Genomic DNA, 72,089 nt, shown 5'->3' on the forward strand with positions numbered 1-72,089 from the left:
GAAGTCTGAGTAGCCCAACTCACTATCCTCTTTTGGGGTTTTCTTGCCTGTGTTCCTTTTCCCCAAAAGACTGATTACTTTTTCTGTTGAACCGGCACGTTATATCTTTTGTACATAGTTTAACTCTGAAGCATGATGGCTGAAATGATATCCCGATAAAACTGGAAAAGGTTGCATGAAAAGGTGTAGTAACTGATAATTGTGTGGATCTAAACATGAAATAGAGTTACACCATTGCACTGCCCTAAACCTTCAAGTCGAACTAGGTGTCTGATAATCTGGTATAGTGATGAGATGTCAAGTGAGTGTGAGGAAAGTTGAATAATCCACTACTGATACTGAGCTAGAACTTGCCTGGTTAGTCCTGCTAAAAGTAAGCTGTAACATACAATTAGGAAAGGATCATAGGCCCTTATTCAATATAGCCCATTTCTAGCCTAAATAAAAGAAACCAAATGAAAGTTATCCTTCGTTGATCCAAATAATTTGAGCTTAAAATTAGACCTTTCTTTTTCACCCCAACTGATCTTTTCTGGGAACAATATGTTGGCCCTGGTCCCTCCTTTGACATGTGCACCTCAGCTTATGCCAAAAGCATAAGTTGAGGGTGGCTAATGTATAAACAACCTTTGTTATGGCCCTGACCCGATTTTGGGTATTGTGTACCTTGACTCATGGCAAAGCCATGAGTTGAGGGTGGTTGTTTTGAGGAATGCTCTGGAAAGTGGGGTTGAAAGAACAAAGAGAGAGAAAGAACAAAATTAAAGTGACTCAAGAACTCGTTGAAAAAAAAAGAGAAATATTCAAGAATTACAAACAAGAAAAGAAAAGAGTCACTTACACAAATGAAGAAAGAAGGGAAACAGCAAGGTGAAAGAATAGGAGAAACTGGGCAAGATAAAGTGATATAGAGCGGAAGGTTTAGCCGATATGTCAAGGAGGGCAAAAAGTCACTAAAGTATACCTAAACATACCCTACCTGACTCTGAGCCTACGTTACAAGCTAAAAAAGTCCTATCGTGATCCTAAGGGTTGTATAGCGAACTTAAGGCAGTGAAAATAAGGGCAAGCTTATGGCAATAGGTATGAATGAGTGTGACTTTGTTCTGAGAGCGAGTGTTGAAATGTAATCCTTATACTCAAACTGAAATCATTGTGTGAAAAATGAGGATTTTGTTCTAAAGTGAGGACACTAGTTGCAATACCGGAATTATTAGCACCTCGGTGAGAAATTGAAGAGGATAGGTGTTAGTGCATGGTGAGTCTGTGTCATGTTCGAATCCCACAAAAGTCAAGCCTAATAGTGAGAGCATGCATAGATTTGATGGGATTAGTCGGGATTGATAGCCAAATGATTGCAAAGGATAAAACATGAATACTATTGTACAAAGATTATGTAGTGAGTCATAGTGCGTCGCTTGAGGACAAACAACGAATTTAAGTTGAGGGTGTTGATATACCGTGGTTTCACGGTATAATTAATACCTTTTCCTTAAGTTTATTGTGTCCAAAAGCCTTTTTGTGCTAATTTTGATATAAGTTTTTCTTTGTTTTGCAGGAAATCTGTCTAAAGCTGAATGCGGAGATTTTGAGCGAAAAATGAAGAAGAGACCACCTACGGAGCTTATGACGGTCCGTTGTGCTTGTGACGGTCCGTAGGTGGCAGCGTAGAGAAGCTGCTGAAGGAAGATGGGGAAGTCTGACAAAGTGTGGAATTACGAAGCTTGTGACGGTCCGTCATGGATATGACGGCCCGTCCTGCAGGTTCGTCGCGAAGATCAGAGAAGTGATCCCAGTACCCAGATTTCAAGAGTTGAAGTATTTGGTAACGAAGACCCTCGACGGACCGTCGTGCCTGTGAGAACGATCCCAACCTCACTAGTGGGAACGATCCCAACCTCACTAGTTGGGTTATTTACTTGACGCGACCGCTTTACTTCTCATTTGAGAAGTAAGTTTGAGCGTATCACATATACATGCGGAGTTTGTGGCACACATATGAATGGGCTCACTTTGGCAAGAAAGATCCTTCGAGCCGGTTACTTCTGGATGACTATGGAGAATGATTGTTGCAAGTTTGTGCAAAAATGCCACAAATGTCAAGGGCACAGTGATTTGATCAGAGTGTCATCTCACGAACTTAATGCTATGAGTTCACCTTGGCCATCTGTAGCTTGGGGAATGGATGTCATCGGTCCAATAGATCCAGCCGCTTCTAATGGAAACAGATTTATTTTGGTTGCTATTGATTATTTCACCAAATGGGTGGAAATAGATTCATACAAGTCAGTAACCAAGAAAGTTGTGGCTGATTTTGTTCCCAACAATTTGATATGCAGATTTGGAGTGCCAGAATCCATCATTATTGATAATGGTACAAATCTCAACAGTCACCTGATGAGAGATATTTGTGAACAGTTTAAGGTCACTCATCGGAATTCAACTGCTTATCGTCCCCAAATGAACGGAGCTGTAGAGGCCGCCAATAAGAATATCAAAAATATTTTGAGGAAAATGATTGACAAGCATCGAGGTTGGCATGAGATGTTACCATATGCTTTACTGGGTTATCGAACGACTATCAGAACATCGACTGGTGCTACTCCATACTTATTAGTATATGGAACAGAGGCAATCATACCTGCTGAAGTTGAGATACCGTCATTCAGAATCATCCAAGAAGCTGAGTTAAGTAACGCTGAATGGGTTAGCAAGCGGATTCATCAACTAACTTTGATTGATGAGAAGATAATGGTTGCCGTCTGTCATGGTCAATTATATTGGCAGAGAATGGTTTGTGCCTTTCACAAAAAGTAAGAGCCTGAATTTTTGAAGTATGTTAGTTGGTTCTTAAGCGTATTTTTCCTCATTAAGACGAGTACAAAGGAAAGTTCGCACCAAACTGGCAAGGTCCTTACATGGTTCGTAAAGTATTAACTGGAGGTGATTTGGTCCTGTCAGAGATGGATGACATCGTATGACCTAAACCTATCAACTCGGATGTTGTCAAGAGATACTACGTGTGAAGCTTCGGTTTGCATTTCTGTTATTTACTTGTAATCATTCTGTTTGCTTGTATTTTTTTGCTTAAAATTTTACCCCTCTTGTAATGAACTATGTCTGACCTGAATTCGCAAGAATGAGATAAGTAGGCGGCCTATGTCGTCTTCGGTCACCCCATTTACCCTTTTAATATTTTCTTGTGTTGAACTACGTTCGACCTGAATTCTCAAGAATGAGATATGTAGGTGGCCTATGTCGGCCTCGGTCGGTTCTTTGTAAACTTCTTATTTTGCCAACATTTGAGGGGGGGAGAACTACGTTTGACTTGATTCCTACCTCAACGGGATACGTAGGTGCCTCAAGGGTTCGGTCATATCTTCCGTAAGATTTCTTTTCCTCTTTACAATAGAAACTGAGACAAAATTTTTGAGAGGGACTCAAAAATTCTTTAAAAAGAGATTTTTCCTCAGCAAGTCAAGACGAAAGATATTTCTAGATTTGCAACTGGGACATAATTTTTGAGAAGATCTCAAAAATTCCTCGATCTGCTCAGTTGCAGTGGAAAGATAAACAAGACAGTTAACTGGGACAGAATTTTGAGGGACGACCTCAAAATTTCAGCACAGATTTCTCCGCAAGTCCGGAGTGACTCTGAAAACTCCCCAGCGAATGATCAGATAGGCCTTCAAGTATAAGAATCAAAGAAGTTTGTTAAGTCTGATATGACATGACTTGGTAGAGACCTTTTTTAGATACTATTTCTCGAAAATTTATTTCTCTTAATTTTTCCCTTTTACGTTTCATTTGTTTTGGCATAAAATATTTTGTCTCATCCATCAAGAGTCGGGAGGTTGGAAAATCAACCGAAGTTAGCAAGATAAGGAGAAGACAGCTGAAGAAATCGACACAGATCAGTTTGCTTTTAAAAACTGAAAATTTTTCTGTGGACGCAGATTTATAGCTTTGCTCTGAAATCAGCAAATTCTTCCGATGGATGAATTTGGAGAAGTCAAAGGAGGAGAAAACTATCCCAAAATCAATAATTTTTCTTAGAAGCAGGAATCATTTTATATCGCTTATGTCGGAGACTTGGGAATATGAATTGTTTATTTCAATAAATTTCCAACAACATGAAACTTATAAAGAACGTCCAGCTAGATTCGAAGGTGAATCAAGCAAAAATCTCAAGGAAAGTTTACGATTTCCGTAAAGAAAGTCATTTGCATCATAATGTCGGATATGATACTATGCATTACCCGGAGGGGATAATTATTTTACTATTGATCAAGATGATATACTATCTGGAATTCATTTTACCGTTATCATCGTTGGAGGCGATACGATATTCATACATCGCGAAAGATCATGCATCGCGAGTCGATATACATGCATCATGGAAGATCATGTATCGCGAGTCATAATTCATGAATCGCGGAAGATCATGTATCGTGAGTCGATATTCATGCATCACGGAAGATCATGCATCGCGAGTCAAATTTATGCAACACGAGAAGATTCCATGCCTCGTCGAAATTTAATCTTCGCGAGAAGATTTCATGCCTCGTTGAAATTTATGCATCACAAGAAGATTTCATGCCTCGTTGAAATTTATGCATCGCGAGAAGATTCCATGCCTCGCAAAAATTTATGCATCACGAGAAGATTCCATGCCTCGTCAAAATTTATGCTTAGCGGGAAGATTTCGTACCTCGCAGAATTTTATACATCACGAGGAGATTCCATGCCTCATTGAAATTTACATATCGCGGGAAGATATTCAATCCCCACTAGAAAGCATGCGTTACCCAAAAAAAGAAAATGGCGTACTCCAAGAGAAATATTTATCCATCGGTATCAACTGCATTCTTTTATTTTGATAAAACATCAAGAAGAGCATCAAAGACGACATCAAGAGAAATACTAGCATACTGCATCAACTTCCCTTTATATTGACGTCAAATGAAGAATACATTGGAGATTATATTGCAATCACAAGACATAAGCTTTATTTGCTTTACGTCAACCAATTGAGTTGACGTCAAATGTTGAGGAGAACGACCAAGTGTCAACACGGTAAAAGACGTTGTCTCCCATTTAAATCGCATTTTTATGCTGACAAGTTTTATCTCAGTCTTTGTCGAGGGCATCCAAAAGGATGAATTCTCCAAAACATACCACAGGTGTGGAAGACATCAAAAGGATGCAGCACAACCTGGAACTTTTTCTTAGCAGCGAACTGGGACACAATCCCAAAGAGGAATGTCAAACTCTTAGGACGCAAGCAGAGGAGCGACTTCCACCACAACCAAACCACACCCTTATCAGAAGGCATGTGGGTTTTCCTTTGAGCTTCGTCAGTTTCAATCTCGCATCTGGATATTTTGATCTACCGCGAGAAAGTTCCCAATCTAAGTGATTGTGCGCCAAGAGTTTGAAAATTATGTCTGTCATGCTAGCAGCGATACCGGAACCGGGAGAACCGGACCGGTCCAGGAAACCAGTAAAAATAATAATGTTCCGTCCCGGTCTGAAAGAGAACCGGTAGTATACCGGACCAGTAACCAAGACGGACCGGTAATTAAAAAAAATAATTTTTTTAATTGAACATAATTTTTATTATAATAATTAAGCAATTAAAAAATTAAATTTCAAACTTTAAAGTTATAAAATTTAAATTTCAAACTCTTAAATTTTGAAAATTTTAAATTCAAACTTTAAAGTTTTAATTTAAAATTTTCAAAATTTTAAAGTTTCAAATTTAAATTTTCAAACTTTAAATTCAAACTTGTAAAGTTTGAAAATTTTAAATTCAAATTTTAAAGTTATAAAATTTAAATTTCAAACTCTTAAAGTTTGAAAATTTTAAATTCAAATTTTAAAGTTATAAAATTTAAATTTCAAACTCTTAAAGTTTGAAATTTTTGAATTTAAACTTTAAAGTTATAAAATTAAAAATTGACTATATTAAAAATTAAATTTAATACAACAATATTAAAAAACAAATTAAGGCGAATAGCCTATATTTTTATTAATATTTATTTGATATTACAATTACATTTACAAAAATATTAGTTTTAATTAAATCTCGAATTATCATATTTTTACTAATAGTTGGTGCCACCATATAAATCCCTTCGCAAATCATTTAATATTTCTTTAGTAACATGTACGGGAATAGGTTGAATAGAAAGATCTTCCATTGCTTCAATCCCGTTGTCACTATAATTCTGCATTACTTCATCAACGTCATCTTGAAATTTGGTCGGTAGTCGTTAACGACCCAAATTTCTTCTCTCAGCATTAATCCAATCTCGAAATAATACCGATATCTCTAAGCTGTCGGCTGCTAGTGAATGCCTATGTTCTCCAAGTTGAAACCTTACTGCACTAAAGACGCTTTCCGAAGCTACCGACGACGCTTGCATTACTAATATATCTCGAACCATCGGTACTAGTTTTGAAAATTCTTTGGTGCGATCTCTCCACCATTTGAGAATATCTTCAGTAGGTTCTGTATTTTGATAAATATAGGCATCAAAATCATTTCTATTATCGTGAGAAAGTTCAAGATAATCCTCTAAATAATTATCAATATTATTTTCATCAAATCTAACCCTAGAGCTTTCAGGTTCATTTTCACTTGATAAATTTATATTAGCATTATATAAATCATACAATTTTCTAGCTTCAATTTTTATGCTATCTTTAACTTGTTGACAGCTAGGAATTTCTTTTAATACATCATTAATATCTAAGTTAAAATATATTTTTTTCAATCATTCTTGATGAACCGAAATCTTTATACTTAGGGTGTAACAAACATGCAGTTAAATAAATTTGAGGAATAGGAATATAATATTTTTTAAATTTTTATAATCATTTTTTTAATGGTTTGTTGAAATCTTGGTTTATTTTTAAATTTATATAATTTAGAAGAAATCATACAAATATCAGGCAAAACAGTACAATTGATGCATTATAAAGTACAGAAATTCTTTTTGTAGTTAAGTAAAAAACTTTTAGGAAATCTATAAGTTCATTTATATCACATCAATCATTATCATCTAGTCTATATGTCATATCAGAATTATGAGCATTCCAAACCATCTACAAGGGTATTCGATATTCATAAGCGACTACAGGCATTTCATATAAAGTATTCCATCTAGTAGCCAATGTTTTTGGAATTTTTCTAGGTGGAAGATTATTTTCAAAACAGCGATTTTGAAAATCTTTACGCCTAGACTTAACTTGACATTTAAATATAAAATGACATGCATTTTCAACTTTCGTACATCCGTTATCATACATATTTACACCATCTCTAACCATCAAATTATATATATGTGCACTACACCTAATATGATAATTATCACCATAGAAAGGACAAAGTGTAGTTTTTAAATATTCAACAGCAGAATTATTACTTGAAGCATTATCTAAGGTTATACTACTTTTTTTATTACATATTCCATAACTTTGTAAAATATCTAAAATAGTTTGAGCAATATAACTACCGGTTTTTTGCATTTGACAACATTTATAACCTAAAATTCTTTTTTGCATATACCAATTTTCATCAATCCAATGTGCAGTAGCATTCAAATAATCGTTACCATTTATACTACGATCCATATCAGAAGTAATAGCTATTTTACAAGTATTATAATAAAATAAACGACGAAGATATTAAAAATGTTGTGCATGATTATCAAATACAACCTTTTTTATTGTATTTCTAGCAAAACCTTTAAAATTTGGATTATATAATTATTTGAATATAATGTATAAAATCAAGATTTTCAGCAAAACTAAACGGCAAACCCATAACACATATAATTTTAACTAGTTCTTCAAGATCTTTTTCTCTACTATATGACGGTGGTAAACTAGATCCAGAAACATTAGACGATTTAATTGTGTTTGTACCATTTTAGAGCCGCCTACTCCTACATTTTCAGGAAGGGGGGTACCGTTTCTTTTAGCTTCCGCTACCGCTTTAGCATGCAAAAATTCATTTATACAACAAGACATTAAATGACTACTCAAATGTCCTGTCCCGCCAGATTTGCCAACAGTTTTATGATTTAATATATGTTTACATTTATTACAAATAGCTTGTGTTTTATCTTCGTTTTGTGTCATAAATTATCAAACAACCAATTTTTTAACACGTTCTATCTTAGGCCTAAGATGTATTGGGGGAACTGGGGCAGGACAACGAAAGAGAGCGGGACTGGGAGTATTAGTAGCCGTAGGTAGCTCAGTTTCATCATCATCATCATCGAAAGTAGGCGTATCAGTATAATTATCAATATCATTATCATTATCACTAGGCAAATCCTCATCAAAATTACCAAAGCGACGCTGTAAATGTTCATGATAAGGATCTAATCCTGACTTACTATCAATATTAGAAACCGTATCATCAACATGTGTATAATCATCCGTATTTATTCTTAATATAGTAGATTTTTTAGTTTTTGATTTAGAAGAACTACCGGTTTTTGCATTATCGGAGGATGTAAAGTTACAAATATTTTTTACACGCTCTAATGCACTTTTTTTTCCCTTTCCTTTTTGAACAATATTTTTGCCAAAATCCATATTAAAAAATTAAATGTGAGATTAAATATAATACAAAAATGTTATGCAATTATGTAAATAATAAATCACAAAATAAATAAATAATTATTTAAACATAAATGTAACGTAAAATAAAAGTTAGAACGAATGCACCGAACGTCTACTTAAAAAAGTAGACTTTTATGACCGCCGAAAGCCGAACGTGAAAAGTTGAAAATTAAATTTTGAAGCTCCAAATCTAATTTCCAAAGACCAAGTAAGGTAACACCAGAATTTGAGATATTATAGTAGAGAGTTGAGAGAGTAGAAGATGAATAGATAATTTTGTGATTTAAAAGAATGAAATTTAGGGGTATTTATAAGTAAAAAAAGGGGTTAAAGTGTAATTTTTAAAACTTTAGGGTATTAAAAAAGTTTGGGGTAGGGTAGGGCTCCTATTGGCTGAAATTCTACTCATATAGTCGTTGAGGGGCCCACTAGCCGTTACCCAACGGCTAGTAACGGATATATTTAAAAATAATAAAAAATTTGACCGCACCAGACCGTTAATTTCCGATATTTACCGATTTTCGTCCCGGTACCGGTCCCAGAACCAAAAATTAGCGGTCCTTAACGGTACTAACCGGTACCGAACCGGACCGGGACGGACCAGACCGGAACCCGGTAAGTACCGGTTCCGCTGCCAGGTATAAATATGAGCACACTGCATTCATGGCTAAGAGGTTACAAGCCTCCTTTTCATACTCGTTTAATTTGTCACTTGTCCAAAACCAAAGGTTATCTAGCATAATAGATTTCCTTTTCAACCAATCGAACCGAACTATAAACAGTCTGATTCCTGAAGTTTGAGGATATGTAGGCAGGATCAATGCTGAAACTCGACTGTATTACGACATTCGCCCTTAATTCCAATTCCCGAGACTTTTGATCCCTTCATGATTCGGTGTCGAAATGACTTTTGAATTCCTTCAAAGTCGTGCGTTTTACATCTAGCGTATCGAACTACAAGTAACCTGAATTCTCATATAACCTGAGATATGTAGGGAGCCCATTTCTAGGGTTTGGCCATAGTCCGTACCAAATCCCTGTCCTGAAAGATGAAGATTAGGTCGGTCAAAATTGGTTATGTCAATTTCATTTTCCTCGGATTGCTCGCATCAATCCAAGTAAAATGAGGGACAGTTGTTGATACCCAATTTAGACCCTCGACGATATGAATTAATTATCGAATTTCTTAATTTAGAACAATTTGAAATAACTGACTTTTACTATTACAAAATACTTTTAAATTATTTAAATAATTTTGTCTTTATTTATATTTTTTAAATAATGCATTTGTTTTACATAAGTTTTTACATGATTAATATAGTTTAATATTATCCAAAAAACATCTTATTCTATTTTGTTGAGATATTTTACTGACTAGTCTAATTATAAGACAATTTGCATATTCGTTTAGTTTCCCAATTTGTTAAGTCGATTATGTTGTTTCGTTAAAATTTAGAAGTTTGATAATTGACTTATATTAAGCCATCTTTTTTACTTATTTTGAACAACTCAATAAGAAATACGAGTTGTCCATTTTGCTAGCTCTTAGACAAAGATTTGGGCCTTTCTTCCTAATTTTTTCAGCAACCCTTTTCCCTCAAACTTAATCCTTCACTTTTTTAAAAAACAAAAACCAGACCCAAATTTAATCCAATATCCAATCCCTTTTTTATTTTTTATCTTTTCTCCAGCCCAATTCCCTTTCTCAGCATACCAACCCACACCAGAAAAGCCAATTTCAAGACCTTTATTTTTCTTCCCAACCAACCCAATTCTTAGCCCATTCAGTCAATGACAAGTTCATCCCAATTCTCCTAAAATATCCCACTCCTTCAGCCCTTCCCATTTGCCATAATTCTCAAGGACAAGGGGGCCCAATGAGCAGTTTTCCCTTAAGCAGCCCACCAAATAATAACATTCCTAGCCCACTTTGAATGCCCTTCAATCCGATCCATTTTCTGTCCAACAAAGAGAGATTCAAAAAACATTAGAAGCAGCAGGAGGAGGACAATTCCAACTACTCCAAGCGTCTACAAGAAGCTGGAGTGCAGGCGCGTGAAAAGAACAACAGCCCACAGCGTTCCCCGACGACCCCCAAGAAAGTGACAGCAGCGCGCGTTAAGTCCAACAGCGTAAGAAACGCGTGCCTATGATACATCTCGTCTCATTTCCCTTTTTGTTCGTAAAACAGCACCCTTTCTTGCGATAAGACTCCGCATTTTCGTCCTCTCGACCATGAGATTGCTCCATGTCAAGGCGCAAGGATGAGAAATCGATCATAGTCGTCCGCGTCCCTCTCATCTTTTGGGATTTTGGCCAAGTTTTGGGATAATCTGGTACAATCTAGCTTGCCTTTGTCCTTGGAGAGAGGAAAAATTCAAATTGAGGATCAATTTTTGATTTCCGTTTCTACACTTCTTTTCTTTTTCGAAACCCTAATTCCCATCCTATATAACATATTTTTCTATTCCAGGAAGGAAGTGTTTTTTTTTGGAGAAGGGGTATTGAGAACTACAGAGAGTTGGGCGGATATGGATTCTTTTTTGTGGAGATAAAAACATACTAAATATATACAAGATAGATTGTGGAATCGCTGCTTGATTTGAGCTTATATTTGGGTTTTGTGTAATTGCTCGTATTCTGAGTTTCTTGCGGGAATAGTTGTCGCTCCTACCCCTCTACGTCTCATTCGCTACCCTGAGTAAGGTAAATCTGTCGCTCCCGACTCTTTGACGATGTGTTGCTATATGTATATACTTTCTTTCTCCCCCCACCGAAAATATTTGGAGCCATATTATTCATCCTGCATATTTTTATCAAAGGTTTTATGTGTTGTTGTCACAAGATTTATTATTTAAAATTTATTTTCTTGTCGGATTAATTTTTCGAAAGTCGACTGATGTGTTTGAACACCATGGGTGTAGTTAGGAGTCTATTTTAGTCGTCCAATAATATCCATTCCTTGAAGGTCTTCAACATCTTGCTTCTTAACTTGACATATTTGCTAACTTCCATCTTCTGGACAACTTTTTTTCCTTACTCGTTTCAAAAATGGTAATTTTACTCAAGGTTGGGTGATGTTCTCACTGTAGAGTCAGAGACTGGTCTGTCTGTTTCCCTAATTCCCTCTGTTTCACGTTGTTATCACCTTTCCCTATTTGTTTACTTCTTTAAACCAGTTAGTGTGTAACTCTATCAACTTATGATCTTGTTTTGCTAATTTGTTCGTAAATTTAAGGCTCAAAGCATTGGCGTCGTAGCAGGAAAATATTAGTCGGGCATAGCGCTAGTTAATATAAATTGTCCATTTGGCGTGATGGATAAATGTTAATAATAACCCATGTCTTAGTTTGGACTTGTATGAATTGTTTAATTCCTTTGTTTTACCTTTCAAACTTTGGTGTTGTGATTTGGTCGAGTTTTACCCCTCTAATATCATGTGAGTTGGTTGATTTTTTTTTGTTTAGTCATAATGGAGTCAGTTAACATCCCTTTCCGTTTTTCATTTGGAACCATTGCTGGACTAAGTATGAGAAATACTAGTCACCCATTTGTTGCCATCATTGTCCTTAATTGTAATCGTTGGTTATCGTTAGACATGACCGGCTTGTTTAGGGTCATGTGGTGATAAAGAGGGTCTTTGTTTTTTTCTTGTTTCGTTGTTGTTTTGTTTACAGAAGAAACGTCGGGAAGATCCTTCGATAAGATGCCAAAGTCGTGTATCACCGTAGTAACTTTGAATTAGATCGATTGCATCTTCGTCGTGGTCCAAAACTATTTTGGCTATATTTTAGTTTGATCTATGACTTAGAGGACAATTTGTGAACCTCGTTCTTGATGCCTAGTTAATTCTGTGACGAGCTTTGGGCCCTTTTAAGTGATTAGGCAAGATTTGTCGATTATTTTATTAGAAAACTTTTGTGTGCGTTCACAATGTTACAATGGAAAATTTGCATTTTTATGTGCTTACTGCCAATATTTGGGAAGCCTATTTTAATAGATCATTTCATGAAAATATTCCTTGTGAGCAGTTTAGTCTAGTTGGCAAAACATGTGTTTGTGGAAACAAAGTTTGGTCAATATTTTGCATATTTTATGTGCACCCCTTTAGTTTAATTTAAAATGTCATTTTAGCATCAAAACTATGCTTAGAATGTTGTTTACAGGGACCTGCTTTCTTTGTTTCCACTCCTTTGTATAAAATGAACCATTAGTTACTGTTGGCTACTGCATACCCACCATTCTATTTGACGTTGCTTATTATTTTTCTATCAAATGCCTCTGTGATTTGAATATTAATGTGTTTTATTTCTTGTTTCACATGTAAAATTCGCCCGAGTTCACCAAGAACTCACCCATTCCATACATTTCGGAGAGGCTTAAAGGTTCAAGTTGCCTTATCGAACCTCCCATTTTTAAAACTGGCGGATGAATCTCGAAACTAAGATTTGAAACAGAGCTGGAGTCATAATTCGGGGCCAAAGAGTCTGAATGTTTTTTTTCTTTCTTCTTTTCGGCATTGTATTTGGGCCTAAGCCCTTGTTGCCTTCATCTTTCCGTTTACTATTTATTGTATTGTTTGACTACAATTTAGGACAGACACAATAATTAAAAAATGGGTCAAAGAACCCAAAACAGGTGGGTCCAAAATTCCGGTCAAGGCGAACAGAACCCGGATTTGGAGTCAAATCTCTTTCCCTATCCCTTTATATGCTTTTAATTATTTAGCTGCTTTACTTGTCGTTAATTTTAAAGTTAGAAAAATCCGAACCCCGAAAAACACCTTAAACGTTTTATCGACTTAAAACCAATAATTTTGCAAACAATTTACTTAGATAAAATGTCCACTTTCGAAAACAATCTTAAACGATTTTTGGCTTTTGTCTTTTAAACAAACTCTAGAGAATATTTTCATCGCAATCCTCAGCCAAATAATTAGTTCTTGGATAACCGTAGGTTAGCGGAATGTCTTAGGTGCTTTCAAACCTTCCTAAGACATTAATATGAATCCCCGAACCCCTTAGAGTTTTCAAAAAGATTTTTCCTGTTTAAGACTTTGAAAACAAGTTTTTTTTATTTTTCTTCAAAAATTAAGTGGCAACTCTAAAAAGTCGAGAACTCTCCAAAACAAAACATTTTCCAATTTTTCGATAAAACACCTGGTACAGCAGGTGAAAGAGTTGTTACTCCAACTGTTTTCAAGTATGCAGCACCAACAAACATTGATATTGGTTATAAGCCTCGTGTACTGAAATGGAAGGGTAAAGATGTTGTTACCACTTTAAAATTACAACGCAAGTCTAAAAGGGGTGAATCTGCAAATATCTAGTGCAACAAAAATAAGAATATGGGTGTGACTACTTTAATGTGTCTTGGGTGTTTTTGATGTACTTTTGGGGGTTATTTTATTTTGAATCTGTAGTGCAAGCAGGAAACAATACTAAGACTGTTTTAATATGTTTTTGATGTAAATTATAACTAATGGTTCAACTGTGTATTTTCTTGCAAGGAAATGCAAAGTATTTTTTGTCTATCATTCATGCTTGTTTGAAGTTTATTGTTGTGTTGTCACTTAATATGGTTATTTACATTTGGAGGTGAATAAGAGAAATAGAAATAAGGAATGCAATAGAGGTGAATAAACAAGAAAAATATGATAGATTAATGAACAACTTATCTCCATTCCTTAGTCTAACATTAGTACAACAAAATCACAAGACTACTGATACAATCACTCTAAGCCACTAACATAAATATTGTCATATAGAAAAAATCACGAGTGCAATAACACATATGATCCTGATTTTTGTTGCTCGCTTCCTCTCTTGTTCATATGATTTGATTCTTTTCAATAGGCCCCGTATGATCTTTTTTGCTTGAGGCGGTAGATCATCATCGTACCATCAAAAAAAATTGCATCCACCTCTTCTCTACACAATTATTAAAATAATTAAACTATAATTAGCAGATTGACAGCGGTTTGTTTAACCAATTTTGAATAATAATAAAAATCTTACCTTTGTGTTTTTGCAACAAAAAAATCGACGTCCTGTATTAAGTTGTGTCCATGAGGTTTTAACTTCAGCATTAACCCCACATCGACAAAACACATTTGCAACAGAAGAAGTTGAAATCAACAAATTGAACATTTCATTCGCTGTAAAGAAGATGAATGAAGAAATTTTTTGTTGATCTCCAGCAGCAACAATAGTGAGATATGGAGAAGAAATAGATTAGAAATAAAAAAAAAAAAGGGAGAATTTAGGGTGGATAAATAAAAGGAAAAAAATTGTACCATTAAGCATGTCAAATTAGACACATCAGCTTATTTTTTCTCACTTCACGCGCTCAAAAGGCGTGCTTCAAACGATAGGTGACAAGTCAGTCACGTGTGTTTGATAGGTACACTTTTTAAGTGGTTTAAGTGTTCAATAGGAAGGGGCTCTTGTTAAGGTGTCTAAACGGAGAAAGCGTGCAAGTTCAAGGGGTCGCTTATGTGTTCCGACTTTGATAAATCATTATTGATTTTAGTAATACTTTTTATTTATTATTATTTATAGCAATACTATGTTAAATCTGTAATATGTATTAAAAGTGAATTAAGTATGTAATATATATGTATTATGTCTATTTTAAAAAATATATTATGCTTATTTGGTAAGAAGTTGACACATTGTATTATAAGTATATTAAAATTTGTGATAAATATATTATTATCTGTTGATAAAACTTGTATTATATGTGAATAATAAATTGTTTTTTGTAATATGAATTAAAAGTGTATTATAAATTTATTAAATTAAAAGTGATAAAGTGAAAAAAATGTTATTGCTATAAATGATAAATATTTTTTATTTTTAGTATATTTATGTAAGTTTCCTTTGCCTAATTACGCTTTATAAATATAGTTTCGTTTGCATGGATATTTACGTTTTTATAACTCACTTAGTGTATAACTTGCTTCTCAATATACAAACATAAAAAGTATATATAAATTCTAAATTTATACATTAGGAAAATTTTAGGTTTATATAATTAGGAGGTGAATTATATAAATTCTGAACTTATACAATTAGGAATCAAATTATACGAATTTTGGATGTGAGCCACGTAATTATGATTATAAGTTAGTGGTGAATGGTAATTTAATTAAAAATGTAGCTATGCTAACTAATTTACTAGTATATATTTGTTTATCCGCATAATTTCCCCTAACTAATATGATCGTCGTTCACACAAATGCCTTTTTTTGAGTGGTCTATACATGGTCGACTTAACTAAGAATCTATAGTTACAATTTGCTTAATTATATGATTCACACTTACATATTAGAAGAAGAAAATAAGTGTGCAAGATTGGGAGTGGGAGGAGAGAGACGAGAGATCTAGGAGAGAGAGGAAAAATGTGAGAGAGATACAATTGATTTGTATATCTGATTAGTTATTACGTCATTAATATAACTAATTTGTATCAATGAGTATAATTGTATCAGGACCTGCTACATGTTAGACATAATAGAGAGGTGAGCAAAACTTGGAGAGAGAAGAGAGAGGTGAACGAGATTTGGAATAGAAAGAAAAGAAATGAGAGAGATATCATCGACATGTATATCTGATCAAATAATTGTATAACATATACAATTAACACAAATGATTTGTATCAATAAATATAATTGTATTAGGATCAAGTGTATTAATGAATACAATTTGTATCAAATAATATAATTATATCGATGTTGTATTTCATAAAATTATGTGTATTCATGAGTATTTCTATTCTGATGTTGTCTTGTATTGATTAGTTATTACGTCATGAATATAACTAGTTTGTATCAATGAGTATAATTGTATCAGGAACCCGCTACATGTTAGACATAATAGATAGGTGAGCAAAACTTGGAGAGAGAAGAAAGAGGTGAACGAGATTTGGAATAGAAAGAAAAGAAATGAGAGAGATATAATTGACATGTATATCTGATCAAATAATTGTATAACATTTACAATTAATACAAATGATTTGTATCAATAATAAATATAATTGTATTAGGATCAAGTGTATTAATGAATACAATTTGTATCAAATAATATAATTATATCGATGTTGTATTTCATAAAATTATGTGTATTCATGTGTATTTCTATTCCGATGTTGTCTTGTATATTTGTTTTATGTGTTACCATGTGTGTTTGTATTTGTTGCCTTATGCATTTGTAATTATGTATGTATATGTTGCCATTTGTTGGCTTCAAAAAGTTATCATTTGTATTTGTATCCTGAAAATATAACATTCGCATTTCGAATTATAAAACGTGATCTGTATCATTGATATATATCACTGTATTTGATATATATACATTAAATATTTCTAGATTTATTGTCTTTATGCAAACATCCCCCTTTCCTTCAATCTCCAAGGCTTTATTGTCAGCAAGATACACCTTTCCAAAATTTCTAGATTTGAAATTTTGGAACAACTCCTTTCTTAGAGACGAATGGAAAGATGCACCAGAATCCAAAATCTATGATTCAACCGGGCTGTCCACACTAAAGATTAGAGCATCCCCAATGTCCTCTGCTGAATTTACAGAATCATTGTCATCTCCAGATATCTTATTCTGTTTCTTCTTTGACTTTGTATAGCTCGTCCGAAAGTGTCATTTTTCTCCATAGTTCCAACAAATCACGTTTGATCTGTTCGGAGATTTTCCTCGATTATTTAATTTTTATCGACCATAATGTTTTTGGCCTTTCGTCTTACTTCTCCCCCTTCGGTCAACGCTGAGGACACTACCCGATAAATCTCCCACTTCTCGTTTGCGAATACTTTCGCTAAGAACAACATCACGGATTTCATCAAAACTTCAGTTTATCAGATCCACGGTAACTGCTAATCGCAGCAACAACAGTATCACAAGACTCGGGCAGAGATAACATCAAAATCAACGCCTTAATTTCATTTTTGAAATTAATATCCACAGAATTGAGTTGACTCGTACTCATATTGAACTCATTTATATGATCAGCAACAGATCCATTCTCAGACATCTGTAAATTCAACAATCTACGCATCAAATATACCTTGTTCATCACCGATGGTATTTCATACATGTTTGACGGTTCCTTCAACAGATCGGACGTAGTCTTCTCCTTCACGATGTTGAACGTCACGTTTCTTGACAAAGTCAATCGGATCAACCCTAGAGCCTGGCTATCCTTGAGTTTCTACTGCTCCTCCGTCATGGATTTCAGCTTCACCCCGGTCAACGGTTCGTGAAGATATTTCTGGTACAGATAATTTTCGATCTGTATCTTCCAGAAACTGAAATCGGATCCATCAAACTTTTCGATTTCAAGCTTCAAACTATTCATATTCAGTGATCGTGTTGAATCTCCTTAGCTCTGATACCATTTGTTAGGATTGAATCTACACACACACACACTTGATGAATGAAGAACACGAGAACTTTCGAGAGAGAGATGAGAGATCTAGAGAGAGAAAGAGAGAAACCAATAGTTCGTGGTAACCCCATGGTAAACTTCCACAGCGGTGAGGTATATATTAATAATTCAGAGTATGAACAGTTACAGAGAATAAATGGAGAATGAACATTAATATATGACAATACATCAAATATTAATCAGGCTCCACAACCTAACATCAAGAACACTGGTTGCAATAATATTTTTAGTGAATTGTTGTTTATCAAGGTTTTTGAATAAAAATAGTACTCCAAAATCATGATTATTAAAACCTTTAGAACTTTTTTTTCTTTCAAAAAATGATATATTTTGTTGAAACGAAATTTTATAATATTTTATTAATATAATGTTCAATTTCATTTGCACATTCAGATATTGAAAACAAACAACACTAATTATTTAGTGCTCAGTTTTGATACCACATCTTAATATTCAGATGTGTATTCTAATCAAAACACCCAAATCTTAATACAAATTTTAATATTTAGATGTGTATTCAAATTCATATCTCTTAATTTTAGTGGAAACAAATGAAGCTTCAGTGACACATCATCTAACACATCATTTATGTTTATCTTAAACTCTGTCATTTATGTTTATTTCTTATTTCTACCTTTTAGCACAAATTATTATTTTGATAGAAATATTTTAAGAATACGAATTTAGTTAGGATATAGTCTATTATACTTTGATTTACACACTCCCAATAGGAATATAGGATATAGTGTATTTAAGTTCACTAAGACTTTTAAGAAATGTAGTTCCATTATTTCTTTCTTTGTTTATAAGTATACCACTTAATTATAAATTAAGATAGGAAGCTCATAAGAATCAAACTTGTTATTTCTCCTTAAAAAATTAGTAAACAAAAAAAAATAGTGATTATTCCTTTACTTTAGGAGGAGATTGAGGAAGGGAAGATGACTCATAGTAAAAATTATCATCACATAAAAATTCTTTACTTTCTCTTTTCTTTTCTTTGGGAATTCTCCTAAAAGTATCAATCATCTTTTTTATTTTTTTTCTCAGTTCTCTGTAATTCTTTTTAATATGTCGTTCTCTTTCTTCAAATCTCTGTTTACTAGACTATACAAAAGAATAATATGAAATATATGAGTTTTACATGATCATTTTGTTCATTGTTTAGATAGAATTAGGTTATATTAAAATACTAGGGCTTGTAATTGATTAACCATGCAATTGCATGTATTTTTTTCTCATTTCATAATCTAGTATGATTTTCTATAGAAAATAATTATTCTTAGAGAGTGACAAGGATCTATACGATGTGATTTCACCTAGCTAGGGTTAATTAAGGATTCTTCAAAAATGCTTTTGTCACAATATGAGGAATCTCCACCTTCCTCCTCCTCCTATCATTCAAATTTTAAATCTTCTTTGTATAACAAGGATTCATTATCCAATCCACTATTTGGAGATAGTAACAACTCTTCTTCTAATGATAACAACGACAACAATAATAGTATTAAATTGTCGGATTCATCTAAAGAAGGATCACAATCCCCTCCACCTCCGCCACCACCACCTCCACCCCCACCACCACCCCCTCCACCACCCCCTCCCGGCTCTCATCCACTTACCCCTCATGGACACAAGTCACCACCACTACCAAAAAATGATAGAGACTCATCCAACAATAATAATCATAAACCTCTTTTTATAGGAATTGGTGTTTCTGTTGGATTATTATTACTTCTTATGCTAGTTTTTCTCATATCTTTGTGTAAAAAGAAAAGAAGAAGAAGACCACATGATCAAATGGGATTATACATGGACAATTCTTATAGACACAAGAGTATAAATCTATTCTTTTTTTCATCTTTTAATTAATTAATTACCTTGCGTATTTTTTATTAATTATATTCGAATGTGTTTTTTTTTCTTTCTGAGATCATCTTTTTGCTATATAAATTCATGATGGAAAATATGAAAATAATCCATATATCTTCTTATTTTTATCATTTCCTTGTATTGATCACAATTTGAAATATATTTATAGTGTTTGAATTTGAGTATATCATAAGCTCTATCATTAGTTTTATCATAATTAGTCCAACTTATTACCCCAATGTGCTAAAATTTTGCATACACTAACAACATTTTAAAAAGATAATCATGAATATATAACTACAGTGAAATTAATGACTTATAATAAAGTATATGACTTTCTATAAAAATGTTAAATTGCACTTGAGAATAATTAATATATAGAAATATCTAATCTCTTGTTGTTTTCATATATTTGAACAGGAAATGATTATGATGACAACTATAGTGTCCGATCTAGCGAACATGTTGTTAAGATACCCCCAACAACTACTAGTGGTAGAGTTAGCTCAGAATATAATTGGCCATTAGCACCACCACCGCCACCACCATCAATGAGCAACACAAGCTCCTCAAATTTCTCAAGCAATCAACAACAAACATTTAATGTGGCATCACCATCTAATTTATCTTCTGGTTTTATTAACCAAAGACATTATAGTTATGATGACTTGGCAAATGCGACGGGGGGATTTTCCAAGTCCAATCTTCTTGGACAAGGTGGATTTGGATATGTACATAAAGGAATTTTACCTAATGGTAAAGAAATCGCCGTAAAAAGTTTGAAATCAAATAGTGGACAAGGAGAAAGGGAATTTCAAACTGAAGTTGAAACTATAAGCCGTGTAAATCATCGACATCTTGTCCCTTTAGTTGGTTATTGTATTGCTGGATCTCAAAGGATGCTTGTCTATGACTTTATTCCTAATTACACTCTTGAATATCACCTTCATGGTATGATATATATATATATATATACACACGTTAAATATTATAACATATACAGTTATAAGATCTCATTTAACATATATATAATAATTGTAGGATCTGGAAACCCAGTGATGAATTTCCCAACAAGGCTTAAAATTGCAACAGGAACAGCTAAAGGGTTTGCTTATATTCATGAAGATTGTAAGTCAATAATTATTATTATTATTTTCCCTTTGGATAATATATATAATTTTCCTTTGAAGGCTAATTGGTCTTATATAAATTTTAGGTCATCCTCGAATTATTCACAGAGATATTAAAGGTGCAAATATCCTACTGGATAACAACTTTGAAGCCAAGGTATTAGCTTATTTTACACCATAATATAGAAAGTTATAATACGGTAATACAATTTCTAAACAAAAATTATGTATCATCAGGTGGCTGATTTTGGGTTAGCTAAGCTTGCAGCCGATAACTTTACTCATGTGTCTACTCGTATCATGGGAACTTTTGGGTAAACAATCTAAAATTTAACAAATTTCAACCTGAGGATAATTATGAATTACTGTAAAAAGTTGAATAGAATTTGAAATGTTTTTTTTTTCCAGGTATTTGGCACCAGAGTACGCTTCGACGGGAAAGTTGACAGAAAAATCTGATGTATATTCTTATGGTGTTATGCTTCTAGAACTTATAACGGGACATCGTCCTACTGATGTCAACAGTGACGGTGATAACTTAGTTGATTGGGTACGTAGATTTTCAATGTTATGTTATAATATCAGAAAAAGAATGTACATCAATTTTTATATTGCTATATTCAGGCTAGGCCAATTCTAAATCGTGCAATGGAAGGTGGAAATTATGATGAATTAATAGATCCGCGTTTGGAAGGAAAATTTGATAGACAACAAATGTTATGCATGGTCACTTGTGCTGCTGCATCCATTAGACATTCTTCAAAAAGACGACCAAAAATGAGTCAAGTTAGTTCTATTTTTTATGCTCACAATCACCATGGAAAAGATAATGATATATTCGTATTTAATTTGCAGATTGTACGTACTTTAGAAGGTGATGTTGCTTTACTGAATGATTTAAATAGAGAATCAACGCCAGGAATATATGGATCAGGAGAAAGTTCAGAATGTGATGGAGCTGGTTCATCATACGGCAATATTAAAAAGTCGAAAAAATCTGAAATATCAAGTGAAGAATACACAAGTAGTGAACATGGGTCAACTGGTGAGTATGTCCAGTCCAAGGCTCAATTGCAGACGCAAAACATACCTTTATACTAGACTTAAAAAAGGGATGTTTTCGCCTTTAGGTACTGAAAATTAAAATAGGTTTTTGTTTGTGTGTGTGTAAATTATCATGAAACATAGGTTAGATTGACGATGGTAAATGTATATATATCTGTTCGTCAGATGCAGTCCGAGTACATAGCAATTTTCTGGGTTTAAGTTTGTGTGTAAGTTGAGTTCTTTGTTTTTAGGAATTTAATACAACAGCTGTGCACATAATTTATCAATCAATGCGCTGTGTTTCTTGATTCTTGTTATTTAATGTACCAATTGATAGGCAAGTTTAAGCTAGAAAAGAAATAAGTAAAACAGAAACTGAACATGCTCTCATTAAATGCACGTATTAGAGGAAAAATTGGGCAATGGGAGCGGATATCTGTGTTACAGAGAATGCCTCCCCTTGTCAAATACAATATAAGACTATAGCGCATGTTTTTTTTGCTAAGAAATGGTGTTAAACTATCTAAACAACGCTGGACCACTTCACTATTTTAAAATTTAAAAGGGATATCTGCCAAGAAAATTTATACCTTACAAAAATCAAGCTCTTCATACAAAATAATTTTTTTTTTAAAAAAACGAAGAAAAAAAGCCAGACGTGTGACCACAGGAAAAGGTCACAGAGTCTCATCTTGGAAAAAATAGCCACCATAGGATGTGGACAAAAGGCAAAAGATACAATGATCAGAACATAACTTACACTCAACAAAGAAAATAATCAACCACCCTTTGAGCTCTTCTAGAAAAATCAAATTGGTATATAGTAAGAAAAGGCATACGAAGGTGGAGATTGTCACCGGTTAACCTCCTGAATGTGAGACGGGTGTAGTCACAAATTGGCCACTCTTATATACATGAGAAAACTGCTGTGGCAAAGCGTGCTCCCCCTGCAATAATTGTCCATACGTTAAACTAGTTCGAACTTATACCCCAAAAAAGGAACTAGTTAGATCGACACAGGAAATACAGAGAGATTTAAGGCCGCCAGAAATACAGAAACAGTGCTTGAAACACTGAACAGAAACTCAGATTACGAGCTGATACAGCTCCTTTTCTGTCCTGCCATGTAGCAAAACACTAAGGTGGCATTTGTCAATGACCCCACTTTCACATAAAGAGGTTCCACCTTGCAAGCCGGCGTTCGTGAAACTGAGAAAAAAAAATTAAGCTTGCAAACAAAATTTCAAGTTGAATTGTGGTTGAATTTTTCAAATCTACTTCTACTCACTGATCTCCACAAACCTCATTTGTTTCAAAGAACTACCAAATATCCATGCACAATTTCAACCTAAAGAAACTTTTTGCCAACTTCTGATTCAATTTTTTTTTCTGACTTCACTTCAAATATATGTCCAAACTTGGATGAGTTAGCTTCTAACTTCATCCCATCTGATCTTGATGCTTACCACTTAGCACAAGCACAAAAAAAATATAATGAATAGATAATTAAGAAAAAGAAAAGAAAGAACATACCCAATCACTATCAGCCCCTGCACCAGGAACCAAAACATTAATTTCACTTGACTTGGCTGTTGTAATGGAAGTCCCCAAAGAATCTTTGCTCAAGTATAATTGGCATCCAGTTGTATTATCAACTGAAATAGTCGGTGCTGAACCCTAAAGTGCCCACACAAGGGGCCAAATAAAATGATGAGGTTATTATACATAAAACTGAAATTCCAATAAAAACATTAACAAACCTCTGAGGAAGCATTATTTGGATACCTGACATTGAACCTCCACACCATTACAGTTGACAACCTCACAAGCTGCCACAACATCCTGTCCATGGAATTTATAAATCAAATTAAGCAATTTGGTACAGAACATAATAGCCTCCAATACTTAAACAACCCTCCTTTTAAAATCAATCACTGACCGAGAATACAACTCCCATTTTAGTACACTTATCAATTGTTATGTTGTTGACTTTCCCTGTGTGACATCAAATGAGATCATCTGCATGTTAGAGCGCTGAAAACCAACACCATTCCAGTTTGTGCCACTACTTCATATTAGAAGGAAAATAAAGTTACCTTGGATCTGCAGGACTGAATCTTTGCACCCAAAAATATAGACAGATTGCTTTGCATCACAATCATCAATGACTAGATTCTTTCTTCCTATTTGATTCTCAACCACCCATCTTGGAGGAAACAAGACAACAAAGTCAGAAACATATTTTCCTAATCTCAAGCATAGATCAATTGAAAGAAGAATTTTTACTCACTTACGACCCATCTGAAGCTCCAGTTTTGGAGGTCCAGCTTTGGAGAAAGATGGTGAGCTAACGCGACGTTCCTTTTCTCCTGCACTAATGACACCGGTTCTATCTGCACGATTCTTTGTCTTCATATCATCTGTCACCTTTCTCAATCCTGGACCCAAAAAAAATCAACCCAAGGGTAAAACTGTCTTACATTAAAAAGGGAGGGAATATAGCAGAGCATTACCACCGGTGACTGGCTTCCCCGAATTAATTTCATCAAAAACAGCTGACATCCCTTTCTTGGGGCGTGATGATGAAGCCTGGGGAGATTCCGAGCTGAATAAAGAAGCTGGTGGCAGTGGAGGAGGCATGGGACGACTTGGTGCGGGAGCTTTTGGTGGTGCAGATACAGCTACTTTCCCTGTAGCACTCCACGCGGGGCCCAATGGGTAGTGACTCTTAACGTAATCCCGCAAGCCAGGGAGATAAATCTCTTTCAAAGCTTTTGCCCATTCAACATGATCTGGGTCTTTGTTTCTGAACTCCACAAGGACCTATATATCATGAAATTTAATAGAAGTTAGAATAGTATGCCATTTTATATTATGCACTATTATACCACCTGATAAATTATTGAGGGGGAAAACAACATACATAAAAAGCAACCAAATAACAGAGCATAAAAATTGGAATATGATCTTTGAACTCAGAAGAAAATTTGAAGCAAAAATCCTTCTCCATCTGGAACTGAATATGGACTTACAGTACTGTTTTGCTCTAGCTAAAGGCAACACAATAAATAGTGGAGGTTGAGTATAAGGGTAGAAGGGTAGAAGAGTGAGAGTATTGTCTTGCCTTGCAAGGTTTAGTGCCTGGTGTAGAACTAGTCATGCCCTTTGTATTTCTTGTCATATGTTGTTTACACTTTTTGCTATTATAATTGTTTCTCTCCGTAGACTTTATACTTGCTTTTCTTATTAACCATTATGCTTTCACCACTAGTTTTTTTCTTCGTTTATTTAGGATTGATGCACTTGAGCAGAAGATCTTCCAGACCAGCCTCTCTACCGAGCAGTAGATCTTCCAGACCAGCCTCTCTACCTCCATGAGGTAGTGGGAAGGTCTGTGTACACTCTACCCTCCCCCGACCCTATTTTGTGGGATTTCACTAGGAATGTTGTTGTTGTTGTTGGTTCTCTTTTCGAGAACAAAAATTATGGAAACAAAAATAAAAGGTACATTTGTAAGTCTCCTAGGAGATGGTCTAGTGGTCGAGGCAACTCAGTAATAACCTAGAGCTTCCAGGTTCAAATTCCAGCTATGACATTAGGGGTGAGCCTATCTGCTCTGATCTCGACAAGCAGGATTACTTTGGCAACTTATACTTGTGGGCTTAACAGGTTTAAAGGTGAATTAGCTGAGGTGTGTGCAAGTTGGGGCATGAACACCACTGACTAAGAAATTACATATAATAACTACTTCCTTCGTTTAATCAATCAACACCAACAATTACACATCTATCCCAGATAATTGGGATTATTCATTAATCAAAAGCAAAGAAAGGGAACAGGAGAATGTCTTAAACAATGATTTTTTTCTTAACTTAAAAAGTGGATGTTATATTTGTTTGGGAACACTTCCAGACACAATAAGCTATAAGTTCGACCTCTCTTGCCAAGTAATCAGGTGGTGAATTGTAGAGTGTGATTACACCCTGCCAATTACACCAATACCTGTTGACCAATTAATTACTTGTCCTTCCAAACAGGACAAGACAATGTAATTACACCAAATCCAATTATCAGGGTGTCCTTCCAAACAGGACAAGACAGTGTAATTACACCAAATTCAATTAACAGGGTGTCCTTCCATACAGGCCCTAAAGGCCTCCTAAGGATTGGTGGTATCATATCTTAGAATTTTGGGAGAAAATTTGAGGTTTTGCCTCTATAAAATCGATTGAGAGGCAAAACCTCAAATTTTCTCCAAAATTCTAAGATATGATACCACCAATCCTTAGGAGGCCTTTAGGGCCTGTATGGAAGGACACCCTGTTAATTGGATTTAGTGTAATTACACTGTCTTGTCCTGTTTGGAAGGACACCCTGATAATTGGATTTGGTGTAATTACATTGTCTTGTCCTGTATGGAAGGACAAGTAATTAATTGGTCAATAGGTATTGGTGTAATTAGCAGGGTGTAATCACACTCTACAATTCACCACCTGATTACTTTTTCTTTATTATTATTTTTAATACTTTTGCTATTTTAAGTTCTTCTTTTTTATTATTATTATTCTAAAATTTTGTAAAAGTTTATTTTTTATTTTATATTATTATATTTCATTTCTTCTTGTTCTCAACCTTACTTTACGTGATTCTATGTAATTTTCTCGTATTATCTATTTATTTATGTCATGCTTATTTTCTCATTAGTATTCTAATTTTTAAATTAAAATAATATTTATTATTAAGTAAGGTTATAGACTTCAAGTTTTCTTTACTAAGAAAAAATAAAAGTAAATCATACTTATTGCTATGTTGAATTTTTTATGAGAGTACTATGTTAAATTTTTTGTTTTGAATTTATAACTTATTTTATATTTTCAGTTCATTTGTTTTAGTAATATTGAATTTACATTGCACTTCATTTTTTAATTAGACTTGATAGAGTATATTTTTGTCAAACATTTAATAATTTATGACATTTTATTATATATTTTTCTTTTTATCATACATGCATTTCACAATGCTCGCAGAAATTTCATACTTCTAGTTGTTACGATCAATTCAATTGAAATAATTTTAATTTGAAAAAATATAAAAAAAAAATTCATAACATTAGTTACTGTAAATATGTTTATTAATTACATATATATAATTTAATGTCATTTATAAAGTTTCTTATTTGTCTAGTATAAATTTTAAATAGTTAAATTTTATTTTTAAAATTTATTATAATTTATGATTGCAATTGTGCATTCAAAGAAAATTTGTGTAATTACACTGTGGCATCCAAACATTGTGGCAACCAAACAGGTCAGTGTAATTACTACCCTAGTAATTACACCAATCCAATTACCAAGTGATTTTCCAAACAGGCCCTTAGAGAACTCAAAATCATTCTCGTTGTCCATGGCTGCTATTGGGCCTTTTAGCCTCTCCTCTCTCCTTTGAGGTTGAGTTCCCATCCTCTTCCACTCTTCTAGATGCCCTCAGTCTTCACTTCAAATTGCGACAACCTTTTCTTTAAGAGAGGTAAGATTACAAATTGAAACAAACACTCATGGTACGTCTTTCTTTTTCTTCTCTTTGATTACCAAGAAGTCCGTGTTTCCAACTTATAAACTCGATGGATATTGGACCCCCCACTCTACTGACATCTCTACTCAAATACCAGGCTAGATTCACGGTTTAAAATCCGTCCTTGTAATATGAGTCTACCATACATTTTGTACTAACTCTGCTATTTGAAAATCCTAGGTAAGATTGCTTGTTTCCAATCATCAATAAGAAAGAGAAACAGTGGACCAGAGAGGTCCCCAATCACCAGCTCCATTTCAAATGTGACCCAATTATGTTTGTGTTTTGGTTTTCAATGAGAAAGAACAAACATGGTTTCTATTACAAATCATCTCACAAGATTCCTCAAATGTTATACAAGCACATATTTTAAGTTTCATGAAGTGCCAAATGAAGAATTACCGACATACTAGCTAACAAGGTTCTGATAAAGCTCATTTTTCTTTTGATTCAAAAAGCTTTAGTAAGAAGGAAAATGTTCTGCATGTCCAGTTACTCTGAAGAAAATACATTCCGTTAAAAACGAAGAAGTACGACTCCATCACATCAGTGAATCCATTTTCACTTACAAACACCCAAGTCTACTCCATATAACTTGTTTCAATAACCACTTCTTTGATAACCGAGAATTCCCTGAGGGCCAGCTGTACACAGTCGGAAACTTGGAGGATAATGGACCCTCCCATCTACCCTATCTTCACTAAAAGACCAGATTTTTGTTTGTGGCAGGGTTTGAACTCATGTCATGCGCCGACTATTTAGAAATTGACAATAACCTTCAATAATAATATCACCAGAACACTATCCTTGTACCCTATCCTACTATTATCATATATTACAAATTTTACCCCAACTAAACACTAGAAACTGATATACAAAAACAATTTTGAGAGTTAAGTATTTCCTATAAAATTCCAAAAGCACCAAAATTAGCATTCACTTCTTCAAAGTGCTTAAGAGGGCATATGGCAAGAAGAATAAAAAGTGCAAATGGATCTATGAACGAAATATAAGTAATCATGGTTCCTTTTTTCACCTAATGTTGGCCAGGTGGCACAAAAATATTTCAAAGACTCAACCAAGAGAATGATCAGAAGAAAAAGTGAACAGCTAGAGAAAGTCTACTTACCTTGTTATTGTAAAACTCTGCCATCTGCCAGCTTTCTTCCACATGTGCAATAGGCATACTCATACCTAGAGGAGACCAGCATCGTCAAAAACTGGACTGGTAAGTAACAAAGCGAAGAAGATAGAGAATATCCTACCACAATCTTTTCCAGTGTATGCGATCCATGCCAGGGCTGTTAGACTATCAACAGCAGCCTTCAGGTGGTTGAACAAATCAGATCGCCGTCCTTCTGTCATTTTAGTACCTTTCACTATCACATCATTCAGAGGCTTAAGAAATTCAGCCAAACCAGACATGCTAGGTTTCTGCAGATGAAGACCAAACGTGAGCATCACATCAGCAGTGTAAGAAGCAGTATATTTCAAACATGGAACAGATTCTTGTGCTAATCAGAGTGCATCATCACAACACCTCAAAGTCCCTATTTCACTTTGTTTTCAATAAAATAAATAGCACACTACTTTCTTTTCTGTTTTTAGATATACTACTTGACAGATGGTCTCTATACCAGTCTACAGCAGCAGTATGTGTCTCACGTTAAATAAAAAGAGACAAACTTGAAAGATTTCGTATAATTGCATAAGTAATTACACTTCATGTGCTTTGGACAATCTCAAAGTGAAAAATTGAACACCTCTTATGAAAAAAAAAATGTAAGTCAGTCCAAAAACTTAGATAGTTCATGATAGTTTCAATTAGCAGAACTGCGAAAGCTACAAATAAGACTCCTTTTTTTTTGGATACAGAAGTGACCAGTAAAACTTATTGTGCTTCTGAGCTCTATCTTAATAATGAAGTTGAAATGAGACTTCTTATGCTCCAAATTAACCATTCTTTCAAGAGAAATTACAAGTCCAATCCAACGAGAAACCTCATAACCGTTTCAATTAGCAGAAACTCGGCAATAAGACCTTATCCAACTCTTGAATACTAACACCTTGATGCACCTGGAATGAGTCTCCCTACCCTCCATGTAAGACTACTCATATACTGTAAGAATCACTCGCGCTTTTTCACTCTCATGATGCACAAAGAACATGAAATACAACAACGAGAAAACAAAAAGGTACATGCTATATAAGTCCTCGCATTTGTTCTACTTACATTGAATAGACAAACCTAAGAAAATATCACTTGCACTCTTCAACTGTATACTAACACAATCAAATTGTATACCAGACAGTGACTGTAAATAAATCAATTGTAATTTTCTGATTACGATCAGCATATCCCGAACTTATTAGAATCAGATATAGGAATCCTTTCTATCCATTGCAGATTAATTAGAACTTAGAAGCTAACCTGAGTTTCCTTGATTTTGATAAGAAGTTCTCTCTGAGCTTCAAAAGCCTCCTCAACAATCTTAGTGACATCCAAAACCTGTCCACCAATCTTCTCTGCAGCAGTGCAAACTCTACCGACGAACCGTGACCTCAGATCATCAAATGCAATAATGGATGGATCTAAAGCCGCCGCAGCTTCTCCATCTCCAAGTGAAACACCGCCGCCGACTGAAAGCGCCTCCAGCCTTGACACGGCGGACTCCAATCGCTGTATCAACTTCTCATCCATCAGCACGCGCGGTAAATGCCTATGACCTCCTCTTTGTCTTTCTATCTCTAGAAAAATAAAAAATGAAGTTGGGATAGAGTAGATCTGGTTGTGTCTCTTTGCGTGTGTGTGGACTTGTGCAGAGTGTTTGCGGAAAAGTTACTTTGAAACACCACGAGAATTTTTTTTGAATATATGTGGAAGTGGAATATTGTTGCTCTCTAAAGTATGGGCAATTTGAGGGCCTACACGTGTCTAGAAGGTGGAAAATGATGAATTTCACTCCTCTCTGCGTTGTAACTTGTCTTTTTATTTTAAAAAATGTGATTTGAAACGAAAATACAAATAATCAATTAATTAAACTATTAAAATTTCTTTATGTAAAAAATGACATTTCAAATGAATGGAAAGGTTTAGCATGAAAACACAAAATTGAAAGAGGGTCTAAAAAGGTTAACAGTGGCAAGTTACTGAATATTAATGTCACATTTACTTTGAAGTCATCTTTATTTTACTAAACGTGTTTCGCGTATATATGAAAAAATATTTGAACCTCTTGTTGAATTATTTTCAGTTGATATAATAAACTTACCAATTACCATCTTTGACATTTGGATAATTCTCTTGAAATATTTTCAAACGATCATATCTAGGAATAATTTGTCTGTAGATGATTAATTTTTTAGTAATAGTTAATCTCATTTGAATTAGAAAGCCTCTTTCTTAATAAAAAAAATTGTATAAATGTAAATAAACACTATATTGTTGAATCGGTCATCGACTCCATTTTCTACAACAGCTTTATTTTTTCAATCTGAAGCTTTTCCTGTTCTAATCTATTTATTTTTTATTAGTACAGTAGTTAATAGTATGTATGCTTGTAATAACCCAACGTTTCATTTGAATTTACTTCACTTTCATGGTGTACAAAAAGGAAGTAATGAACAAATAGAGGAGTTACACGTCTCATACAATAAACACCAATGTCCTTTAAACTAAAAGAGACGCCATGTTTTTGTTTAGTTTCACAGAAACTTGAATGAACAAGAACCTTTCACAAAATGTCATCAAATATAATAAGAGATGTTTCATATTTTCACCAATCAATATGTATACTCTCAATAATGGAAAGGCAACGGAAACAACAAAAAGAGAACATCCTTCAGTAGATCCCTTTATTTTATTAGTTCCTCAGAAGCTAGAATCTTTCATTGTATCAAAACTCAAAATTAACCAAAACTACTCAGCGGTAGAGGCTTTCGGATCTCAGATTCTCGGCAATCTCAGTTTCCCATCGATCACCATTCTCGAGAAGCTTCTCCTTGTCGTAAAGAAGTTCCTAATGGGTTAAGCAATACGTTAGTTATACAGACGTGTAGTTATCATACACATTTTCCATGCTTCAGGATATACAATATTTATTCATATCAACCTTAATTCTGCTACAAAGTTAATTTACTTGATTCAACAAACCTCATGAGTTTCGGTTGCAAATTCAAAGTTGGGTCCTTCAACAATTGCATCAACAGGGCAGGCTTCTTGGCAGAATCCACAGTAAATGCATTTTGTCATGTCAATATCATACCTGTAAAATTCAATCTACAGATAAGCATGGGTGATGGATCTCCTAATAGCTAGTAGTATGATGTGGACAAAGCTACCATCATCTACCTAGTTGTGCGACGACTTCCATCCTCTCGCTCCTCGGCCTCGATGGTGATGGCTTGGGCAGGGCAAATCTGTTGAAATTCAAATTTTATTTGTTTCAGTTTTTAAGACAAATCATACCATATAGAACTGAAGTATGCAAGAAAATCATCGCACAAGTCACATAATCTGGCAGCATCATCGTTCACAGTGGTGGACACAACAACCTTTTGAAGAAAGGATAAAAGATCACTGGTTATGGCAGCTCTTACTTTCTAGTTTGGGCTGTCGCAATGCCAACTAAGGAAGTATAAACATTGACCATACTAGAGACCATTGTATAAATAAAATTTACGTGATCGTCTGCTTTTACACTTCTTGGAGCTGCTCTATAAACTGCACACTCTTCCCAGACGAGAATGTTGTAATAGTCACTGCTTTCGCAACATTGTAAAGCATGCATTGTCAACTCTCCCTTTTAATAACCATACAAACTGATCAGGATACTTGATCTGGAGAAGAGGAGATGTTTCAAGGTTGATGCAATAAACTAATTACATTGTATCGAATCATCTTTTGGGCATTGTGAATTTTTTTTTATAATCGAGAAATCCCAAGGGTCGAAGTGGTGCATGTTTCTAAACTCAGTGGATATTGGGCCTACCCCTCTACCTTATCCACTTAAACACTGCTTTCGTCTACGGCTGGATTAAACCTGTGATGTGCACCTAATTCACATATCATATGTTGAGATCTTACCACTAGACCAAAATCCTTGGCCATTTTTTAACTTTACTTTACCTCGATTTTGCTACACCCTTTTTTGTGGGGAAGCACAGTTAGAGGAATTATTGAGACTTGTAAGCTTAAGTGCATACACTCCCTAGAAAACTAAAATAGCAGTTAGCTAAGACACAAACAATTAATATCAATCACAAAAATGAAAGATCAACTTTCACATTCTACTTTCCTCTGTATCATGATAGTAACCATGCCTATGCATGCATTTAAATGACATGAACCATACTTTCATGAGGGTAACCCACAGCTATCAATGTAAGCAGGATGCAAAAAATAAGATTATCACTCTCATTTTCTTTTTCGTTTTTTGATAACTGAGAAATCCCTGTGCTTTAGCTAACCCAGCTCCAGTTGGTGTATAGGTTCAACACTTGGGAGAGAATAGGCCCATCCCTCCACCCTCCTCCCACTTAAGCACCAGGTTTTAGTCATCAGCTGGGTTTAAATTCAAGGACATGAACATACCACATATTTCACATTGTACTTCCTTTACCGCAAGGCGAAAGCAGCAAAGCCCCACTGGCAAATGACTATCACTATTACAGCTGATATAAGTCATTTCAAACTAGCACTTACAGCTTCACAAAGTTTACACGCAATGCATCTTTCCTCTCCAGTTGCATAACGCCTAAGAGCATGTTCTCCACGAAAACGAGGACTTAAAGGACCCTTCTCAAATGGATAGTTAATCTGCACAGTGAAAATGGTTATTGGATTTTCTGCTCAATTGATGGAGAGACACCATAAAATCTAAAATTCAACCATGGTTTAATTAGGTGGACCACAGCTAATCAGCAGATGGCTGACAGGAAGAAAAAAAAGACAGAGATATAAAATATCGATCCAGAATGAGACTTACCGTTACTTTCTTCTCAAAGAAGTACTTCAGCGTCAACATTAAACCTCGAACCATTTCAGTCAAAAATAATGTATTGATGCTTCGCTCAAAAACTGCATTTATTCATTAACATTCAGCACCTCAATAATGCATGTAGCAGTGCAGAGAAACCAAAATGTGAAGTCTTTACCTGAATTCCAATCTTTTGATAACTCCTTTGCTAGCTGCTCTCTTTCTTCATCATCTGATGCATGAGAAAAGATAACTAGAATCATTTATTCTACAAAATGAATCTACTAATTAGATTCCACTTGCAACATTGTACAACTGGAATAGGTATCATGATACCAGTAAAGCCAAATTCATTTTGTCCTTAATCACAATTGATAGTTAATATGGACATCCGCACACCACAAAACATTAATATAATTTTTCTTGATTGTAGAGGTCATATACTACACAGCACATTGATGTGAAATCTAGGAGATCAAAAACCATGCACCTCTGGCCTCTGGGCCCTCATCTGTAGCGCCTAAGCCCAATATAACATGAGTCTAGGCTAGGTCCGTAATACAAATACTTTATATTTTACGATGTGCAAACTATAAAGGGGATTTCAACTTGGGGATTGGAGTGGGGACCGAAGAGCTTAGCACAGACCTTTGTCAGTAGAAAACGAATGCTTGGTAGCAAATGATCGGGTGCCAAGCAGAGTTCTGCTGTAGCCATTAGTTCCTTCAATTGTATGTCCTGCCAAAACCTGTATTTCCCAAACAAAGTAGAAACGATCAAACCACTCAGCTTTTGAGTCTTTTGACATAATTTATAAACACAATATGCATCCTGAACAACATATAAAGATCCCCTCCACCCCTTTTTTCATTACTAATGGAATATCCTTCCCTATTGTACTAAAGTGGAACAAAATGATCTTCGTGACTGATATTAGGCGCATTTATACGTCTATTAGCCATATCTCACCCACGTTTATACCCTGTTTTGAGAGTAAACAGGTTAAATACTCCTAACTATTGTTCCTTCTCGCGTTATAGGATTAATTGACATGCTATGTGGATTTTGTAGGCAAAATGCTCAAGACAATGTCCAAGTATGAAGAAATAAGCATGTCTTTGCGGATATATCTAGTAGTAGAATCAATGGCCACATTTATTTGATTTTGTGGTTTCTAGTAGAATAAATTTAAACTCCGTAACAGAACTCGGGAGAGGAAAGTTCAGATAAAATGAGGGTCAAATAGAATAGGATGTGAACCTGGGGAAGCGGGTTTGCAGCTAGGATAGGAATATACCTAGTTTGGCCTATTTGACTCATATACGGGAGATGTAAATGCATTTGTGGGAGCTAATATATCAGTGATTTGCAAGAGAACAAAGGCGTAGACAGTAGACACAAATGAGTACATAGAAGTGTCGTTTCCCTGGAATTTGTCTTTTATTATGTTAACCAAAACTATGTTTAGTTATTTTCTTTTTTGGTTTTAGTTTAGTCAACCCACAAACAAATTTTCAGATTTTATAGCTTAAATAAATTATTAGAACTAGTTTAATTTGGTAAACAGTTAATCATAAGTCCTTGTGGATTCTACATCCAACTGCTTCCAATCATTATATTACTTATACGACCGCGTGCAAAAGACTAAAGTAGCCAAGTCCCTGTGAGCTCTCTCATTTGCACCAAAATTTTCTCAAACAGAGAGCATATCTTAGTGGTGTCAATCATGAGTAGAAGTAGGCAATAATAGATATCCATTATCTTCTTGCCTTTCTCATCTCACCAACACAAAACATGTTCTCCTCCGGACACATCATCAAACCAGCCAAAATATCTTATCATAGTTTGTGTCTAGTAAGGACATGAAAAAATGGAAATGCAGCAAAAGACCATTCTTTATCCTCCTTTTTCAGAAATAGTTCCAGAATAAAGAAAATGTGCCTCAAGGGAATTCCAATGTCAAAAATATCAGTATGCAAAACAAAGTTTTTAGTTATTGTTGGCATCCCTTACTGTTTGATAGCACATTTTCAAAAGCAAACACTAATTTTACAAAACAAGGAGGTTCTCTTCTCATGCATAAGCTAAGGGCACAAATCACAATGAATTAAAGCGAAAGCTGATATAATATAGTGTCATTCAGGTATATTTCAATCAATAATCTTCCTCTTAACCAAACTAGTTCAGTTCCACTCTATGAATTATCTATATCTATTACCTCTATTCAAACATACTTCCTTCCAATACTTTGCAGGTAAGTTCAAAGTTAATTAGATGCATATAATCTTACAGAAATTATCATTTATATAGAATGCATAACTTTATTGATAAAAAGAAAAAAAATGGAGTATAATCAAACACCGTCAATTGAAATCTTCATGAAGAAATAGAATTAGGTTTCAATTGGACAGAAAGAACATTCCATGAATAACAGATAGTCAATCCCAACTAATTTGGGATAGATTTGATTGATAGATTGGAGTGTGTCAAAAGAGAATTGGAAACTTACAAGCTGACGAGAAAGTAAAGCAGATAGAGATTTGCGAGCTAAGATGGCAGCCATGGGAGATGCAAATGGGCTTCTTCCTTGCGATCGGCAACAACTGAAAGACGAGCTTATGGTCAAACGCTGCGTTTTATTCTTTTGTCATAAAAAGGGAAGGAAAATAACATGGGATGATTTATAATTACGGTTAAGCAAACATGTACTAGTTCTTAACTGACATAGCTGTAATTTATATTAATTTTTATTATAATCATAACTCAAATTTACTTCCAGCTATAATTACATTCTTTCTCGCCTCTCGTCTCTCTTCTCTCTCCACTCTCTCTGGAATCTCGATCGCTTCTCTTCTCTTTTTCAATCATCTCTCTCGCATCTCTCCTCTTTCTTAACCATCTCTCCTCTCCCTGCCTGGTATCTCTCTCACATATCTTTTGTTAGTCTCTTTCACATTGTACAAACACAAATTCTACAAATACAAATGTATATTTTGTGTTTATGTAAAGCAAGAGAGAGATTGAATATACAAATACAAATGTTTGAACTCCATCAATTGTATACGAATACAAGTAGTATGTATACATAAAATAATACATATACATACTAGTTACATATATCTAATTGATATACATATCAATTCACCTTTTTATAACCTCTCTCTTTCGCCTCTCTTTTTCCTCTCCCAATCTCGTTTTCCTCTCTCTTTCCTCTAACATGTAGCAACGAATCGCAATTAGCAAATTATATTTTGGAGCATAATAAGCGAAATTTCTAGTTAAGCTTTAGTCGAAAGAGGTGCAGTCCATCTACTGCACCAATACCGTCACTAACTTTATTGAATGTTAAACTGATTATACGTGTTATTTTATTTTTCTATAGCTTTTGGTTAATTATTTTCTTTTTCATTGGTTTTAAAAAATATTTAGGTAATTAATTGTTGTAATTTATAGTAATTTTATGTTATTTTAAAATATACAATTAAATATTTTAAATTATTATTATTATGAGTTATAGTACTTTTAACATAATTTTTAAATATAAAATAATTTTTAAAAAAAAACAAATAAACTGAAAAAATGATTTCTTTAAAATTATCCTTTAAGAATTCTAACTGACTTGGGCCCTCACATTTCGAGCAAATGACCCTTCCCTTCCAGCACTCCCTCTAGACTAGTAGTTTTGTTTAGCAATTTCACATTTCTTTTTTATTTGCGGAAGGTAAAAGAGTTTGAAAAATATTTTAATTCAAGGTAAAAGAGTTTAAAAAATATTTTAATTTTGATTAAAATCATTGTTATGATATTAAATTTTGCAGGAGAGTTTGACCTTTTCAATTATATAATAGTGCATTTTAAAAGTATATATGCCCACATAAATATACTACTATTATGATTATACACTATTTTTTATATCTATGTGGGCACATATATACCTTTAAAATGCACTATCAAATAATACAAAATTAAAAATATCAAATAATACAAAAATAAAAAATCCTTTTCAAAATTTAATATCAATCAAAATTCAAATATATTAAACAATTTTTGGTAAAATATTATAATCAATCAAGATTCGAGAGTTGTATGGTTGTAGTCCCGCAATCGATAAATACTCCCTTTACTCAAATATATTTTTCTTACATTATTTTTCAATATGTTTAAAAAAAAAATTATTTTTTCTTTTATTAATTTTAAATTTTTTAACTTTCTACGTGATATTTTTAAAATCACAAATTTAAATAACGTTATATTCTACATACTCTGAATTTAAGATTATAAAAAAAAATTTAAACATTGTTTTCCTTATCAATTTATAAAAATAGAAACAAATTGAAATATAGAATAAAAATGTTTTTAGGTTAACAAACTAACAAGTTGGTCCCATGGTCTAGTGGTTAGGACATTGGACTCTGAATCCAGTAACCCGAGTTCAAGTCTCGGTGGGACCTTTACATTTTTTGTATTTTATTTTCTCCTTATTTCCGTTCTCTTTTATGTGCAATTTTAGTTTGTTATGGTAAAAAATGCCTTATTTTAAAACAAATACACTAAACTTCCAAATTTTATACTAGCTTATTTCTATAATATTTTTCTTTTTCCATTTACTTTGCTTCAAAAGAGGTATTTTTTTTAGATCAATGGTGAATTGGAAAAGGGTCTATTAGTTATGTGAAATGAACAAAAATGTCATTTGTTCCTGGTTCAAAAATATCTTTACTGTCAATATTTTGACCCAAAAATGTCGTTATTGTTATTTTAACGGGTTAAAAGTTCCCTATTTCCAAATAAATATATTATTTATAAAACATTCTTTTTATAATAATATACTTTTAAAATCAGCATATGTTTATCCTACTTCAATTTATAAAAAATAAAAACTTTTCTTAGTTTATTATACTTAATTTTTATTGTTATATAAATAAAATTAATGATGGATTCAGTACTATGACAATATATATATGATATATAAAAAGGGTATATGATGTTATTTTATTTTATTTGATAAAATAAGATTAAGGAAAAAAATATTTATTTCCTATATTATTTTTGGTTAAGGCGATTTTAAAAGAGAAAAAACAAGAATAGGGTTATTTAATAATATTTTTATTAGGAAGAAAATGTGTTTAAAAAGAAAAAAAATATATGTTTATTCGAAAAAAGACATTTTGACTCATCTAGTAACTATAAGGGCATTTATAAACTAAAGTATTGACTGCAATGACATTTTAAAACCAAATTACTAATAGTAAGAGCATTTTTAGCCACACTATAAACAGGGGACATTTTTGTTCATTTCACATAGTTTAAAGACATTATTGATCATTTTCTGATGGTAAAACTATTTTCATATGAGCAATAAGCACCACTTCGACCTATAGAATCATGCTTGCATTTGGATAGGTTGTCTATCATATTCAATCGCAACAAATTTAGTATAATTTCACAAGTGGAATTTGAGAAAAATAGAATGTATATAAACTTTGCATAGGTACCTTTGAGTAGGTTGAAAAATTATTTTTGAAAGACTCTTAACTCGAAAAACAATAAAAAAGAGGCAATAGCAACAAATAAAATCAACATCAATATATTAAGATATTGGGGTGAAACAACAAGTAGTGATAGAAATCCAAAAACAAGGGGCGGGGGTGGGGGATAATACTAAACTTAAGGAAAGGAAAGGTAAATACTCTCAACTACGGAAAGAAAAGTTAAATACTCTCACTAAGGACAGGAAAGGTAAACTATTCTCGACTATTAATGACTAACATTCTACTATAACCCGTGTCCTGCATACCTTAGTGACCTTTCTATGTTATGTCCTTGTTAAGCTGAAATTGCATCATATCCTGCCTAATTGTCTCATCCCAATACTTCTTACGCCTATATAAGTGTGACAGTGGTACCGGAATCGGCAAAATCGGACCTGTAATTACCGGAACCGGTACTGCGTGTACCGGTTTAGTTCCGGAACCGGAACCGGACCGGTCCGGGAAACCGGTAAAATAACTATTGTTCCGTCCCGGTTCGGTAGTAAACCGGTACTAGACCGGACCGGACCGGATCGGTATCCGGGACGAACCGAATTTAAAAAAAAAAATTAATTGAATCTAATTTTTATTAATTTAAATTTCAAACTTTAAAGTTATAAATTTAAATTTTCAAACTTTAAATTCAAACTAGTTTGAAAATTTTAAATTTAAATTTTAAAGTTAAATTTAAATTTCAAACTTTAAAGTTATATAAACTTTAAAGTTATAACTTTAAAGTTATAAACTTTAAAGTTTTAATTTAAAATTTTCAAAATTTTAAAGTTTCAAATTTAAATTTTCAAACTTTAAATTCAAACTTTTAAAGTTTGAAAATTTAAAATTCAAATTTTAAAGTTATAAAATTTAAATTTCAAACTCTTAAATTTTGAAATTTTTGAATTTAAACTTTAAAGTTATAAAATTTAAAATTGACTATATCAAAAATTAAATTTAATACAACAATATTAAAAAACAAATTAAGGCGAATAGCCTATATTTTTATTAATATAATTTGATATTACAATTACATTTATAAAAATATTAGTTTGAATTAATAGTTGGTGCCACCATATAAATCCCTTCGTAAATCATTCAACATTTCTTTAGTAACATATTCGGGAATAGGTTGAAAAGAAAGATCTTCCATTGCTTCAATCCCGTCGTCACTATAATCCTGCATTACTTCATCAACGTCATCTTGAAATTTGGTCGGTAGTGGTTCACGACCCAAATTTCTTCTCTCAGCATTAATCCAATCTCGAAATAATACCGATATCTCCAAGCTGTCGGCTGCTAGTGAATGCCTATGTTCTCCAAGTTGAAACCTTGTTGCACTAAAGACGCCTTCCGAAGCTACCGACGATGCTTGCATTGCTAATATATCTCAAACCATCGGTACTAGTTTTGGAAATCCTTTGGTGCGCTCTCTCCACCATTTGAGAACATCTTCAGTAGGTTCTGTCATTTGATTAATATATGCATCAAAATCATTTCTATTATCGTGAGAAAGTTCAAGATAATCCTCTAAATAATTATCAATATTATTTTCATCAAATCTAACCCTAGAGCTTTCAGGTTCATTTTCACTTGATAAATTTTTATTAGCATTATATAAATCATACAATTTTCTTGCTTCAATTTTTATGCTATCTTTAACTTGTTGACAGCTAGGAATTTCTTCTAATTCATCATTAATATCTAAGTTAAAATATATTTTTTCAACCATTCTTGATGAACCGAAATCTTTATACTTAGGGTGTAACAAACATGCAGTTAAATAAATTTGAGGAATAGGAATATAATATTTTTTAAATTTTATAATCATTTTTTCAAAGGTTTATTGAAATCTTGGTTTATTTTTAAATTTATATAATTTAGAAGAAATCACACAAATATCAGGCAAAACAGTACAAATTGATGGACTATAAAGTACAGAAATTCTTTTTGTAGTTAAGTAAAAAACTTTGAGGAAATCTATAAGTTCATTTATATCACGCCAATCATTATCATCTAGTCTATATGTCATATCAGAATTATGAGCATTCCAAACCATTTGTAAGGGTATTCGATATTCATAAGCGACTACAAGCATTTCATATAAAGTATTCCATCTAGTAGACACTGTTTTTGGAATTTTTCTAGGTGGAAGATTATTTTCAAAACAGCGATTTTGAAAATCTTTACGCCGAGACTTAACTTGACATTTAAATATAAAATGACATGCATTTTCAACTTTCGTATATCCGTTATCATACATATTTACACCATCTCTAACCATCAAATTATATATATGTGTGCAGTACACCTAATATGATAATTATCACCATAAAAAGGACAAAGTGTAGTTTTTAAATATTGAACAGCAGAATTATTACTTGAAGCATTATCTAATGTTATACTACTTATTTTATCACATATTCCATAACTTTGTAAAATATCTAAACTAGTTTGAGCAATATAACTACCGATTTTTTGCATTTGACAACATTTGTAACCTAAAATTCTTTTTTGCATATAAAAATTTTCATCAATCCAATGTGCAGTAACAGTCAAATAATCGTTACCATTTACACTACGACCCATATCAGAAGTAATAGCTATTTTACAAGTATTATAATAAAATAAACAACGAAGATATTGAAAATGTTGTGCATGATAATCAAATACAGCCTTTTTTATTGTATTTCTAGCAAAACCTTTAAAATTTGGATTATATACAATTTGAATATAATGTATAAAACCGGGATTTTCAGCAAAACTAAATGGCAAACCCATAACACATATCATTTTAGCTAGTTCTTCAAGATCTTTTTCTCTACTATATGAAGGTGGTAAACTAGAGCCAGAAACATTAGACGGATTTAATTGTGTTTGTACCATTTTAGATCCGCCTACTCCTACATTTTTAGGAAGGGGGGTACCGTTTTTTTAGCTTCCGCTACCGCTTTAGCATGCAAAAATTCATTTTTACAACAAGACATTAAATGACTACTCAAATGTCCCGTCCCGCCAGATTTGCCCACAATTTTATGATCTAATATATGTTTACATTTATTATAAATAGCTTGTGTTTTATCTTCATTTGTGTCATAAATTGCCAAACAACCAATTTTTTAACACGTTCTACCTTAGGCCTAGGATGTACTGGGGGGAACTGGGGCAGGACAACGAAAGGGAGCGGGACTAGGAGTAATAGTAGTCGTAGGTAGTTGAGTTTCATCATCATCATCATAAAAAATAGGCGTATCAGTATAATTATCAATATCATTATCACTAGGCAAATCCTCATCAAAATTACCAAGCGACGTTGTAAATGTTCATGATAAGGATCTAATCCTGAATTACTATCAATATTAAATACCGTATCATCAACATGTGTATAATCATCCGTATTTATTCTTAATATTGTAGATTTTTTAGTTTTTGATTTAGAAGAACTACCGGTTTTTGCATTATCGGAGGATGTAAAGTTACAAACATTTCTTACACGCTCTAATGCACTTTTTTTCTCCTTTCCTTTTTGAACAATATTTTTTCCGAAATCCATATTAAAAAATTAAACGTGAGAATAAATATAATAAGAAAAATGTTATGCAATTATGCAAACAATAAATCACAAATAAATAAATAATTATTTAAATATAAATGAAACGTAAAATAAAAGTTAGAACGAATGTACCGAACGTCTACTTAAAAAAAGTAGACGTTTATGACCGGCGATAGCCGAACGTGGAAGTTAAAAATTGAATTTTGAAGCTCCAAATCTAATTTCCAAAGACCAAGTAAGGCAACACCGAAATTTAAGATATTATATATTATAGAATTAGAGATTAGAGATAGAGAGTAGAGAGTTGAGAGAGTAGAAGATGAATAGATGATATTGTGATTTAAAAGAATGAAATTTAGGGGTATTTATAAGTAAAAAAATGGGTTAAAGTGTAATTTTTTAAACTTTAGGGTATTAAAAAAGTTAGGGGTGGGGTAAGGGCTTTATTGGATGAATTTTTCTTCAACTAGCCGTTGGGGGGGCCCACTAGCCGTTACCCAACGGCTAGTAACGGCTCTATTTAAAAAAAAAATTAAACCAGACCAGACCGGACCTGACCAGACCGGTAATTAGTGGAACCGGTAAAAACCGGATATTCCGTAATTCTGTCCCGGTTCCTGTCCCGAAACCGGAAAACCCAAACCCTAACAGGTACTAACCGGTACCGAACCGGACCGGGACGTACCGGACCATCCGCTGCCACTCTTACGCCTATATGATGGTCTCACAATGTTTCATACATCAAACTACCTTTTTACTTTGCTTCAAAAGTCTGAAGGCTTAAAGTAGAATTTGAAGATTAGAATAGTTCTGCATAGAGTTTAACAAAAGCATAGAAATAAATAACATACTGTAGCCACAAGTTAAAAATTTGGCACAAGAGAATAAGGATAAGCCTTTGGTTTTAATTGTATAATATGTCAAATCCATTCACATATTGAAAAAACAACAAAAAAGTACCTTTCCTATTCACTTCTCAATTTATAATTTACATTTCATAAAGAGACTAGCAAAAGAGAAGAACAATTACATACAAGAATGAGCCCAAATAAAAACTATTAAAATAATTGAGTAAAAGGAAGCAACACTTTGCTAAATCTTGTTGTATCAAACTGTACCTAAAGAACTTACAGCTAAAGCCATACACAATTCATGCTGTCTTTGAAATTTGAACATGGTAACCTAGAGTAACCCTAGAATCCAGAACGGGAGGAGAATGTACAGGATACCAACAAATAGGCACCCAAAGTATCAAGAACAACAACTTTTTATTCATCTCACGTTCCCCCTACATCTCGCACGTCCAATGGTTCGTGGAATATCTCCTTTGAGTGTCGTCCAGTTGAGAAAGAAGAACCTCCTTTTGGAACTTGACCAATTCCTTGAGACCCCATAGTTGCTGACTTCTTAAAACTACTTGCACCTTCCACCTTATTAGCTGGTGGAGCTACTATATCCGAGAAGCTGTGACACCAGCTCCCAAATAGAGTACTACCCAATGACCCTTTGGATGAAGTTGCTCTAAGTCGTTCGGAGATAGCGTGTTCTTTCCTAACTACTTTAATGGGTTTTCTAAAGCTTTGAGGATAAACCTCATTAACGGACTCCTCGAAGGCTTGGGATTGAGACAAGATCTGGCAACAATAGTCATGGCCCATACTTCCTTTAATAAATCGTCATCTATGATTAGGAAAAGATCTATATATTTGTTACAAGTTCCTTATCATCCACACTAATGCAAGACAATGATTTTTCCAATCAAACTTTCATGTTAACATCACTAGATGAACTAATACCCAAATTGCCAGTTACTAGCTCAAGCAAAACCTTTCCAAAACAATAAACATCATATGCACAAATGACATTAAGCATACCTGCCCATCGGAAAAGAAGATTAGAAAGTCAAATTTTATCATTTTAAACTGTAGGTTATTACCTAAAAGTAGGACTTAATAAATGTTCAAATATCGAGTAAACTTTATTCATCATTGTTGACACCCAATTTCGACCCTCCTCGGAACTTCTTAAATTTTCCAAACGGTTTAAAATAATTAGTTTTATAAATTTTGCGAAAAATAATAATAATAATATATGAACTTTATGTTATTTTGAATACTTTTGTCATTTTTCTTATAATTTTTAGATAGTCTATAAATTTTACATGAGTATGTATATAGTTGGTATATTTTACTGTTATTTCTCAAAATATTTTAATTTTTAGTAAGTATTCTATTAAACTAGTTTAGTTTAAATTATGGATATATTTTGAATCACTATTTTACAATTAAAATAATTATATTACTAAAATAAAGAAGTTCGTTGATTAATTAATACAAATTGGTATTATTTAAGATTTAGCCGAATTTATTATCGTAACTCAATTTGGCTATTTATTAAATTAACCCAGTCTTAAACTTCCAACTTAACTTAGTTGGGCCATTTACACAAATTCCCTTTAATTCCCACGCCCACTTTATTTATTTTAATTTTCAGCCCACCTATCTTCAATTATTCTCAGCCCAATAATTCTCAGCAGCCCCAAGCTCATTCCCTTTTATTTAATTTCCAGCCCACTCCTTCCTATTCCCTTTAAGCAGCCCACTTTAATTTCCAGCCTACCAATTTCCATTTCGAAACCCATTTCGTTTTTAATTTCCAACCCAATAATTCAAGTCCAACCACAATTAAGTCAACCCGACCTTTTTTTTCCTTCCTTCTTCACAAGGAAATATCCAGCAACGATCATAGGCATAAATTCCTCAATGAATCGGCACCCAGACGAAGCAATGCAACGCGTGTCCATCCTCTGCAATCTCGTACGATTCCAACAAGAAAAGCATCTTCCGCAGGCCAGGTGTCTCAATCTCGCGGGCTCACTCGTCCTTGTTCAAGGATCGAAGGGTTGCGATTTTGGTTCCGTTAGAGGGCAGTACGATGACAACTTTCATCCTTATCTATTTGCAGGATTTCAAATTCGATAGGAGAGGGGAATCTCTAATTTACCCCAGGTTTTTCTAGGATTTCCTCCGCCCTCCATCCTCCATAACCCAAAAAGAAAAAGCTCCTCTATATAAACCCTTCGTCTTCTTCAGAAAAGGAGGTTGGAAAAGAAGTAAAAAATTTGGGGGGATTCCTGAGGAGAAATTTGTAGAGAGTTATAAGTTTTCTTTGAAAGGAGTCATCGCCAAAAGAGAGAAAATGTATCGAACATTTTAGGACGAGTGTAAGAGAGTTTAGCCTTCGAGCGAAGAAACAGAGGAGGGAGCCTTTCATTATTGGGGTTGTGCGTTGAAGCGCTGCTTTGCTCGTTCCATCTCAGTTCGCTGCTCCGAAGAAGGTATACTCCTCCATTCTCTTTTCTCTTCTTTTAAGTTCATTCATGTGTTTTTTTTAGCTTAGTGTACTGCTAAAGTAGTATTTTGCTTAGTATTGTTCGTTTCACTCAAATATCAACGTTCCTAATTGCCAATGCTATAATATTTTGTTTATGCCTTGAGTATATTACTTTGATAATTGATTTTGAGTTTATGGAATGGCTTTAGTTTCTTAAGCCAAATGGTTATGACCCAGTTGTCTCGTTTCTTTGTGTCCTTTTCCTTCTCCTTCGGCCTTTCATTTTTATTTTTTCTTTCTTTCTTTATTTATTTATTTATTTGTTTTTGTCTAATGTTCTTGTAATATGCAATTTATTCGGATGGATAATGATGTGTGAATCAGTCCGTTTTTAATTATATGTTACTTACCTTCTTTATCGTTTTGTTTTTCTTGCATAAACACCCTTGAACGAGTCACAAGGACTCCATTCTCGCATATCCTTGAGTCATATCAAGTCAGCCTTTGATGTTCAGGGAGGGCGGAAGCAAATCCAATGCCGAAAACAACAATGAATACATTGCAGAAATTTGACTGCAGTTCTTAAGAAGCTGTATATCAGCTGTATACATATTGTATACACTAATATACAGGCCAAAAGATGTGCACAGGAAGCCAAACCCGAAATTTCGGTAGAAAGCACCGAAAACGTGTTGCTGTAAAGGAGCTTTAAATTTTGGACAGGCTGATATACATCTTGTATACACTGATATACAGTCATGATATACTATAAATATGAGTAAAGATTGTGAATGGCAGGTTAACGTACCGAAACACGGATATTAATTAAAAGACGGGATTAGACAATGAATACGTACGTAGGGTACAGCCCGTATACAGTGGTATACACTTTTGGGCAGTGATATACATTTGTTAAACAGGATAAAAATGATACAGGTAGAAATACGCAGAGTAATGTGGGAGATACAGGGTGAATAAGCGATAAAAGCTTATTCGAATAAATGCAAGGCTCAAAAAAGTCCAAAAATAGATTGAATATACATCGTATACAGTACTATACATCTTGTGTATATTCCTTATTTCTTTTTTTTTTCAAGGGAAATTGGGTCAGGGCCCTTTTCAACAAAGTTTTTAATTGGCCCAAAGGCCATTGTTTTGCAGGATGTTTAAATTGCTAAAGAGGGCCCAATTATTAGAATTTGAGACAGGTGGGCCAAAGCCCAATGGAATAAATTTGGGCAATCAAGCCCAAGTTCAAATATTTCTCCTCTTTATTTATTATTTGTTTGAATGTTTTGGTAGAATCTTAATAATCTCCTAAAAGGCTGCCGCTTCTTTTATTTTAAATTTTACTATTATGTTTACTCTCATAGTTGGTTTTTTATTGACTTTTGTCAAAGTTTAGGTTATTCCCGTTAAAAATTCCCTCTAATTATTCCCTTTAGAAATAACCAAAAATGGAATAAAATATGTTAAAAACAAATTTTCTCTTTACTTAGTTAAAAATTTTAAAAAATCATTTAGTCAAATCGCCGGTCAACCGCAAGTTAGTGGGCATCCCGAGGGTCTAACACCTTCTCGGGATGTACATTGAACTTTGACCCTTTTCAATTGATTTTTTAATCTGTTTTTAAATCTTTTGAAATTTTTTCTCGATTTTATCAAAAATCAAGTGGCGACTCCGTAATTTGGAAAGTCAATTTTTCTTAAATAATAAGATTAATTGATTTTTCCAAACATAGTCAATTTTTTCCATTTTTTAACAAAAAATAGTATTTTTTAACATAAAACAGAAATGGCGACTCCGCTGGAGATTAATTAAGTTCTAACCATAAGATTTGACTGTTTGACTAATTATTTTTAATTGTTAAATGATGTTTGTGCCGAATATGTTTAAATTTTCATAAATTGTCATTGTATTTCATGGCATTTTCTGATATATATGTATAGTATATTAAAGGATGATTTGCAGAACCGCAGTTGGACTTTTTTATACTCTCCCTTTTTCGAAATTAACGGCAATTTATTGGTTCGTTAGGCGTCCAATGGTTGTCGCGAGTTTCAGCCCAAGTTGTCTGTTTGGGTTCCCAAACCTTTCAAAAACCACTCTTAGTCAACTAGATTAAAGCTAAGCCAAATCCGAATTTAGGAGCATTTGAACTAAGATACCCAATACCCAAGGCGTGTTGAGCCCATTAGAAGACCACCTTGAGTCCAAAACGGCCCACGGCCTAAATGGACGTTCATACTTATGTGTTTAATTTGAAGGATGTATACGTTGTTTGTGAAAATCATTGTCTCATAGGGTAAGGATTAGATTATAGTTTATATAAGTTAAAGAAAGAGCTTTAAAAGTTATTGGTCTATCCAAAGACGTTGGCACCCGAAGATTGCAAAAGTAAAAAAAGAAGAAAGATCTTTCGTGGAGGCATAGTTTAGGGTCGTACCCCTGCGTGGGACTGATTATTTTGTATACCTTTCCCCTATTATGTATCCCCATTGAGTTTTATTCATGAAATTTGTATAAATTTGAGTTTTGGGGCAACGAAATATTTCAAATGACGTATACATCCCTCAAATCGGTAGGCCTACCCTTGGCACACAAGGGTCACATAACTGTTTAGAACGCGCAATATTTATTTATGTGTTATAACTGCTTATGTGAATATGTTGTTTTATCTGGAGATATTCTAGCTCACTCTTCTTCAAATACTTTTAGAACCCCTAAGCACAAATATCAAGTCACTGTCAAAAGTGCGTCCAAATACTCTTCGAGTCTTTAGTTTCCAAAAAAAAAATTGAACTTTATTCTTCTTTAGTACTACTCTCATATCAGAAAAAGATTCATCATTTCAAATTAAAAGAATTTTGAGAAATTTTTTCCAACTCTTACAAGGAAATTAGAGTTACATCTCAATCAAAAATCAAAGTACGGTAATGAAAGATACTGTCAACTTTGTCTCAACTCAAGTCGATATTTTTTATTCACTAATCCCAAAGTCAAGTAGACAAAATCCTGTATATTTTACCATTTCTCTATATTGGTTTCTCTATATTTGTGAGCCAGTTTATCTCCAAATAAAGCAACTCTTATGTGTTTACACCTATATGTGATATCTTGACATATTGGTCTTTTGAGTTTTTTTCATTTGTCAGGTATTTAAAATTGATCTGTGTTGATAAGTTGGTTGATCATCCGTATTTCACAAGGTCTAAGGCCCCTAAAGATTCCTTTCCCGATCAAAATTTGCAAAGAGAAAAGACAATAAAGGGGGATAACAATGATGAGATTGACATGAATGATGTTGTCGTGGCTCAACCCGCCGCCGCTGATAAAAATGAATTGATTATGCAGTTGATGCAACAGATTGCCGAAATGAGGGTCGAAATGCAAAGAATGCAAGATGTGTCTAATCCAATTTCATCGTTCAACCCTCCAAGAGATGGAAGACCTCCACTCCACTTTCCTCCCTCAAGCACGGAACAGGTTCAGAACCTTCTCTCTAACCCCACTCAAAATCCTTCAACCATTGACTTAACTACCCCTAATCCCCGTCATGCCACCACATCATGTCAAGCACCAGATCATCCTAAAATACTAACCTTCAAATCCTCCATCTCCCTCAAAACCAAAATCGGACAATTCTCAAACCTTCATCTTCAAAACCAAAATATCGATCCTCAAAATTTCCCCCAAAATTATCAAGCCACTCAAAATACCCAGAATCCCTTCATTGTTCCACCCATACCTCAAAAGACTACTTTCCAAATCCCAACTTTAAATGAACCTTATGCCGACTGTTTCGAGCTTGATCACTATAAGGAACAGGAGAGAGAGTGGAGGTCAAAAGAAGAGGTAGTCAAGGTGAATATGAAAGAAGAGATCAGGAAAGCCATGAAGGAGTTGCACTATATTTCTGAAGTCGATGGATTGAGCTACAAGGATTTATGCATCCATCTGAATCTCGACCTCCCTGAAGGGTTCAAAGTGCCGAAGTTTGTCACTTTTAATGGAACATGAAATCCTCTAGCACATCTGAAAGTTTATTGTGATCAACTCGTGGGAGTTGGCAAAAATGAAGCATTATTGATGCGTCTCTTCAGTCGAAGTCTAAGTGAAGAAGCTCTAGAGTGGCTTACATCACAAGAGCTGAAACAATGGAAAAGTTGGAATGCCCTCGCAAAGGATTTCACAGAAAGATTTGGACATAATATAGAAGATGCCCCAGATCGCTACTACTTGGAGAAGATCAAACAGAAGTCTACAGAAAATTATCGAGAGTACGCTCTTCGTTGGAGAAAGGAGGCCGCAAGAGTTCAACCTCCTATGTCCGAACGTGAGATCACTGAAATGTTCATTCGTACTCAAGAGATTGAGTACTATGAAAGAATGTTGTGTATGATGGGATAAAAATTTATCGAGATTGTCAAAGTGGGAGAACCTTTGGAAGATGGTTTCAAGACTGGAAAGCTCACCAAATTTACCGCATTGCGATCTAATGAAAAATCCACTAGAATTAGTGATATGGATAAATCAAAAGGAAAAGTGGAGGAGGTAAGTATGGTCACGACTACCCGTATGAGGCCAACTTCTCAAAGGGAATATCAAAACCATAATGCCAATCAAAAAAAACTTCCTCGTCCAAAATTTAGGAAGGCTCCTAAAGTATTTACACCATTAAGGGAATCTCAAACAACTTTATGAAAGGTTGGAAGCAATGGGTATGCTCTATCCTATAGAAGGAAGACCAGCCAATCCTTTGGGAAAATTTTACAGAGCTGACCACAGATGTGCTTATCATTCAGGAGCCGTTGGACACGACACAGAGAATTGTTCAACTCTGAAGCACAAGATACAAAACATGATCAACAACAACTTGATCAATATTGAGGAAACCACCTGAATGGATGACATATTTGATGCTCAAGAGTGAGTACAAGACATTTCTGAACTGAGTCATTTGAAGATATTCATTCGAGAAGAAGAATGCCCAACATTGGCCAAAATTTTGCATATGAAGTTTTGATACCTTTCTTTTGAAAATGTATCGCACATTTCTGGTTTGAACTACGTTCAACCTGATTTCTCCAGAATGAGATACGTAGGCAGCCTATGTCGGCCTCGGTCGTTTCTTTATCAAAACTTTTTATTTTGGTTAATCCTTGAGAGGGGAACTATGTTTAACCTGATTCCTGCTCCAATGGGATACGTAGGCGCCACAACGGCTCGGTCATATACCCAGTAAGATTTCCATTTCTCTTCATAGTGGAAACTGGAACAGAATTTTTGAGAGGATCTCAAAAATTCATTTGAAGTTGGACTTCTTTAACAAGTCAAAACAGAAGAACAAAATTCTACGGAGATTAGCCTTGGGTGGATCTCAAAAATTACGATAATCTAGTTTGCAACTGGGACAGAATATTTGAGATGATCTCAATAATTCCACAAATGTCATTTGTTACTTGTTGAGGTAAACTGGGACAAAATTTTGAGGAGGGGCCTCAAAATTACAGAATGAGCAACCTCAGAATTAACAGAGCAAGTTACGAGAGTTCTTATATATTGTAGACCGGGACAAATTTTTGAGGTGGGTCCTCAAAAATTCCATCAAATATGTCATATAAAGGACAGGCGAGCGTGAAAGACAACTGCAAGAAGGAGCATGGAGACAAGACCAACACAAATCAGTCTTTCAAACTAAGAGTTTTTCTTTGGATGCAGGAACATTGAGGTCACAAAAATGGCTATATAAAGATGTCAAGAATGACAAAGGGCGTCACTTGCACCCATCGTGGACTCATCAACAAAACCTAGAAAATCTTCCATCTCATTTTATCTCTATTTCTTTATATTGCCTCAAGTGATTTATAAACAAGTTTCTTTTTATCTTGCAGGAATATTATCGAGTCATCCACCTCGTTACAATTGGAATATTATAGAGCCATCCACCTCGTTACAGTTGGAATATTATCGAGCATCCACCTCGTTACAGTTGGAATATTATCGAGCTATCCGCCTCGTTACAGTTGGAATATTATCAAGCATCCACCTAGTTACAGTTTGAATATTATCGAGCTATCCACCTCGTTATAGTTGGAATATTATCGAGCCATCCACCTTATTACAGTTGGAATATTATCGAGCTATCCACCTCATTATAGTTGGAACATTATCGAGCATCCACCTCGTTACAGTTGGAATATTATCGAGCATCCACTTCGTTACAGTTGGAATATTATCGAGCTATCCACCTCGTTACAGTTGGAATACTATCGAGCCATCCACCTCGTTACAGTTGGAATATTATCGAGCTATCCATCTCATTACAGTTGGAACATTATCTAGCATCCACCTCGTTACAGTTGGAGTATTATCGAGTCATCCACCTCGTTACAGTTGGACTATTATCGAGCCATCCACCTCGTTACAGTTGGAATATTATCGAGCCATCCACCTCGTTACAGTTGGACTATTATCGAGTCATCCACCTTATTACAGTTGGAATATTATCGAGCATCCACCTTTTTAAGTTGGAGTATTATCAAGTCATCCACCTCGTTATAGTTGGAGTATTATCGAGCCATCCACCTCGTTACAGTTGGAATATTAGCAAGTCATCCACCTCGTTACAGTTGGAATATTATCGAGCATCCACCTCGTTACAGTTGGAATATTATCGAGTCATCCACCTCGTTACAGATGGAATAAAATCATGCATCACAGAAAATCATGCATCGCAGGAAATCATGCATCGCGGAAAATCATGCATCACAGAAAATCAAGCATCGCGAGAAATCATGCATCGTGAGTCAATAATTATGTGCCACGAGAAGATTTCATGCCTCGTCAAATTTTTACATCGCCAGAAGATTTTATACCTCATCTAAAATTTATGCATCGCGAGAAGACTTCATACCTCGCTGGAATTTATACATCATGAGAAGACTTCATGCCTCGTCAAATTTATACATCGCGAGAAGACTTCATACCTCGCTGAAATTTAGACATCGTGAGAAGACTTCATACATCACTGAAATTTATGCATCACGAGAAGAACCCATACCTCGTTGAAATTTATACATCGCGAGAAGACTTCATACCTCGCTGGAATTTATGCATCACGAGAAGAATCCATGCCTCGTTGAAAATCATGCATTGCGGAAAATCATGCATCGCGAGTTAGTAATTACGCGCCACGAGAAGATTTCATGCCTTGCCAAATTTATAAATCGCGAGAAGATTTCATACCTCGCTGAAATTTAGACATCGCGAGAAGACTTCATACCTCGTCGAAATATATGCATCACGAGAAGAATCCATGCCTCGTTGAAATTTGTGCATCCGAGAAGATTTCATGCCTCGCCAAAAATTGTGCATTGCGAGAAGATTTCATACCTTGCAGGAATTTATGTATCGCGGGAAGATATTCATGCCCCGCAAGAAGGCATGCATGGATAAAGAAAGGGAAACCGCATATCCCAAGGGGAATATTTATCCATCGGCCTCAACTCCATTCTTTTATTTTCAATAAAAGTAAACATCAAGAAGAGCATCAAAGATGACGTCAAAAGAAATACCAACATCACATCAACGTTTATTTATTTTAACATCAAACGAAGAGTACATTGAAGATTATACTGCAAACACCAGGCATAAGCTTTATTTGCTATACGTCAGACTGATCGAGTTGACGTTGAATATTGAGGAGAACAATGAAGTGTCGACATGGTAAAAAAGACACCGTCTCCCATCCTAATTGCATTTTTAAGCTGACGAATTTTATCTCAGTCTTTGTTGAGAGCATCCAAAAGGATGAATTCTCCAAAAAATCACAGGTGCGGACGACATCAAAAGGAAGCAGCACAACGTGAAACTTTTTCTTAGCAGCGAACTGGGACATAGTCCAAAGAGAAATGTCAAACTCTTTGGACGCGAGCAGAGGAGAGTCTTACACCACAATCAAACCACACCCCTATCTTAAGGCATGTGGTTATTCCTTTAGGTCTGTCAACTTCAGTCTCGCATCCGGAAATTTTGATATATGTCGGAAGCAAGTTTTCAATCTGAGTGACAATGCGCCAAGACCTTTGGAAATTGTGTTCGTGTAAGCTCTTAATTATGGGTGTGAAGCGCGCCACATTCATGGCTTAGAGGTTACAATCCTCCATTTCATACTCGTTTAATTTGTCACTTGTCCTAAACCGAAGGTTATCTAGCATAATAGATTGTCTTTTCAACCGATCGAGTTGAACTACACACAGCCTGATTCCTGAAGGTTTAAGGATATGTAGGTGGATTCAATGATGAAAACTCGGTTGTATTCCAACATTCGCTCTCCAATTTTGTTCTCGAGCATTTTGATACCTTCATAATTCAGTATCGAGGTGGCTTTTGAATTCTTTCAAAGTCGTGCGTTAAATCAAGCTTATCGAACTACAAGTGGCCTGAATTCTCATATAGCCTGAGATATGTAGGAAACCCGTTTCAAGGGTTCGGCCATAATTCCTAAACCCTTTGCCAAATCCTGCCCTTAAAGATGAATGAGGTTGGTCAAAATTTGTTTGGTCAATTTCATTTTCCTCGAATTGCTTGCATCAATCCAAGTAAAATGAGGGACAGTTGTTGACACCCAATTTCGACCCTCCTCAGTATAAATTAAATCTCGAGCTTCTTAAATTTTCCAAACGGTTTAAAATAATTAGTTTTATAAATTTTGCGAAAAATAATAATAATAATATATGAACTTTATGTTATTTTGAATACTTTTGTCATTTTTCTTATAATTTTTAGATAGCCTATATATTTTATATGAGTATGTATATAGTTGGTATATTTTACTGTTATTTCTCAAAATATTTTAATTTTTAGTAAGTATTCTATTAAACTAATTTAGTTTAAATTATGGATATATTTTGAATCACTATTTGACAATTAAAATAATTATATTACTAAATTAAAGAAGTTCGTTGATTAATTAATACAAATTGGTTTTATTTAAGAGTTAGCCGAATTTATTATCCTAACTCAATTTGGCTATTTATTAAATTAACCCATTCTTAAACTTCCAACTTAACTTAGTTGGGCCATTTACATAAATTCCCTTTAATTTCCAGGCCCACTTTTTTATTTTAATTTTTAGCCCACCTATCTTCAATTATTCTCAGCCCAATAATTCTCAACAGCCCCAAGCCCATTCCCTTTTATTAAATTTCTAGCCCACTCTCTCCTATTCCCTTTAAGCAGCCCACTTTAATTTCCAGCCTACCAATTCCCATTTCGAAGTCCATTTCGTTTTTAATTTCCAGCCAATAATTCAAGTCCAACCCCAATTAAGTCAACCCGACCTTTTTTTTCCCTTCCTTCTTCACAAGTAAATTTCCGGCAACGATCATAGGCATAAATTCCTCAAAGAATCGGCACCCAGATGAAGCAATGCAACGCGTGTCCATCGTACATTCCGTTAGAGGGCAGTACGATGACAACTTTCATCCTTATCTCTTTGCAGGATTTCAAATTCGATAGGAGAGGGGAATCTCGAATTTACCCCAAGTTTTTCTAGGATTTTCTCCGCCCTCCATCCTCCAAAACCCAAAAAGAAAAATCTCCTCTATATAAACCCTCTGTCTTCTTCAGAAAAGGAGGTTGGAAAAGAAGTAAAAATTTTGGGGGGATTCTTGAGGAGAAATTTATAGAGAGTTATAAGTTTTCTTTGAAAGGAGTCATCGCCAAAAGAGAGAAAATGTATCGAACATTTTAGGATGAGTATAAGAGAGTTTAGCCTTCGAGCAAAGAAACAGAGGCGGGAGCCTTTCATTATTGGGGTTGTGCGTTGAAGCGCTGCTTTGCTCGTTCCATCTCAGTTCGCTGCTCCGAAGAAGGTATACTCCTCCATTCTCTTTTCTCTTCTTTTAAGTTCATTCATGTGTTTTTTTTAGCTTAGTGTACTGCTAAAGTAGTATTTTGCTTAGTGTTGTTCGTTTCACTCAAATATCAACGTTCCTAATTGCCAATGCTATAGTATTTTGTTTATGCCTTGAGTATGTTACTTTGATAATTGATTTTGAGTTTATGGAATGGCTTTAGTTTCTTAAGCCAAATGGTTATGACCCAGTTGTCTCGTTTCTTTGTGTCCTTTTCCTGCTCCTTCGGCCTTTCATTTTTATTTTTTATTTATTTATTTATTTGTTTTTGTCTAATGTTCTTGTAATCTGCAATTTATTCGGATGGATAATGATGTGTGAATCAGTCCGTTTTTAATTATATGCTACTTACCTTCTTTATCATTTTGTTTTTCTTGCATAAACACCCTTGAACGAGTCACAAGGACTCCATTCTCGCATATCCTTGAGTCATATCAAGTCAGCCTTTGACGTTCAGGGAGGTCGGAAGCAAAGCCAATGCCGAAAACAGCAATGAATACATTGCAGAAATTTGAGTGCAGTTCTTAAGAAGTTGTATATCAGCTGAATACATATTGTATACACTAATATACAGGCCAAAAGATGTGCACAGGAAGCCAAACCCGAAATCTGGGTAGAAAGCACCGAAAACGTGCTGCTGTAAAGGAGCTTTCAATTTTGGAAAGTTGAAAAACAGGATGATATACATCCTGTATACACTAATATACAGTCATATATACTATAAATACGGATATTAATTAAAAGACGGGATTAGGCAATGAATACGTACATAGGGTACAGCCCGTATACAGTGGTATACACTTTTGGGCAGTGATATACATTTGTTAAACAGGATAAAAATGATACATGTAGAAATACGCAGAGTAATGTGGGAGATACAGGGTGAATAAGCAATAAAAGCTTATTCGAATAAATTCAAGGCTCAAAAAGTCCAAAAATGGATTAAATATACATCGTATACAGTAGTATACATCTTGTGTATATTCTTTATTTCTTTTTTTTTCAGGGGAAATTGGGTCAGGGCCCTTGTCAACAAAGTTTTTAATTGGCCCAAAGGCCATTGTTTTGCTAGATGTTTAAATTGCTAAAGAGGGCGTAATTATTAGAATTTAGGACAGGTGGGCCAAAGCCCAATGGAATAAATTTGGGCAATCAAGCCCAAGTTCAAATATTTCTCCTCTTTATTTATTATTTGTTTGAATATTTTGGTAGAATCTTAGTAATCTTCTAAAGGGCAGCCGCTTCTTTTATTTTAAATTTTACTATTACATTTACTCTCATAGTTGGTTTTTTATTGACTTTTGTCAAAGTTTAGGTTATTCCCGTTAAAAATTCCCTCTAATTATTCCCTTTAGAAATTACCAAAAATGAAATAAAATATGTTAAAAACAAATTTTCTCTTTACTTATTTAAAAATTTTAAAAAGTCATTTAGTCAAATCGCCGGTCAACCGCAAGTTAGCGGGCATCCCGTGGGCCTAACACCTTCTCGGGATGTACATTGAACTTCGAACCTTTTCAATTGATTTTTTAATCTGTTTTTAAATCTTTTGAAATTTTTTCTCGATTTTATAAAAAATCAAGTGGCGACTCAATAATTTGGAAAGTCAATTTTTCTTAAATAATAAGATTAATTAATTTTTCGAAACATAGTCAATTTTTTCAATTTTTAAACAAAAAATAATATTTTAAACATAAAACAGTCATGATTGAATTAGCAAGTGGCAAGTGTACCTGATGCTCCTTGTTCCGATGTTAAACATAGTAGGAAGAAAAGACTACCACTATGTAATCCAGTTAAGAGGTAATAAAATAATTACTTGTTACTACTAAATGAGTTAGATATCTTGCAGAAAAAAGACAATCACAACCACTCATATATATAATACATACAAGATTGAGAAAAATGTTTCTTGTGGGGGATAATGTAGGCTATAAATAAATCTTGGTAGAGTGGAAAGAAAATTAGAGAAAATAGCCACTTATGCCTCAATCCCATATAAAGATATTGTCATTTAAAATAAAATGAAAAGAAAAGCAAAAACTACTCACTGTGGCAGCCGCAACATCCTGGAAATCTTGTTTTGATGGGTGTCTCCTTCTGCACAGATCACACTCAAACTCCCATATCATACTTCAAAGTTATCATCAAGAAATATGATGCTTGCTTGGACATCTCTGTAAATACAACAATACAAGGTTCAAAAAAGATGTTTCACCATAGTATCCCAAGGCATAAATTATATAACCGAGATTATGTGATTTTCCTCCGGAATGAACCAGAAAGACAATGTAACCATTACGAACAGTATAAAACCATTTTTTACAGTTCACTGATACAGCTCAGGAAAAATGCAAAAATTCGTGCAATTGGTATCTCCTTTTCATGCACTACCCTAAGTATGGTCTATTATGAGGTGTTTGGGAAGTTCCTGCTTAGACCATCTTTTGTCTAGCACGAGGTATGGTGGAATAGAAATAGAGAGAAGATAAGAACATAATTATTTATGCATGCTGGCTTAAGAATTCTAGTTGCCACATAAAACAAATAATACCTAACTAAAAAAATGTGGTGAACATCTTGAGGAAAGTGAAGGAGAACCTATAGTGAAATAGAGAAGATTCTGTCATAGGATCGCCTGGTTTATCAGCATCAGCGTACATATGTTAATTACTATTAGAGTGGCTAGAGATTTGCAGGCACGGCGTTGATGATGCCTGAAGGTATCGAAGCACCCTTTTTATTTCTTTTCAATGCTCCAGACTTGAGGATTACATAAACTGTGATAGTTTGTTAACTGTAAAGGCAATATCAGGACACGTGAATGATAAGTATTGCAATTTACCAATCATGCGTCGAGTACAAGGTTGCATCGGCATGAGGTGAACCATCGCCTGCTTTGGGTGGTGAGCTTGAGCACATGGGTGTCATAACTCCTTTACAGTTGGTCATATCTACATCTATGAGAATTTCAAGTATGTATTTGGATTGTGATAAGACAATCCCATTAGGAACATACTTCGATCCCCAAAAAAGAGTTAAGTTTGCCAAGGTTCTTTAGAGAGAACTTGTAAGCCAGAGAGTTGATTACATGTGTGACCAAGGCTGGGTAATTCCTAGTAATGAGGATACTATCAAAATACACTAGAATATACATCGTGACAGTTTCAGATGTGAAAATAAATAGAGAAGCATCTGATTTAGACTTAACAAACCCACTAATAGTCAAGTGAGATTTGAGAGCTTCATACCAGGCACAAAGAGCTTTTTTGAGACGGCAAACATAATTGGGAAAATCAGGGTTGACATAGCCTTTCGGCTGCGCCATTAATAGTTGCTCCTATAAGGTACCTTGAAAAATGCATTATTCATGTCAAGCTTCTAAACATTCCAGTTATTTTGAATTGTAATAGAAAGGACAATTTTGATGATGCTTGGTTTGACAAATGGACTGAAATTTTCATGAAAGTCCAATCTTGGACATCATGTGAAACCTTTTGCGACTAAGCACACCTTAAACTTGTCAATAGAGCCATCAACTTTCTTTTTTAATGTGAAATAACCACTTACAATCAACAACATTGTTTATCGGATCCTTAGGTACTAGTTCCCAAGTTTGGTTTCTCGTTAAGGCTTCGTATTCCATATCCCATTCTTCTGTTCAATGTGCTCAACAACTTGCTTAAATGTATTTGGAGTGGGAGAAAGGTGAGCCAGAAGATGAATTTTTTCTTTGGTGTGAAGATATTATTTTTGGACCTTGTGACCCCATCGGATGGTGGAGGGGTAGCGGCTGGTGGCATAATTGCTGGCGGGTTCGATGGTTGCTGGTTGTGTGGTGGACGATGGGAATTGGGTAATGAGTGAGAGTTCTGGGCTGCTTCATTAAGTAGTGAAATAGGTTGAGAAGACATAGATGGTTGGTAGTTGTCTTTCAATTATGGACTCTAGAGTGTTTGAATGAGAGGGAACGGTTAGGGTGATAGGAACAGGAGGCGGAAGAATTGGAACAGGATTGGAGTCCAAATTTAATTGGACTAGCCGGACGAGTATCCTTACAGACTTGGGATTCTATGATTTCCCAATGTGACTTGGAAAACTTATTTTGCAAGTGTAAGAGCATTTGAGTGAAAGGAAAAATATCTTCACAAAATTGAACATCACGACTGACGAAAATTTTTGAGTGCACTAGATTAAAGCGTAGGTGTGCATGATGAACAATAAAAACTTCTAAGTAGACACGCGATGTAGATCTAGGCTGAAATTTATTTTGTGTATATGGGTTAAGCCATGGTTAACAAAGACAACCAAAAAATTTCAGCGAAGAGTATTTTGATGGTTCGCCAAATAATTTTTTATACGGAGAATCATTATTTAGGTCAGGTGTAGGGAGTCTATTTGTGAGAAAGACAATGACAGGGAAATGACCATAATTTACATGGTAGTGAGGCTTCATTGAGAAGAGTTCGAGCTGTTTCGACAATGTGATGATGTCGTCGTTCAGCGATTGCAACTTGTTGAAGCCTGTAGGGTGGGGAAATCAAATGTTCAATAGCATGGAATTGTAGGTATTCGTTAAGACCTGTGAATTCACCCCTCCATTAGTATAAAGTGAGTCAATTTTGTGTTTAAAATTTTTTTCCACTAAAGAATGAAATTTTGCAAAAATTGAAGTGACTTCACTTTTATTTTTAATTGTATACAACCAAGTATATTTGGTGTAATGATCAACAAAAATGCAGTAATACAACTTTCTGTCAATGGATTAAATGGGTGATGGACTCCATAAATCATAAAACAAATTTGAAGTGGTGCATTATTATTTAAAGTGAGTCTTTGAAATGGAAATTGATGAGCACGAATTACAATTCGATTGAGTTAAACCAGTGTGAGTAATGGGAATAGTTTTAAAGAGCATGAAATTGGAGTTAGAAACCTTAATTTTAGTTAAACCAGTGTGAGTAATGGGAATAGTTTTACTGTCACCCATGCACTCATTCCGAGCCAGTGTATTCTTCAAGATTATTTGTCTCGGTTGCGACATGATGTTTTGCTCCAGATTCAAGAATCCAAGGAGATGCATTTGAGTGATGATTTGACACAAAGTGACCTTAGCTTCAAAGTGGTCGTGCGATTTTGAGCAAACACACGAGCTGTATGATCGATCTTTTGACAAGTTGGCATTTTACCGCTTGCCTGGTTGTCTCCCAATCTGTTGATTTCCAGGGACCGCATGTCGTGAGGGCTTGTAGTCTTGAAAACTGATTTAAGAAGTGATGTACCTACAATCCCTAGTTGATTTTAATACTCTAAGTTACATCTAAACATCATGAAATAATTCATAAACATGAGATCATGAACCTTGGATCAATAATCTAACTCAAGGAAAGTTAAGATCAAAGTTAAAGAAGTTGAGAGTCAAGTCTAAAAGTTAAGAAGCAAGTCAAAGCGAGTCCTTAAAGTTTTCAAGAGTCTTTAACAAACATCTTAGCTTTGTTTTAAGGTTCAAGCTACAAGTTGAGTAAAGAGTAAAGAGTTGAGTTCATTTCTCAAAAGATATAATGAAACTAAGTACTACCTAGAAAGGTTATAAATGTTTTCACATTTACGTTAAGAGAGAACTAAGATTTCCTCAAAAGAGTTTTGTACAAGAAAAGATAACATTGATTCCAAAAGAGAATTTTAAAGCTAAGGTATTGAGTAAATTATATCAACCCAAAGAAAGGAAGTTATTTTAAAAGCATGAGTTTAAGTATATTTTGGGAGTAGTATTGAGCATCAATGTGTAGATAAGAGTTCATATTAGCTCAAATTTCCATGTAAACCATATAGCCATCATGGGTATTAACGGGTCATACTTTTTAGATTATCACGTAAGTTAAGATAGTGGATTCACTAAGTTAAGGAGTATGCGACGATAAAGTATAGGACTGTTTGGGCAGTATGGGCAAAACGTTGTATCACCACTTCGACTCATAGTGGTGATTGTCGATTAGAGAATCTCCCACAGTACTATATTACTTTCATATATAAGTAAAGTTGAGTTTGTTATTGCATTTTCCTTAATGAACTAAGTTGTTTTATTGTTTTACAAATCTTTATATATATCACATGTGTTTTAATTTCCTTATATATACATTGAGCTGAGTATTCAAAAGTTGATCAGAGCCAAGTAAGTTCATCTTCTTATCAAGCTAAAGTTGTTATTTAGCATTCCAACTCGCATACTTTTACTCACAAACTTGTACATTAAATGTACTAATGTAGGTTATCTTGCATCGTCTTATGATTCAGACGCTGGTTGGCACACTCAAACTTACTTCTCAAATGAGAAGTAAAGCGGTCGCGTCAAGTAAATAACCCAACTAGTGAGGTTGGGATCGTTCCCACGAGGAAAATAGTCTAGACTTAACTTTAACTTGTTATTACTATTGTTCAGTTGATGACTTCCTTAGAAAGTAAAAACATAAAAAGGGGGGTTCTATCTCTAAATAAGTGAAAATAAACAACTAACTTGAAAGAGACACTTAACAACTTTTAATTTTGGGTTTTAATCAATTAATCAAAGTAACTAGGGTTTACGTGTTCCCCACAGGTTCATAACTTGATAATTTTAACTATAACAATTCTTTCCTAGTATCTTGCATGCAAAGTGATAAGTTATGTATTTCTAAATCCTTGGTCCGGCATCTAGAAAATCTCACTCCGCACCTTGGTCCGACTACGTGTGTTTCTTTCCTAACCCTTATCTTTACCTCATATTAAGCATCGTATTCGATATTTGACTAAATTATTACCTCGTACCAATCAATACTAGCCTATTAGATAATATACACTAAATCTATGTTAATAATTCTTTTCCTATTATCTACCTCCTTGGTCCGGCAAGTAGCATTAAGGCGAGTTCTAACGTTGATCATCCGTTAAAAAGACTTCTAAGCGAAAGAATTATTAATACATGCAAGACAATATTCTAGAATTGTTATTTTAGCTAGGGTTTATCTCATTATTTGCCTATGGTTCCCACAACCCTAGTTATGGAGTTTAGTTACTCATGGCCATAAACACAATATTCAAATATATTAAATAATAATTCATGTACTTACTTCAATGAGAAAGAATAAAGTCAGAAAATTTGCTTGATTAATCACCAAAAACCACTTGTAAGAATCTCCAAAAATCAAACACTAATACACAAAGTCTAATAGTATCATGTCTAATCTAGCAGAGTCTAACCTTAAAAACGAGGTTTTTCAAACTATTTATAAAAAATAAAAACCTAATCAAACAAGGATTCAAATTACTGGAAATCTGCCAAAATGCGGCTGGGTCGACAGACCACGCGACGGACCGTCGTGGCTTTAACGGACCGTTGTGGACTCCGTCGTCCCATACTTGGTGCAATTTCTTCTGCTGCTTTCTTCATTCCCCTCGACGGCAAGTGTGACGGACCGTCATAGGCACAACGGTCCGTCGAGGGTCTTCGTTTCAAAATACTTCAACTCTTGGAATCTGGGTACTGGGATCACTTCTCTGATCTTCACGACGAACCTGTAGGACGGACCGTCATAGCCATGACGAACCGTCACAAGCTTCGTAATCCCACACTTGGTCAGACTTCCCCATCTTCCTTCAGCAGCTGCACTACGCTGCCACCTACGGACCGTCACAGGCACGACGGACCGTCATAAGCTCCGTAGGTGGTCTCTTCTGCATTTTTTCGCTCAAAATCTCCACTTTCAGCTCTGGACAGATTTCATGCAAAACAAAGAGAAACTTATATCAAAATTAGCACAAAAAAGGCTTTCGGACACACTAAACTTAAGGAAAAAGTATTAATTATACCGTGAAACCACGGTATATCACTGGTAACTAGGATCAGCATCCAGCACCTCGTTGATCCAGTTTGAGCACTCAGAGTCAGTGGTGAGCCTTCTTGAATTCCGGAGGATCCTTTATATATGCTTACCAGTCTTTTTCTTTATTAGAATTTTGTGGGGTTTGTCCCAACATTCATCTTAGTAATATAGAGGCCTCATAGAAAGATAGTAATCAGATAGTCAGATTTGAGTCTTTCTTTATTTTGCATTTAGATATTTTATTTTGAGACTTAAGAGCCATTTTGGCCCAGACATTAAGTTAAGTTATTTATAAGAATTTTTCTTGCTTTATTATTGAGTTAAGTCTTCCGCTGAGTTAAGTAAGACAGACCAAGGATGCACTCAAGGCCAACAATGGTCATTGGGTGCCGACCAAGTCCAGGGTGTAGGCTCGGGGCATGAGAAACATGGTATCAGAACACAGAGTTCAAGAAAATTAGGGAGTCTATGAAGGGTGTCTGTAGTGTCTTAGTCATCGGTGTGAATCGCGCTGATACGCTCAAACTTACTTCTCAAATAAGAAGTAAAGCGGTCGTGTCAAGTAAATAACCCAACTAATGAGGTTGAGATCGTTCCCACGAGGAAAATAGTTTAGACTTAACTTCAATCTATTATTACTATCGTTCAGTCAATTACTTCCTTGGAAAGCAAAAATGATAAAAAGGGGGGGGGGGTTTCTATTTCTAAGTAAATGAAAATAACTAGCGAAATTGAAAGAGACACTTAACAACTTCAAATGTTGGAGTTTAATCAATTAATGAAAGTAACTAGGGTTTACGTGTTCCCCACAGGTTCATTACTTGATAAGTTTAACTATAACAATTGTTTCCTAGTATCTTGCATGTAAAGTGATAAGTTATGTATTTCTAAATCTTCGGTCCGACATCTAGAAAATTTCACTCCTCACCTTGGTACGGCTACGTGTGTTGCTATACTAACCCTTATCTTTACCTCATATTAAGCATCATAGTCGATATTTGATTAAGTTATTACCTCGTACCAATCAATACTAGCCTATTAGATAGTATACACTAAATCTACGTTGATGATTATTTTCCTATTATGTACCTCCTTGTTCTAGCAAGTAGCATTAAGGCGAGTTCCAACGTTGGTCATCCGTTAAAAAGACTTCTAAGCGAAAGAATTATCAATACATGCAAGACAATATTCTAGAACTGTTATTTTAGTTAGGTTTTACCTCATTATTTGCCTATGGTTCCCACAACCCCAGTCATGGAGTTCAGTTACCCATAGTCATAATCACAATATTCAAATATATGGTATAAGAATTCATGTACTTACTTCAATGAGAAAGAGTAAAATCTGAAAGTTCGCTTGATTAATCAACAAAAATCACCAACAATTAATTACAAGAATCTCAAAATAATTAAGAATCTCACAAAATGTCTATTTATAAAAAATAAAAAACCTGATTACATAAGGACTCTATTTGCTGGAAATCTATCAAAACGCGGCTGGGTTGATGGACCTCGCGACGGATCGTCGTGGTCACGACGGACCGTCATGGAATCCGTCGTCCCATACTTGTTCAATTTCTTTTGCTGCTCTCTTCATTATCCTCGATGGCAGATATGACGGATCGTCACAGGCACAATGGTCTGTCGAGGGTCTCCGTTCCAAAACACTTAAACTCTTGGAATTTGGGTACTGGGACTACTTCTCTGAACTTCATGACGAACCAGCAGGACGGACCGTAATAGATATGACGGTCCGTCACGCACTCCGTAACCCCACACTTGGTCAGACTTCCCAATCTTCCTTCAGCAGCTACACTACGCTGCCAACTACGGATCGTCACGAGCATGACAGAACGTCACAAACTCCGTAGGTGGTCTCTTCTGCATTTCTTCGCTCAAAAACCTCCGCATTCATCTTTGGACAGATTTCCTGCAAATAAGGAGAAACTTATATAAAAATTAGCACAAAAAGGCTTTTAGACACACTAAACTTAAGGAAAAAGTATTAATAAAACCGTGAAATCACGGTATATCACGCGCCACATCTATGATTAGGAGGCTACAATATTTAGGAATTCCTCACTTCTTGATATTCTTTTTTTGTGTGTTAGAGTTTATCTCTAAAAAATTTCTCTCTAATTCGTGCTTGCATGTGTTTGATATCATCATGCCTCCATGAAGAGCAGCAAGAGGTCGTTCAGAGGTACCTAATGCACAAAATGTGCAACCTCAATGAGAAGTCACCAATTCTGAGTTCCGTGAGGCTATCCGGATGTTAAGCACACAGTGAATAACCAAGTCGAGCAACATAGGGGAGCTCGACAACAAGAGGCTAACACCTCGAGGATCCGTCAATTCCTGAGAATGAATCCTCCCAATTTCACCGGTTCGAGCACCACTGAGGATCCGGAAAACTTTGTGAAAGAGTTGAAAAAGGTGTTTGATGTGATGCATGTTGCTGATACTAAGGGGTTGATCTAGCTGCATATTGACTTAATAATATGGCTAGGAGCTGGTTTGATCAGTGGAAGGAGGAAAGAGATGAGGATGCACCACATCCAAGTTGGACTTGCTTTGAAGAAACTTTCTTGGAGTACTTCTTTCCCCGATGACTGAAGGAGGCAAAGGTACGGGAGTTCCTTACTCTCAAACAGGAATCCTTGAGCGTTCATGAGTATGGTTGAAATTCACCAAACTATCTCGCTATGCTCCTAATATGATAAAGGATATGAGAAGCAAAATGAGTTTATTTGTCGGTGGCTTGAGTCGTGCATCTAGTAAAGAAGGCATAACGACAATGCTGATTGGGGACATGGACATATCCTGGTTGATGGTTTATGCGCAACAAGTTGAAGAGGAGAAACTGAGGGCAGAGAGAAGTACAGGAAAAAGAAAGCAAAGACTGGGAATGAGTCTGGGCAGCAGAAAGGTGGTTCAAATTGACCACAATTTCAGAAACAGAAGGGGCATGCACCATCATCTACTAGTGCATCCGCGGCCAGAAACAAAGGTGAGTATGATCGCCAGAATTTGCATAACTACAGAGATAGGACAACACAATCTCAAGAAAACGTGGCACATAGAGGTAGTTGGGCTCATCTATGTGCTAAGTCTGGTAAAAACCACCCAAGCAAATGTCGTGATGGCCAGAAAGGTTGTTCAAGAGTGGTCAAGAGGGTCACTTAATGAGAGAGTGCCCTAAGAACAGGCAGGGTGGTGGAAATCTGGGCAACAGAGCCCAATCTTCATCAGTTGCTCCACCAGACAGGGTTGAGTCTAGAGGAGCCACTTCTGGTACAAGGGGAGGGGAAAACCGTCTCTATACAATCACTAGACGCCAAGAGCAAGAGAAGTCGCCAAATGTTGTCACGGATATGATCAAAGTATTTAATTTTGATGTTAATGTTTTGGTAGACCTAGGAACAATTTTATCTTTTATAACTCCTTATGTTGCAAATTAGTTTGAGATTCTTCCTAAGAAACTTTGTGAACCTTCTGTGTTTCTACACCTGTTGGAGAGTCTATTCTAGAGGAAAGAGTCTATCGTGATTGTCCTATTTCTATCAATCACAAGATCACCATGGCTGATCTAGTAGAGTTAGACATGGTAGATTTTGATGTCATTCTAGGTATGGATTGACTTCATGCCTGTTATGCATCAGTAGACTATAGAACTCGAGTTGTCAAGTTTCAAATTCCTAATGATACAATTATAGAGTGGAGTAGTAATTCAGCAGTGCCTAAGGATCATTTTATTTCGTACCTTAAGACGAGAAAGTTAGTTTCAAAGGGATGTATCTATCACTTAGTATGAGTTGATGACTCAAGTGTTGGGGTTCCTTCCCTTCAGTTAGTTCCTATAGTAAAAGAGTTTCCAGAAGTTTTTACTAATAATTTGTCCGGAGTCCCTCCTGTGAGACGAATACACTTCTGCATATATATCATTCCAGATACTCGTCCTATCTCTATTTTGCCATATAGAATGGCACCAACGGAGTTTATAGAGTTGAAAGATCAATTGAAAGATCTGTTAGATAAAGGTTTTATACCAAGTATATCACCTTGTGGCGCTCTGGTCTTGTTTGTTAGGAAGAAAGATGGTTCCCTTAGGATGTGTATAGACTACCTCCAATTGAATAAGGTTACCATCAAGAATAAGTATCCTCTTCCAAGGATATATGATCTTTTCGACCAGCTTCAGGGCCCACTTATTTCTCAAAAACTGACCTCATATCTAGCTACCATCAGTTAAGAGTTAGAGAATGTGATATTCCAAAGACAACCTTTCGAACCAAATATGGGCATTAAAAGTTTTTGGTTTTATCTTTTGGGTTGACCAATGCACCAGCATCGTTCATGGATCTTATGAACAGAGTCTTCAAGCCTTATTTAGATATATTTGTTATCGTCTTCATTTATGACATACTAATCTATTTAAGGAATGAAGAATACCACACTAGTCACCTCAGAAAAGTACTTTAAGCTTTAAAAGAAAATGAATTTTATTCCAAGTTCTCCAAGTGTGTGTTTTGGCTTAAGTCTGTGGCATTCTTGGGCTACAGAGTTTCCGGTGATGGGATTAAAGTCGATACCCAAAAGATAGAAACAGTTCAGAGTTGGCCTAGACCACTTCTCCAACCAATATTAGGATTTTCTTGGGTTTGGCTGGCTATGATAGAAGTTTTGTTGAGGGATTTTAGTCTATCTCATCTCCCTTGACTAAGTTGACTCAGAAAACAGTTAAATTTCGATGGTCTAAAGCTTGTGAGAATATCTTTCAGTAGTTGAAGAAGAGGTTGACTTCTGCTCCGATTTTTACCTTACTAAAGGGCACTCAAGGTTTTGTGGTGTGCTGTGATGCATCAAGAGTTGGTTTTGGCTGTGTGTTAATGCAAAAGGTAAAGGTCCTAGCTTATGCCTCCAGACAGTTGAAATTTCATGAGAAGAATCATCCAACCCATGACTTAGAGATGGGTGTTGTGGTATTCGCCTAGAAGATATGATGTCATTAATTGTACGACATTCATGTGGATATATTCACTGATCACAAGAGCCTAGAATATGTGTTCACCCAGAAAGATCTCAATTTCAAACAAAGGAGGTGGCTAGAACTACTCAAGGATTATGACATGAGTATTTTTTACCACCTAGGTAAGGCCAATATGTTGGTTGATGCTTTAAGAAGGTTATCCATGGGGATACCGCCTATGTTGAGAAAGAAAAGATGGAGTTAGTCAAAGATGTTCACAAACTTGCACGCCTGAGAGTCAGATTTATGGATTTCACAGAAGGAGGAACAGTGGTGACTAATGGGGCCGAATTATCACTAGTATCATAGGTGAAAGAAAAGCAATACCAAGACCACATTTTGCTTGACTTGAAGGCAAATATTCATAAGCGAAGAGTATTGACTTTTGAACAAGGGGAAGATGGTGTGTTGAAGTACCAAGGTAGATTGTGTGTACCTAGGGTGGATGGACTCCATGAGCGGATTATGGAGGAGTCTCATAGCTCTAGATATTCCATTCATCTGTGTCGCGCCAGCTAAATCCCCTCAGGACAGATTCTGTTCGTCAGGCTATGGCTCCGCGCCACTCAAAGCGCCTACGACGCCTGAGGACCTCATTTATTATCTACCTTTTCGTACTAGTTCCTAAGTGATGTGCCTACAATCCCTAATTGATTCCAACAGTCTAAGGTACATTTAAACATCATGAAATCATCCATAAACATAAGACCATGAACCTTGAATCCATAATTCAATTCAAGGAAAGTTAAGATCAAAGTTAAAGAAGTTGAGAGTCAAGTCTAAAAGTTAAGAAGCAAGTCAAAGTGAGTCCTTAAAGTTTTCAAGAGTCTTAAACAAACATTTTAACTTTGTTTTAAGGTTCAACCTACAAGTTGAGTAAATAGTAAAGATTTGATTTCATTTCTCAAAAAATTTAAGGGAATTCCCTAGAAAGGTTATAAATGTTTTCACATTTAAGTGAAGAGGGAACTAAGATCTTTCCAAAAGAGTTTTGAACAAGAAAAAAAGAACATTTATTCCAAGAGAGCTTTTTAAAGTTAAAGTGTTTGAGAAAATTATCTCAACCCAAAGAAATGAAGTTATTTTAAAAGCATGAGCTAAAGTATATTTAGGAAGTAGTATTAAGCACTGATGTGGGGATAAGAGTTCATATTAACTCAAATCCCCATGTAAACCATGTAGCCATAATGGGTATTAATGGTTCATACTTTTTAGATGATCACGTAAGTTAAACTAGTGGATCCACTAAGTTAACGAGTTCTATGCGAAGGCAAAGTATAAAACAATTTTGGCAGCGTGGGTAATATGTTGTACCACCACTTAGGCTCATAGTGGTGCTTGTCAATTAGAGAATTTCCCACATAACTATATTACTTTCATATATAAGTAAAGTTGAGTTTGTTATTGCATTTTCCTTAATGAACTAAGTTATTTTACTGTTTTACAAAGCTTTATATATATCACATGTGTTTTAATTGCCTTATATATAGATTGAGCTGAGTATTCAAAAGTTGATCAGAGCCAAAGTAAGTTCATCTTATTCTTATCAACTTAAGTTGTTATTTAGCGTTCCAACTCACATACTCGTACATTCAATGTATTGATGCCAGTGGGTCTTCATAGTCTTATGATGGAGACACAGGTAACCAGGATTAACATCCAACACCTCATTGATCTAGTTTGAGCACTCAGAGTCAGTGGTGACCCTCCTTGCATTTTGGAGGATTCTTTTTATATGTTTTTTTTTGTATTTTTCTTTATTAGAATGTTGTGGGGTTTGTCCCAATATTTATCTTAGCATTATAGAGGTTTCACAAACAGATAGTCAGTTAGATACTAAGATTTGAGTCTCTCTTTATTTTGCATTCACATATTCTATTTTGAGACTTAAGTGTCATTATGAGAATGTTTCTTGTTTTATTATTGAGTTAAGTCTTTCGCTGAGTTTAGTACGCTAGGCCAGGGATTCGCTCAAGGCCAGCAATGGTCATTGGGTACCGGCCACGTTCAGGGTGTAGGCTTAGAGCGTGGCATGAGTGGTAGTCAGAACTGCAGAAGCAGTGTCGCTGGTGGTAGCAGGAATAACCATGCTTGGAAGCAAAGAGAGGAAAAAATGGATCAGACTTAGAGAAGCAAAGAAAACTCGAATGAATCTTATTCCAACGTAGCATCAACTTAAATACAAGCAAGCTTTTACTAACTTGACTAATTCTTAGAAACTATTCTAACAACTTAATATATAACTAAGTTGACTAAATCTAAGGAACTACTTTGATAACTAATATAAATCATCTCTAACAACTTGATATGAATTGATAACCAACTAACAAACTAGTAAGTATGTCAACATTGGCCTCTTTGTCCCACATCGGAGATTCAACAGGAAACATAACGGTTTAAAAGTAAAAGAAAAAGTGCAGTTGTCACACGAGGGTGTAGAGCTGGGAATTGCACACGATTATTGACCAAACTCTAAATCGCTTCTTTAATCAAAAGATTTAATTTAAAGGGATTGGTTTGCCCGTTGTCCCTCCCCCCCCCCCCCCCAAACAAAAGAAACATTGATACCTAGAGTGTGTCAGTTCTCAGAGTTGGATTTCTCCGGGCAGGCTAGAAGGTAGTGACCACAGACATGGACATGTATTTGTGGTCGCTTTGGCCTCACTTGTCAGCACCTCCACTTTTTTCATTTCCTTTTTAGATAGTTATTTTGTTAAGTAGAGTCATCAAATAGGCCTAGATACTGTGTTGTAATAGTATGAATTTTATTAGATTATGGTATGTATAGATACATGTATCTCGAGATACATGGATTCAATATTATGTGTTATTTATTCTATACATTTTATCCAAGTGGATTTGCACAGATTTTGTTCCCTTGCCTCCCTTCCATCTTACTCGTTATTTAGCTCTTGTATTTGAGTTGCATCACACCAGATACATCTATCTTGTGTATCAAGTATCCTAGATATATGTTAATCACGCTAAACTTTTTATAGTCTTATTGAAACACCGTCATTGTTGCCATATTTGATTTTAAAATCCTCTCAATTTCTTAATGTCAGGGAATTTAAGTTTGAAAAGAAAAAAAAGGGCTAGCCCGCCAGCCCATGGTTCTTCCAGGATTGAGTTGAGTTGAAAATTTTTAAGCCCTTTCAAATGAAGGGCTATCCGAT

General features: G+C 34.8%; 3 protein-coding genes, 1 long non-coding RNA gene and 1 other non-coding gene across 5 annotated transcripts; 2 read left to right on the top strand and 3 right to left on the bottom strand.

Annotated features, from left to right (window-relative positions):
• Nucleotides 1-19,084: 19,084 nt before the first annotated feature.
• LOC101263063 (putative proline-rich receptor-like protein kinase PERK6) lies at nucleotides 19,085-22,453 on the top strand. Its single transcript, XM_019215958.3, has 8 exons — nucleotides 19,085-19,933; nucleotides 20,389-20,919; nucleotides 21,010-21,096; nucleotides 21,185-21,255; nucleotides 21,336-21,412; nucleotides 21,507-21,648; nucleotides 21,723-21,884; nucleotides 21,954-22,453. Exons 1-8 carry the CDS (start codon nucleotides 19,447-19,449, stop codon nucleotides 22,197-22,199), a joined length of 1,803 nt encoding a protein of 600 aa, XP_019071503.3. The 5' UTR covers nucleotides 19,085-19,446; the 3' UTR covers nucleotides 22,200-22,453.
• On the bottom strand, nucleotides 21,658-22,076 carry LOC138339043 (uncharacterized). Its single transcript, XR_011212066.1, has 2 exons — nucleotides 21,965-22,076; nucleotides 21,658-21,855 (listed from the first exon to the last, which is right to left on the bottom strand). It is a non-coding gene; the product is annotated as an uncharacterized lncRNA (long non-coding RNA).
• Nucleotides 22,454-22,717: 264 nt separating the features above from the next.
• LOC101267359 (cyclase-associated protein 1) lies at nucleotides 22,718-30,601 on the bottom strand. The gene is made up of 10 exons (XM_004248671.5): nucleotides 30,148-30,601; nucleotides 28,982-29,150; nucleotides 28,846-28,910; nucleotides 24,659-24,968; nucleotides 24,436-24,583; nucleotides 24,242-24,351; nucleotides 24,085-24,140; nucleotides 23,931-23,987; nucleotides 23,679-23,822; nucleotides 22,718-23,092 (listed from the first exon to the last, which is right to left on the bottom strand). The coding sequence occupies exons 1-10, from the start codon at nucleotides 30,415-30,417 to the stop codon at nucleotides 23,006-23,008; spliced, it is 1,416 nt and encodes a 471-aa protein (XP_004248719.1). The 5' UTR covers nucleotides 30,418-30,601; the 3' UTR covers nucleotides 22,718-23,005.
• Nucleotides 30,602-31,448: 847 nt separating this feature from the next.
• On the bottom strand, nucleotides 31,449-36,452 carry LOC101267068 (NADH dehydrogenase [ubiquinone] iron-sulfur protein 8, mitochondrial). The gene is made up of 8 exons (XM_004248670.4): nucleotides 36,204-36,452; nucleotides 34,343-34,442; nucleotides 33,873-33,926; nucleotides 33,704-33,795; nucleotides 33,421-33,534; nucleotides 32,068-32,135; nucleotides 31,870-31,981; nucleotides 31,449-31,735 (listed from the first exon to the last, which is right to left on the bottom strand). The coding sequence occupies exons 1-8, from the start codon at nucleotides 36,255-36,257 to the stop codon at nucleotides 31,640-31,642; spliced, it is 690 nt and encodes a 229-aa protein (XP_004248718.1). The 5' UTR covers nucleotides 36,258-36,452; the 3' UTR covers nucleotides 31,449-31,639.
• A 1,621-nt stretch (nucleotides 36,453-38,073) lies between these two features.
• Nucleotides 38,074-38,145, top strand: TRNAQ-CUG (transfer RNA glutamine (anticodon CUG)). The gene has a single exon. It is a non-coding gene; the product is annotated as a tRNA-Gln (tRNA).
• Nucleotides 38,146-72,089: the final 33,944 nt, after the last annotated feature.

This window comes from Solanum lycopersicum, chromosome 10 (assembly GCF_036512215.1).
Source record: "Solanum lycopersicum chromosome 10, SLM_r2.1".
NCBI lineage: Eukaryota > Viridiplantae > Streptophyta > Magnoliopsida > Solanales > Solanaceae > Solanum > Solanum lycopersicum.

What these genes read in the sequence shown, in the direction of transcription:
- LOC101263063 (XM_019215958.3), top strand. Translation starts at nt 19,447, where the DNA reads ATGCTTTTGTCACAATATGAGGAATCTCCACCTTCCTCCTCCTCCTAT. An exon ending in CGTATCATGGGAACTTTTGG is followed by an intron (nt 21,413 to 21,506) that starts GTAAACAATCTA and finishes TTTTTTTTCCAG; the next exon opens with GTATTTGGCACCAGAGTACG. An exon ending in GACGACCAAAAATGAGTCAA is followed by an intron (nt 21,885 to 21,953) that starts GTTAGTTCTATT and finishes TTTAATTTGCAG; the next exon opens with ATTGTACGTACTTTAGAAGG.
- LOC101267068 (XM_004248670.4), bottom strand. Translation starts at nt 36,257, where the DNA reads ATGGCTGCCATCTTAGCTCGCAAATCTCTATCTGCTTTACTTTCTCGT. An exon ending in TTCGTTTTCTACTGACAAAG is followed by an intron (nt 33,927 to 34,342) that starts GTCTGTGCTAAG and finishes CTCATGCATCAG; the next exon opens with ATGATGAAGAAAGAGAGCAG. An exon ending in CGTGTAAACTTTGTGAAGCT is followed by an intron (nt 32,136 to 33,420) that starts GTAAGTGCTAGT and finishes GAATTTCAACAG; the next exon opens with ATTTGCCCTGCCCAAGCCAT.
- LOC101267359 (XM_004248671.5), bottom strand. Translation starts at nt 30,417, where the DNA reads ATGGATGAGAAGTTGATACAGCGATTGGAGTCCGCCGTGTCAAGGCTG. An exon ending in GAGCTTCAGATGGGTCGTAA is followed by an intron (nt 24,352 to 24,435) that starts GTGAGTAAAAAT and finishes GTTTCCTCCAAG; the next exon opens with ATGGGTGGTTGAGAATCAAA. An exon ending in AAATGGGAGTTGTATTCTCG is followed by an intron (nt 23,988 to 24,084) that starts GTCAGTGATTGA and finishes TTCCATGGACAG; the next exon opens with GATGTTGTGGCAGCTTGTGA.